At 38.2% G+C, this 72,089-nt stretch overlaps 2 protein-coding genes across 2 annotated transcripts in view; both read left to right on the top strand.

Annotated features, from left to right (window-relative positions):
• The window catches only part of itfg1.S (integrin alpha FG-GAP repeat containing 1 S homeolog), a 101,652-nt gene extending 91,234 nt beyond the window's left edge, over window positions 1–10,418 (top strand). Inside the window, exons 16-18 of the mRNA XM_018260672.2 lie at window positions 57–139; window positions 5,996–6,113; window positions 9,412–10,418. Of these exons, the coding sequence (XP_018116161.1) occupies window positions 57–139; window positions 5,996–6,113; window positions 9,412–9,471 (261 nt within the window). The 3' untranslated portion in view covers window positions 9,472–10,418. The remainder of the gene's footprint in view (window positions 1–56; window positions 140–5,995; window positions 6,114–9,411) is intronic.
• A 14,613-nt stretch (window positions 10,419–25,031) lies between these two features.
• neto2.S (neuropilin and tolloid like 2 S homeolog) lies at window positions 25,032–54,396 on the top strand. Its single transcript, XM_018260673.2, has 9 exons — window positions 25,032–25,878; window positions 40,567–40,623; window positions 45,760–45,900; window positions 47,982–48,230; window positions 48,902–48,946; window positions 49,039–49,166; window positions 50,348–50,576; window positions 51,687–51,800; window positions 53,279–54,396. The coding sequence occupies exons 1-9, from the start codon at window positions 25,845–25,847 to the stop codon at window positions 53,857–53,859; spliced, it is 1,578 nt and encodes a 525-aa protein (XP_018116162.1). The 5' UTR covers window positions 25,032–25,844; the 3' UTR covers window positions 53,860–54,396.
• Window positions 54,397–72,089: the final 17,693 nt, after the last annotated feature.

The raw sequence follows: 72,089 nt of genomic DNA on the forward strand, positions 1-72,089 counted from the left end.
AAACAAAAGATCTATTTACTTAGTCACCTGTGAAATATTGTTTCCTTGTTTTATAGCAAATACGGATGCAAGAATGGACTGCAATCATTCCAAATTCCCAGCTAATTGTCATTCCATATCCACATGATAATCCTCGGAGGTAATAATGTACAGTGTTTTGCAAAAGCAAAGGCTTTTTTTTCTTTTGTTTTTTTTTTTTACTCCCTTACTTTATATATATTTCCAACCACATATTAAGTAATATGTTATTATTATTAAATGCATCTGTCTTTTAAATAGATGATTATGTACATTTATAATGTACAACATGTTTAGCAATTTGTCCACAAATCTTCATTTTCTGTTTTGATAAAGGTATACTGTCAGGGTAAGATGTTTTTTTTTTCTTTTATTTATTTATTTTTAAATGCATCATTTGATAGTGCTGCTACAGCATAATTTTTCATTGAAATCCATTTTTCAAAAGAGCAAACAGATTTTTTAATATTTTAATTTTGAAAGCTGACATGGGGCTAGACATAGTCAGTTTCCCAGGTGCCCTCAGTCATGTGACTTGTGCTCTGATAAACTTCAGTCACTCTTTACTGCTGCACTCAAAGTTGAAGTGATTCACCCCCCCCCCGGTCCCCACAGCAGCCCATCAGCAGAACAATGGAAAGGTAACCAGATAACAGCTCCATGGTAGGTATAAGAACTGCAAAATAAAAATACATGTCCCACTGCAACACCTTTAGTTACATTGAGTAGGAGAAACATTAGCCTCTTCCATAGTGCAGCACTGGCTCTTTCTGAAAGCACATGACCAGTAAAAATAACCTGAGATGGCTGCCTACACACCAATATTACAACTAAAAAAATTCAATTGTCGGGTTAGTAATGACATTTTACATGGTAGAGTTTAAACACTATTTTAGAAATAAAAACTACACCATAAAAATCATGACAGAATCCCTTTAAACAGGATTTTGGATGGTTGGATATTGTGTAAAGGCACTAGCAGTCTTCATAAATACTCATGATGAATAGAGAGGAAATTACATTTACATGATAGGAAAAAAAGAAATTTAAATTTATTAAACAATGAAGTGCATTAACATTCTGAAAACAGAAAATGATATCCTGTATATTCAACAAGAAGAATGCAGATATTATTCACTGAAGGTTTTATGCGTTAGAGCATCTCTGATCTAACTGATATAGTAATGTATTATCAGCGTCGGACGAGGCCCTGATCGCGTGTTGGTGCATGCGCGCCGGCGTTCACACCACGCTTGTTTTGTGCATGCAAACCAGCGCACCGATGTTTGTGCATGTGTGCGGGGGGGCCTGCAGGTTAGTGACCTGGTGGGCCCCCAATGTCCAGTCTGACCCTGTGTATTATTAACAAGTAATACATGGAGATCTTTTAGCAACTAGATGGTTTGTTTTTGTTAAGCCTAGAGAAGTGATGGAATAAATACCCCTTTTGGGAAGCATTGCCTATTCAACTTATAAGCCATGCGTTTCCTATATTAAAAAATAACATGAGGACTTGTGCAAAAGACACTTATGGGAAGCTGCTTCTCTTTGCAAAGTAATTTTCATAGTTCTGAGCTCTTCTGAGTAAGGTCCAGCAAAACGGGAGCTCCTGCTTATACTAAGACATGCAGCGACTACGCATACTTTACATACAAATAAAGTGCCCATCTACTATTAAATTGTTAAAAAGATCAGATTTCCCTTCAGATGATTTGATTTTGCCCTAATTGCAACTTAAATGCAGATTTGTAACTCGTCTGGCATTTTAATTTTTACATGTTTTCCTGATGGAAATCCAGAATATGTATTGATTGTGATTTCTAATTAAGGTTGATTGTGGACAATTATTATTTTGTGGAATCACTTTGCAGATCTATTTATATTTAAATTTCCTTCATAGAGAAGAGCAATAATCAGTCTTTGGCTAAATGGATTTAAATAAAGCAAAATTGCTTTCTAAATGAGGTGTTTAGGCTGATTATCTATCTAGTGCATCTAATATTGCAGCTGCCAAAATAACCTTTCTTTTAATAACAGACAGATCAACAATGTAAATTCATCACCGGTTCTTCTGAAGACAGAACAGTTACATAAATTGAATTCCTGCTGTTCATTTCCACAGCAGCCAGTTAATTCCTGGAACTTGATATAACCTTTCCAAATGCATCTTTGTTAATATGTATATATTGATTTTGTTCCTGTGGTTTGTTTCAAACCCAAGTTGTTTTGACATAGTCTTAAATCAAAACCTTTACAATTAGCCTCTAATTCTTAATCACAATGCAAGGCAATTTAATTGTCAGCAGGGAAACCTATTTTAAAAGGCTTTTTTGGCTAGGTTAAATTTGCAGTTCACAAGATGGAGGTTAAAAGAGCACTAACGCCCCAGTACCGTCCTTCAGTATTTTAGAAAGTTGGCTGGTAAATGATTCAGGCAACTTTTTGCTTCTTACAAAAAACTGAAAACTGATAGTGATAGTATTGTGTAGCTTGTTGCTGGCTCTCTGCCCGTAAGTATCTCTGCAATACCATAAGTATTGCCTCTTGTCTGTCCTCTGCACTCCAACTGCATACTGTAGGCAAGCAGGCCAACCCTTGCTAAAGACTGAAACCTTTTCTTTCTGCAGTCAGATTTGGTTGGTGCAGGGTTGAAAAACTGGTTAATGGCACTGTAATATGTAGGTTCACAGCTATCTGTCATTGAGTGTAAAGACAAACACCTTGGGGGGGACTCCCCAAGGTCATCTTACCCCTTTGCTGTGGACCATCCATTTTGGAATGGGGCAATGTTAGAAATTTCTGTGCAAATGTGATGTACACTTTTGTCCGAGGTTCAGTTTTGTACAAAACTGTAGGGGGCCCAATGCTGCAGATAGTTTGCCGTGTACACATAGGGTTGCCACCCGGCCGGTATTTTACCAGCCTAGCCGGTAAAACACCTGCCAAGGCCGGGGTCGGTATTACAAATTTACCAGAAATGTAGTTTCTTCAGTCTTCTGGACATCATGCATTGTTGTTCTGCCCCCTTTTGCATCACAGTGTGTGGCTTGGCCACCTTTTGCATCACGGACCGCCCCCTTTTGTTGCTGGCCCCCCCACCATCCGGTAATCTTTTTCAGAAAAAGTGGCAACCCTACGTACACATGAGCACTTACTATGAATAATTAGGTGAACAAAACCAAAAGCAGGTCAGTTAACAAAGAGAAAGCAGAAAGCGCTACACATCTCTGGTGGAAATCCAGTCAGTGGTGATAACCTACTCTCGCTATCATGGCTAGGCCACACAAAACAACCCAAGGGAAGTGTCTCCTTAAGTCCTTTTTGGTGCTACAGTGTCCAGTTTATATATCCACCTGGAAGCTCTCTGCAAGATTGTAAGGTCCCTATTCGCTCCCCTTTCCAATGGTTGGAAGTATGTTGCCATACACTTGAAAGTAGGAAGAGAGTGGCTCATGTACAGGCTGTATGGCATTGCCTTCACATATGGCTTAAGAGTGGTGGTTCCCAATCTGTTCCTTTAGTGTGGTACTGTTTTTACCCACATATAGTCCACATGGGTATATGGTAATATATACCATATGAGTGGAAGTGCACTTCAGTCTGTGGTATATTTTGTACCATTTACCTGTTGGAAATCTGATCCCAAGGCTGTACATGGCATTTAAAATAAGCAGGTTTTGTCTGTAATGTCAACCAGTTTTTTTTACATTGATGGTTTATGGTCTGTTCAGTCCTTCAAGCTACTGTCCTACTATAGCTTATGATGGGTCTAGGACAATGCTCCCCAACCAGGGGAGGCTTGTGAGCAGCATCTCTCCTGTAGGCTACCATTTTTCAAATACTAGCAACAAGAAAAACATACAGATATAAAACAATTACAAAGTAGCAAATATTCTGTCTCAGATAGCAACAATAAACCTTGTTTTTTTTTTAGGCTGCCAGTCCACATAGGCCCTTATCTGGCACCCTGGAACATATATAATGCTTGTGTTGCTTCCCAACTCTTTTTACATCTGGATGTGGCTCATGGGTAAAAAAAAGTTTTGGGAGCCCCGGTCTAGGGAGATAACATTGTGGCAGAGACTCATTCATGTTTATTATTATCATTTCTAAATTTAGTGTATGATACAATATCTGAGTAAAATGCTAAGGGTATTGTAACTTGTTAAATGTATGGCAGGTTTAGTTGCAGAATGTCAGTGACAGTGATCAGACTATAACAGTAGGTGTTTAGGCAGACTTTCCCTAGAGGCCAATTGGTGTTCTGATGCTAGAATATTAGAATTGATAATAAATTAATATTTATTGGATATATTTGTCAATCCATAGATTTGTCAGTTCACTATATGGAAGTTAGATACTGATCTGGTACAAGCATGTATAGAAATACTGTTTATTAAAAGTATGACGGGGTTAAAAGTGCAAAAAACAGGCATAAAATTGGCATATTTTCAGCAACCCAGAGGCACAGCTCTTTGTGTATTTTTAATAGGTAGCATGTCCTTAGCAACCCTCAAGCTTACTCATTATTCAGACACGGAATCATGGCCATAAGGCCCCAACCTCAAATTTAAGACACTGTTTTGCTGTTGACACTAATTTCTTATTATAGGGGATCTGTCACCCACACATAAAAAGATGCGAAATAATATTCCTTTGCAAATTAAACATGAAACCCCAAATGTTTTTTTATTGAAACATCCATGCCTGTTATAAAGGTATTTAAAAATCTGAGCTATTAATCATATATTGCCTGCCCCTCCTCTATGCCTTACTTTCACTTTCCATTCTGCACTTGCAGATTAAAGTGTGATCCCTGTCTGTGTCTGTGTTTCAAATGAGGAGTGGGTGTGTCCTAATGGTGCCTGCCAGAAGCTCAGTAAAAGGACAATAGCCAATCACAGCAATGTAGTTACATAAGCAAAAACAGGCTTATCGGTTCAGCATAGCTGCCAAGTACTGTGCTACAGTGGAGTTTTCTGAGTGTCCTTGGGTCCCCTGCACAGCCTGGGAAAGGAGGCAGCAGGAAGTGGAACAAATGGGTTGTCCCAAACACATATTTTTTGGCTTATTTCTTTATTTAAAAGATTAGAATTCACTGACATGTTCTTATTTTTCACACTATAGGTCTCCTTTAAAATGACATCACTAGCATCAGGGCACTGCATAGTCTGAAACATTTCTGTAACCATAATTTATGATAGGGTTACCACCTGCTTGGTTTTGAACTGGACAGCCCGGTTTTTGGAAAGGGCTGCTCTGGTCAAAACTGACTGCCTGTTTTTCTAATTTTATGTACAATTTATTGTAGAAAAAATAGTTATGTACATTGAGAGTGGCACTGAAATTTATAAGGTTTATGCTACAACACAACATGGGCCCTTCATTAATCAAAGCCTTTAAAATTCTCAAACTCACCAACATTTTGCCCCTATATGAAACATTGTAGAGGAGGAGTGGCTTTACTGCATTTCATCTGCTAGCGTCTTTCAACAATGCTAACCAGTGTTAGTGAGGCACAGGTCACTTACAGAGAATTATATTTGTTACAAAAAATTTAAGCAGTATCCAAGCCATGGAGCTCTATATAAACGTGAGGCTGTTTATTTGGATTTTATACAGCAATATTATACCATTAGTTTCTGCTATTATATATTGAGGTTTTGTTAGATATTTAGATATTTTTAGACACAGTTAGTTATTGTTCTGGAGCATTGTATATACATCTCTGATTCAAAATGAATTTGCACTCCCTCAGGGCAGGACGAAGAGTGGTATAAGTTGCTAGGAGCATGTATGGGCACAAGTACCTCTGTAAATAGATGCCAAATTAAGCGTGCAATGGCTGTAATAATTGTATTTTCTTTCTTGTCTTTGTAAATGAGACTTACTGTTATACAAGTAAGCTGCATGCATACATTTTGTATGTATATTTGTATTTGTTTACATTTTTCTCCTTATTCTTTCCCCCCAACAGTTGGAGTGCCAAGCTGTACCTGACCCCTAGTAACATTGTGCTGTTGACAGCCATCGCCCTAATTGGTGTCTGTGTTTTCATCTTGGTGATAATTGGCATCCTACATTGGCAGGAGAAGGTAAGCGTAATGAGATGGAAATATCATCCCACATTTCTCCATCTCGTCTTCCATACACATCAGTGTTATGCAGAAACATCTCAGTGACTAAAGAAACTAGTATACTCTTGTAGTTTTTGTCTTCAGTTTGGTTTTAATTATCAAAATGTGCTTTTCAAAATAGGTTTTTGTTCAACAATAGCGAGAAGGAAATCAGATGGCACTATGTGCTACATTTTCTTGGTTTATTAGGATTTCCACACATCTGATTTCCTTCTTGCTATCAAGGAATTCCTGAGCAGCAGAGTTCCCAGATAGAGCACCACTGTTAAAATGATTATAGGTTTTTGTTCAGGACAACACACCAGGGGGTCTAGGATGGTTGAACGAGGACAACATTAACACGTGTGAAGGTTCTGGCCTTTCATTTAAGACACAGACTGACTTGTGCCGTGAATTCCACGTTTCCAAGGGGTCAAACCCTCCCTTGGTCAGGAAATGCGAAGTGACAGATTGCATTAATTCCTATCACTACACATGGGAATGGGGCAGGCAGGATTAGCAGTGTGTGGCATAGGAACTCAAATGAGATTTATGGGCTGATGTATCAGAAGTCCAGATACTGTATTTATTCTCAGTAAGAAATGTTGCTTTCTTATAGAATTTTTTTTCTAGTTATCAATTGTTATCTAATTTACTAATGAAGAAGCTCATTCTGGCTAAGATTAATTTTAAGGAGAAAGAATGTCATCAAAAATCAAAATTGAGCCACCCCCCAGCAAATGACTTCATTGATTGGCTTGTTTCCTCCCCGGCACCCTGGTTTGTACTCTAAGCATGCTGATTGTTCTTTAATCTCTCTACTCCAAGCAAGGCAGCTCATTTTCACCCAACTTGAATTCAGCTCCTTATGCTATAATTTTCCTAGCACTTTCCTATCTCAAAATTCAATCAAATGTGTACAAGTACTGATAAAAGATAAATCTGATAATACAAATTTGATGAAATGCACAGGTATATCTTTTTTTTCACAGTAGAATATAATGTATTTAATGGCATATGTACAATTTTCCATAAGTAGATTTACAGCCTGATCGCAGAAAAGGCAGGGATTATCAACCTGTGGGGCAGAGCCAAAAATGCCCCCCTGTGCTGTTAAGGGATGGACTTGTTCCCCTTTGAAAAAATGTATTATAGGTAAATAATTATGTACCAGTAATTGAATTATTAAGCTCAGGCTCTGACATTATTTGAGTTCCCTGGGAATAATGCTTGAAACTTACAACTACTATGTGTAGAACTGCTGTTTTTATAAATGGCCTGATCAATTTTCTTAGTGTATCGCCATAGCATGTCCTGATTTGAGGATTAAATGAAAAGGCAAAATGTATTCTCTGCTTTTGCCAATTATAAGTTCTGTGAAGAACAATATTTATGTTGATTGATACACACATGCATCATTTCAGCATAATTGTTATTATATGTATAATATATTTTTTTTAAAAAAAGAACCTAGGAGGGACACTCTTTTGCCTTTAGAACAGGACAAACTTTTATGGAATGTCGTCTTAAGAGTATTTTGTGTGATATTGAACAAGTTCTTTGAGCAATAGGAATGTGGAACTCTACTTCATGATGTGGAAATCTACTTTGCATGAGGCAAGGTGAGAAACTTACTTCAGGTAGTAGTGAAGCCTCGAAACTGCTCTAGAACTTTATGGAAGGCATTGACTTCATCCTAAAGTTGATGAAACACAAGCCACCGCATCCTGACTTTATTCAGCTATAACCTTACATTGCATGAAGAAATACCTACTTTTTGGAGAACACTTTAGAAATGTATTTGTGCTTTGTTCTCAACAACGGGTAAAGAATGACTCCACTACAGCAACATCAGATTATTCCAAGACACCAATTGATTTTATGTTCAAGCTTTACTTTTCAATAACAGGCAATGCACTGGCTATTTTAAAAGCATGTAGTAGTTAATAATTGCTATTTAAGTATTTGAAGGCTCATGTGAGAACCTTTTTTCATTAAGGCAAACCATGAAGCTTTGGTACAGGCCTGTCACTTCAAGTTCCACCACTTCCAGCTCAGCCAGTTTATACAATCCTCACTTTGTGAAAAGGTCTTGCTCCAATTATTGCCAGAAAGTAGGAAGCACTGAATTATCCAGCATATCATTGTATCATATAGCAGGTTTGCTCTTATCTGGAGAAGAAGATCTGCCCTAAACATTAAATAAAAGCCCTGGGCCATTATTTTCCTTCAACCAGACTTGGCAGTGTGCATTGTGCGCTCTGTTCTCATTGCAAACCCCAACTCCATACTCATCTATTAGACATCACACATCCATTTTTCTGATGTGTTTGTGGGTTTCTGTTTTGCATCATGAAGGTTAAATCTGTATAAAGTTTGACTTATTAGAGCCTATTCCTTACATGTGAAATTAGACATTGCTCTGTAGATTGGAGGTTGAGGTGTTACAAGAAGAGCAGTGGTTTTCAGACATATGCAAACTTTACCATTCAACAGTCTCCACTGCATTTGATGTTGTTTCTTTGCCTCCTAAGTGGCTTGCTCGATCATTAAAAATGGAAAGTTAAGGCTCATTAATACTTAATTATTAATACTTATAATTAATACTTAATTATTATCATTATCACCTTGGACTATTAGCAGTTAATGGATGTTTGACTTTAAAGAACACTTGGGGGCTGATTCACTAAGGGTCGAATATCGAGGGTTAATTAACCCTCCATATTCGACTAGGAATTGAAATCCTTCGACTTCGAATATCGAAGTCGAAGGATTTAGCGCAAATACTGTGATCGTACGATCGAAGGATTATTCCTTCGATCGAACGATTAAATCCTTCGATCGAACGATTAAATCCTTCGATCGAACGATTAAATCCTTCAAAGCGAACGATTCGAAGGATTTAAATCCAACGATCGAAGGATTATCCTTCGATCAAAAAAAGTTAGGAAAGCCTATGGGGACCTTCCTCATAGGCTAACATTGACTTCGGTAGCTTTTAGCTGCCGAAGTAGGGGGTCGAAGTTTTTTTTAAAGAGACAGTACTTCGACTATCGAATGGTCGAACGATTTTTAGTTCGAATCCTTCGATTCGAAGTCGTGGTCGAAGTAGCCCAAAAAATACTTTGAAATTCTAAGTTTTTTTACTTCGAATCCTTCACTCGAATTTAGTGAATCGGCCCCTTAGTGTGAAATCTTAAATGCCTTTATTATGTTGAATGTAACATAAAGACCCTTTAGCATATCTAATGACATCATGTGTGTTTGAATATTTCAGAAAGCAGATGACCGGGAGAAAAGACAAGAAGCCCATCGATTCCACTTTGATGCAATGTGATGTGACGCATTAACCCTTCTACTGTGCATTCAGTGCATTGCAGTCATCTCCAGCAGTGGAAGGGCAAAAAGCACTAAGGAATCTTCACAATGCACAGGGCACAATTCTAAGCATTGGAGAAAAGGTCAAGCCACAGTCATTGGGGGAAAAACAGCTCTGTTTGTATATTTTGTGTTATATAATAATTTATTGGTGAATATTAAGAATGAGAGCCTTGGAATCAATGCCAGCCTCTCTGTAACAGACATGGCCAAATTTGGGGTCTGGGGAGTTTGATTTCTATTTTCCTTGAAGGTTTGCAGCTATGGGTTAAATGTTGGTCAGTTGTGAGAGTTCCCAGTGCCTGAACTAAAGCATCATGGCTGTAACTGACAAGCCCTTCATTTCTCCATTTTAGAGTATTTAATTCTGTCGAAATGTTTTCTTTTATCATATTTGCACTAGGAAACTGCCTTTCTGAAGGGAGATAAAAGAATTACAATAGTACAAATCTGTGGAAATGTCCAATGTACAAATTAGTGCAGTCAAAAACATGTGTCCTATGTATACAAATGTTGACTAGTATTGCAGACAATGGGCATAATGCACAAAAACTCAATTATCTGTCAATAATGAAGATAACCAAACCATCACAAAACATTATTAGATCTGATAGTTTCACTGTCTGTCCTGATATGTAAATCAATGGTTTTTAAAGGGGATGCTCCTTAGATATGTGCGGATATCAATCTTTAGTGCCAACAGTGACCATTTGTATTATATTTTTTTCCCATGGTTATTTCTTATTTGAGGGGTACTGTATATAGAATCCAATAGTAACCACTCAAAGAGTTCTGCAGTGAAAATACACTATCCTAATTGGAGGATCTTAAAGGGATACTGTCATGGGAAAAAATGAATCAGTTAATATTGCTGCTCCAGCAGAATTCTGCACTGGAATCCATTTCTCAAAAGAGCAAACAGATTTTTTTATATTCAATTTTGAAATCTGACATGGGGCTAGACATTTTGTCAATTTCCCAGCTGCCCCATGTCATGTGACTTGTGCCTGCACTTCAGGAGAGAAATGCTTTCTGGCAGGCTGCTGTTTTTCCTTCTCAATGTAACTGAATGTGTCTCAGTGGGACATGGGTTTTTACCATTGAGTGTTGTTCTTAGAACTACCAGGCAGCTGTTATCTTGTGTTAGGGAGCTGTTATCTGGTTACCTTCCCATTGTTCTTTTGTTTGGCTGCTGGGGGGGGGGAAAAGGGAGGGGGGTGATATCACTCCAACTTGCAGTACAGCAGTAAAGAGTGATTGAAGTTTATCAGAGCACAAGTCACATGACTTGGGGCAGCTGGGAAATTGACAAAATGTCTAGCCCCATGTCAGATTTCAAAATTGAATATAAAAAAATCTGTTTGCTCTTTTGAGAAATGGATTTCAGTGCAGAATTCTGCTGGAGCAGCACTATTAACTGATTCATTTTGAAAAAAATTTTTTTTTCCCATGACAGTATCCCTTTAAGTAGATGATACATCTACAGCAACAGAGTGTACAGAGAGTTGGCACTGTTTTCTTAATCACACATTTCTTCTTTAAAACAACTTACTGTAAAAGGTTTTTTTGCCCCCCCCCTCTTTTTTGACATTTGTATGATCAATTAAAATGGTGTTTATTTAAATTACCAAGCACCCAAACAAAAATCTGTCTGGGTGCTTGTTAATTTAGTGTGGGAGTCTTCATTGATTCTGTGCCACTTTGATTCTGCTAGCACAAAAATGTTTGAGGCTGGGAAATGCATAAGTATTTGCAGTTATTATAAATATGCACCCTGGAATATAAGGCAAGCTTGTTTTAGAACACACTACTGAGGGCTCCATTTAGCTGATGTATGTTTGATGTTTGTAACAAAGCTATAAATAATGTACTGCTGAGAGTGAATAATACTTGATCATGTTACAGCTCTGTGTTTATGATTAGTGACAGAAAGTGCACTTTGTCTGACACAGCACCAGCTTTCCTAGTCCCACGCCCGGCACAGAACAAGCAAAAGCCCTATGCTGTTGCCTTTACATTATAACCGAGAGATTTGTTTTAAAGGCACTTTAATTTTTACCAATAATGAGTTTACATTATGCCTTTCCCTGTGCCTCAGCTGCTGTCTATTTTTCCTCTTTGCCTAGATAGTTAAACACTACACATTTGTATACATGCTGTGTCATGGGGATTAAAAAAATAAAAACTTTGCTTCATCTTGTATGATAGAGCAGTTATCTGTCTTCTGCATATGATTATTGCACCATGTTCTTTAATCCTGGGTTTCTTTTTGAATGTTGGAATGATGAAAAATTGTGTCACTCTATTTATGTTCAACTGTTGGTGTATTACTAAATGTACTTTAATAAAAATAAACGTGGGGCCGTTATTATTTTGTGTTCTGTTGGTTCTTTCAAAATCTCTTTTGGCTCGGGCAATGACTGCGAGTTTTCTCTTTCCCAGTCCCCATTCATTTAATGGGGATCATGGTGTTTTTGGCACACAAGCAACTTTTCACCTTTCCAGCCATGTGCAAAAATACTCGGATTCCCATGTACTATAAAAATAAATAATTTTGGAAGCTACAGGTAATTGATGAAGGAGTAGGTGCAAGGGCAGGAGAGTTCAGAGTTTCAAAATAATGGGCTGTAGAGCCCCGTTCAGAAAGCAAAAAGCAGGATTCCACCAATGCTCATGGCTTACACATTGTGATTTGAGCAAAATGTAAATTCCATGATAAAAAAGTGCAAAAAACACGACATTCCCATTTTTATAATTAATGAACCCTGATATTGGGTAATTTGCTGTCCTGTGATTTGCCACTAAGTGACTACAAAATAATATCATACCTCCCAACATTTGAAAATAGGAAAGAGGGACAAAAATGTGTGTGGCATGTAGTGCAGTGAAAATGTTTTGACCTTGCTTATTATGTGGCCACATCCCCTAAATACCATGTCTATGGCAGGTTATGGAACTTCTGAACACATTTCTGGGGGTTTTAGGGACATGTGTTATTAGAGATTTGCTCATGAAGGTGAGCAATTTTTTTACAATTTTTATTGTAACTATTTATAAAAGCAAGTCTCGGTTCTCCCAAGAGACCTGCTTTTATAAATAGTTACAATAAAGTGCAGCTGCTGAATATTCTGGGCTTTCTGAAAAAGCCTCTTTTTTTAAATTACGTTTTAGAAACTTTGTATCTTTTTATGGTGTCCGTGCAGGAGAGCAAAAAGAAACTCTGGAGAACAAGAGGCAGCCATTCAAAGCTGAAAAAGCAGAAAAGGCACAAGATACAGAGCAGATAACAGATACGCTTTGTCGTATACAATGGTTTTCTTCAGAACGTATCTGTTCTCTACTGTGTATCCTGTTTTTGAATGGCTACACAGAAGCTTGTTATATAAACTATAGTAGTGTTTCTATAGTAAACACATCAGTTTTACCAGCGCAGGGCAACACTACATTATATTGTCATTCCATTTAAACAATTTTCTGCTTCACCATATATCATCCTTATACCATGCTAAACATGTCCCAACAATCGGTCTTTGTTGTCTGTTCCTTGATCCCAAAAGCTCTTCAAAATTCACAAAGGCAGGAGTGTATCTCACGTTGTCTGCTGCCCATTTGCTTATCTTTAAAGTCGTTGAAGATTTCTTCAAGATCTTTTTCAACTGGAATGCTTAGTGGTTATCAGAGCCATCTGTGCAGCTCTTATGATATCATAAAATGTATTAGTAGCTGTCCAGAAAATCTATAGATGACACTTCTGCGTTGACAGTTAATTGCTTCATTGACCAACCAGAGCTTCTGCTTTCAGTATATTCTGTATTTATTAATTGCACTGGATCATTTATTTTGGCAGTCACCAGTATAAGTGCTGTTCTGAATAATTCACCATAAATATGTAAGAAGAATTTAAAAGTTAAATCCAGACCAGTATATTCAAAGGAGGATGTAGCTGGTCTTGTTTAAAGGCCTATTAACTTTAACAAAGGCTTTTCATGCCTAATAGTCCTCCTTACACCTGACTCATAGGCCCCAGCAGCCACTGGGTCTGCTGTGTTTTTGTTGTTATGCTCCTGGTTTTATCAATTACTTGTTGTGCAGTTGTGAGACTTTGTCCCCTGCATGAAATTGCAACAGAGAGCGTAACCCAGTTTTGTTTATGCTCTTACATCGTTTTCTCATAAAGTATGTTATTTTCTAAAATACAAGAGTTTTTGGATGTTTTTAATATAATGGGCCTCTTTAATGTGCTTCCGTGCAGAAAAAAATGCTTTAGCTTATTAGGAAAAGAGACAAAGCTTTTGTTAAAGAGATATTGACACCAGAAATTAAACCTTTTTTTACATGTATCATAATATTGTCTTTGCATGCTATCTCTAATTTTGTTATTAAAGTATTTACATATGTTTTTACATTACCCATCTGATCCCCCATGTTTCTCTGCCATATTTGAGCTTCAGTAGTCTGTTAGCTTTAGAAACAATAACTGGCAGTTTAAGAAGGGACAGCCAGGTAGGCAAACAGTCAGGTTTAGGAACTTCAACAATTACTTACAAAAGCAGAACTATCAGTGAAAACGATCAAGTTGAAAGGTGACTAAAGCCCTCTGCTCTGTGGCACTGAGCTGTAAATGCAGCTTTGTTTGTAATGACACATGTTGCGAAAAAGTCCCTTTGAGTAATGGAGAGTTGAAACGTCAAGGATTCTTCCAATATCTCCCTCATACCCCCTCTTATAGTACATTAAGGTTTAGTCAGCTTTTTTCCCCATATAATGCAATAACATTAAATGTAACCTGGCAGCAATACTGGCTGAAGCTTGATGCTTTTTAATAAGATATTCTGTCAGCAACTGGCAGGTAAATGAACAGGGTTATAAATGTCTGTAAATGTGAAAATATAAATCCTGCATGAGCTGCCTGCTGTACAGTGCACATATGCAATAATGCATAGATGAGACTGGGTTGGTCCTTCCTCATGGCCTACAAATATACAAACTGTCACTTCTTAATATCCAGGCTTTGCCTGACTCCTCTTAATGCAACTGCTGGCTACTAAAGGAAATATTTATATCCAAATTCTGTCTAGAATGTCAAAATAGGCTCATTTCCTACCACTAGGTAAATTTGCACCTGGGGAACCAATCCAATTTTTGCTTTTATTGATCTACATGCAGCTGCTTGAAGAAGACAAAACACTGATTGGTTACTATAGGATGAGGAGCCAGTACTACAGCATGAGAGAATCATAAACATCCATCACTGGTAACAGAGAATAAAAGCATAGCTCAAATAAAAACACATGGGTGCAGTGAGTGATAGATTTGCCATAATATCATTGTACAAACAGGAAATGGGCAGAATAAATAGTCCAGAGCCAACAAATATCACTAACTGCGCTGGGTCAGAAGTGTAGAAATGACAGGAGATCTAGACAGTGTAGAACATACCAAGCAGCTGATAAAATGTTGCAAATGTATTAGAAGCACCTTGCAACAAGTAATAGTATTCTATTTACATGGTTTCTTGTTTCACATGTGCTATAGTTGAGGCATGGTTGAGGCAGCTTAGTTGCACACATCTTATAACCAGACAGGCTGATGGAATTGTACAGCAGAGCGTTGGAATGCTCAGTTGCAGACTGGAACCTCTGTTTTTTTGAGACTGGAGATTTAAAACAACAAAACACCTGCCAAGGTAATAGCTGCTCGCATCTGGTCATGCAACTGCTTCAGTGCTTTCTGTCTGCCAAAAACTCATGTTGTTCATTCATGTGTAATGAGTAATGCAGAGGGATTGACTTGCTTTGGAAGCTGCCTGCCATATTTCAGAGAAGTTTCCCTATACTGATTTCATTATTGCACTGTTACTCAGATGATCACACCAAAAAAATATATTGCACATTATGAATTTTTGCTGACATGCACTACAGGTACATTATTGCTTTAGTTAAGTGTGACCCTAAAACATATAATACACATGTATAACAGATATATGTTTCTAAATATAATAAAAGTTCTACTGTAGGCATAATGCTGTAAAGCTGCCAGCCATATTCAGCAGTATATGCTTAATTATACCATATAAATATGTCATTACATGAATATACAGTATATATATATATATATATATATATATATATATATATATATATATATATATATATATATATATATATATATATATATATATATATACAAAAATCTTGTTTAAATAACCTCCACCCACAAGGTAAGGAGGTGCTCGTGACATCATGTGCATAAATTATTTTAACCCTTTGTATGGCTATACAGCAGTAAAATACTCTAAAATGACCGACTTGTGTTAAGATATATAATAATAAATATATTAAATATGTTATAAAAAGTGTTGCAACAACATAGTGCATAAAGTGCTTCTATTTAAATAACAGTGCTAATCATTTTAAAACCAATTTAGCTTCCTCATGGTGTAACAAATTACCCATAATCCTAGTCCAACTGATTTATTTACTTAAACACATTTTGCGCATAAAGTCAAAGTCTATTGACATATATCGCATTCCCAATTATTAATACGTTTCTCTAATGTCAAATGTGTATTGCACAGGACTATAGCACTACTGTCAGGTGAACCGCATATATCTTCAGTGAACAGTTGCAATACTGGGGGGTTCTTATCTGTTCGTTAAAAAACAGTTCAGTTGAAGTGAAGTGTTGAGACCTTTCGGGGCCACACATCCCAATTCATATGTCCAAAACGCTTCTTTGCGGAGTAGCATTTGGTCCATGTCCCCACCTCTCCGTGGGACTTTTACACAGTCAATTGGCATGCACTTAAACGCAGAAATAGGGTGCCTCGCATTTAACCAATGTTGTGCAATGGGTTGTTTTGATATATCTTGTTTAACTTTTCTTCTATCATAATTTGCATCCAATGCCGCCCGTATCGTGGAACGGTGCATACTTATCCGTTCCCTCAATTCCCGAGTGGTCTTACCACAGTATAATAGCCCACAAGGGCATTTGATCAAGTACACTACATACTGTGAGCGGCATGTAAGTCTGTGTTTAATACAGTATGTTTTCCCATTGTGTGGATGGTAAAATTTGTCACCCAATATCAAAGTGTTGCACATGACACAATTATTGCATTTAAATACTCCACTTTTTAACATACCCCCTCCAGTGGTTTGGACATATTTACTTGCCGGATCCGCTGGTGTGAGAAACTCCCTCACATTTCTATTCCGCTTGTATCCAAATTTCATTTTTTTCTGTACCAATTTGGACATTTCTGGATCCGTGCTCAGCAAAGGCCAATACTTCAAAAGAGACTTTTTTTATTAAAGGAGTACAAGGTCCATATGTATTGATGTAAAACAAATCATCCTGGTTTTTTGGTCTAACATCTCGATTTTCTCCCAACAATGTTGCCCTATCCAAATTTAGGGCCCATTCTTTGGCTTCATTAATGATGTGTGTAGGGTAACCCCTTTCACTAAATCTGGCCGACATTGCCTCAAGGCAATTCATTCGTTCCTTGGGTGCACTTGTGATCCTAACCACACGAAGCATTTGGGATCTGGGTAATGAATTTAAGAGATGTTTCGGGTGACTGCTCCTATAGTGGAGTAATGTATTTCTATCTGTTGCCTTCTGAAACAACTTAGTTTGCAGTGTGTTATTGACTTTATCTTTATAAACTGTGACATCCAGATAGTTAATAGCCTCTGAGTCATGATGCATTGTTAATTTGACTGGCAGGGGCAGTGCATTCAACTCTTCTGTAAATTTCGTCAGATCTTCCAGTCCACCAAACCAAATAAAGAATAGGTCATCAATGTAGCGCCTATAATACCCCCCAAATTGGCGAAAAAGGGGGTGATTCAGTATATGCTCATACTCATAGCTATACATATACGTATTGGTGTAAGTAGGCGCTACATTTGATCCCATTGCTGTTCCTGATACCTGTATATAAAATTGATCCTCAAATTTAAAATAGTTATTATACAGGATAAATTCAAGGAGGGATATTATAAATTCTATTGGGGGACCATTGTATTGATCGCAATTGGTCAGGGGTTCTCTCACTGCCTCCAATCCTTGGGTATGTGGGATACAAGTATATAAACTTTGTACGTCCATGGTCACAAAGTAAAAGTCCCAATTGCTAAAAAAAAACTTTGATTTTGATTTAACATTTCGGTTTTTCTTTTTTAAATCGAATTTAGAAGTTTTTTCATTTGAAATTCGACCCTTGATAAATCTGCCCCTGGATGTTGATTGGAGTTTCACCAGGAGTGCACCCAGGCACAAATTATGGTTGGTCTTCCCTGGCTATTGGTATTCGTGCATTACCCCAAAATATATCCATCCCAAACACACCAATATTCATTAAAAATACTTACCTCATCTGAAGAAGATTTGAAGGATTTCCTTATGATTTGGAGGGTCTCAACAGAATGTCAGAAAAGCTGAGTTACTGGCAATCTCTCTCATTTAAAAGCTAGTGACAGGGATAGGACTAAACCCTTTGACTGAGACCAATGCTTACATCAGGAGACACTTATGCCAAGAGATACTACCATGCAGGGAGGTGCCAGCTTTGAGGTAAATAGTTAAAACCACCATGCGTATAAGAGAGAGATTGATTTCCTGAGGATGAAACAATAATGTTGCTAAAAGATTCTGGTTGACTTATTCAGGACAACAGAACTCTGGTAAACACGGGTCAGAAAAAATGCACATTATTTAATCATGTTTCTCTGTTCTTTTGCATGCAGCACTTCGCAATAGTGATGGGTGAATATGTCCCATTTCGCTGAATAATTTGCGAAACAGTGAATATTCGCTAATAAAGCATTAGAGAGATTATTATATGATCCCCTTATATATTTATACATAGTTATCATATCACCCCTTAAGCGCCTCTTCTCCAGCGTGAACATCCCCAATTTGGCCAGTCTTTCCTCATAGCTAAGATTTTCAATACCTTTTACCAGCTTAGTTGCCCTTCTCTGTACCCTCTCTAATACTATAATGTCCTGTTTGAGTGATGGAGACCAAAACTGTACGGCATATTCTAGATGGGGCCTTACAAGTGCTCTATACAGTGGAAGAATGACCCCCCTCCTCCCTTGACTCTATGCCCCTTTTAATACAGGCATTGCTTACATCCAAGCTTATCAAGCATATTTTGATAAACTTGGATGTAGAGCTGGACAGCTCTAAAACAGGAGTCTATCTGGGAGACTCCTGTAACTGTTGGAATCTGTGAATTACTGCCATATTCAAAGGGGGGAGCAATTACTCAGCGCAACATTGCAGAAGCATTTGGTAAGCGTATTTGGGTGCAACTGCTTAATGCATAGCGTCTATAAACACACAGACCTTACATCCATCAGTGCTCAAGTGCATTTACATTTATTAATAAGTCCCTATGACAATAAAGCAATCTATACCCCAGCTTTGAAAATGGCGCTCTTGGTGATATAATTAAACCAGTTGAAAAGAGCCTCATTTAAATGTTATTTGTGTATGTAAATACACATTTCAGTTGAGACTAAGTCTTTACTTTGCTATATACAGAGTCACTTCCTGGAGCTGATTGGACAGTGGAAATGACACTTTAGATATTTAATTATGTGCCGTAATCTTACCAATCTTGTAAAAGACAGATTCCTTGACTTGCTTTCAAGCACATTTCTGGGGAACTGTTTTAATCCCTTGATTTATTTAATTGTTGGTAAGTACATATAACACTTAGCACCTTAGATTTGAAGACAAAATTGTATATCATAAATATGTATGAACACTTGATCATCAGTATGCTGAAATGCGGAAATAGTTGCTTAGTCCCAGAACATATTTAAATGGTTTAAATGTTTTGAGATCCGAGTCATTTTATTACCTTTTATTAATGTAGTACTGAATGTTTGAACAGTGTAGGAAAACGAAATAAAATGCAGGAATGCTGGTTTGTAACACAAAGTAGTCTGGGCAAAAAGGCAAGGAAATATCAGCCCTACCATCATCTTTTTATGTTCCAAAAAGTGGCAGGGGTCGAGTAGTTGGAGGATAGAAATAATACATTATAAATGAGCAATCCTTTCAGTAACAGAACATGCAGTTTTAATGGACCTGCAATCTATAGGCATGCTTTTTACAGGTTCACAGCATATGACATATCATTTCTAAAACTAAGACTCAGAACTAGGACTCTACAATCCATCTTAATAAAGGACATCCATCTACAACAGAAAACAGAAAGTAAAATAAGGTGAATACTCATTTCTGAGTGAGGAGCTCAAAGAAATGAAAATCTTCTCATGCACCTTACCACAAGCACAACAGTGACTAGGCAAAGAACCTTCCTAGTTTGAGTTCAGGCATGGTAGAAAACAGGCCAAATGTGAAATTCAGAAACAGGCCAGGTCAAGAAGATCAGAACAACAGCAGTAACCACAGACCGACTACTTTCTTTGGGAAATTTTGTTAAAGGAACAGTAACACCAAAAAATGAAAGTGTTTCAAAGGAATGACAATGTAATGTAGCATTGCCCTGCACTGGTAAAACTGGTGTTTGCTTCAGAAACACAACTATAGTTTAAATAAACAAGCTGCTGTGTAGCCACAGGGGCAGCCATTCAAGCACAGGACACACAATAGATAACAGATAAGCTCTGAAGAATCCCATTGTATACTACAGAGCCTATCTGTTATCTACAATGTATCCTGTGTCTTTTTTCAGCTTTGAATGGCTAGTTTGTTTATATAAACTATAGTTGTGTTTCTAAAGCAAACACACGAGTTGTACCAGTCCAGAGCAGCACACTACATTATTTGTTTATTACTTAAAACCCTTCTCATTTTTTGGTGGTACTGTCAATGTTTTTAATGTTTTTAAAGTGGTGCTGCATGGAAAACTGAATGGACATTTAAGGAGGCTGGTAAGTCCAAATTAAATGTCACTGGATTGATAACCTTTTTAATGGAACGTTTTTTGATAGTTTAAAGAAAAGAAGGTCCACTAGAGAGAGCCATATAGGGGCCAAGGCAATATTTTGCCCCCCCCCTAAGTGATTTGCATTTTTCTTCTCCATTAGGGCAAATACACATGGAGCATTTAGTAGTAGCTACTTGTCAATGCTACAAAAATAGTCAATGCTGATAATTTACTGATAATTGTCTTTATATGCGTTTTAGCAGAGATAATTCAAAGTATTGTCTCTGGCAGGGTATTTTCTGCCGTCTTGTAGCTGTGACAAGTAGCTCTGTGTGTCTTCACCCTTACGCTAAATAATGATGAGCTGATCCTGCAACTAACAAAATACTGGACTGTAGCATGAGATTTACAAAGTCAATAGGGTGTAGCCATATATTGGAATGCCCATAGTGTAAACTACCAGACACTCAGTAACAGGGTTATGTGCTTTTAACTAGAAAATCAAGGATTCAGTAATATCAAACTTGTTTTAACTCAGTATGACTTTGAGAAGTGGTAATATGGAAAGAAGTTTTAACCAAAATGGGGCCCAGTAATATCTAGTTATGGTATTGGATTCAGTTATAATGAGCAAATGTCTGATTCATGAAATGCCCACTGCTACCAGAGTCTATGGTGGCTTCAACCTAAATTGTCTTTGTGCACTACTTTAATAGAGGATGCAGAGAGACATAAGTATGTACCTGAGATACAGAGAAGTCAGCAGGCAAGATATCAGTAATTAAATTACCATCTAGGCATATAGGACAGTTCTTGAGCAGATGGTCAACTGGACCACAATATAGACACAGTTTAAGACGTGTGTCAAAGCCTCTTCTCGGTGGACAAAGTTCTCCAGACAACCATGATTTGCATGAATTAAATTCAGAGGGTGACGTAAAATTGATTACTGAAGGAGCCTTGGAAAGCAACCATGCATGTAAAGAACTGGATTCACTGATGCCTTTTTCTAAGACATCGATCATTCTGGACTGGAAGCTAAATCAGATCTTCCAAGGTGTTAGAAACACCAACTTTAGCAAATGTAGATAAGGTGTGCTTCAAAAGCGGATTGGGCTCTTTGCAGCCCCGGGTGCACGCCGTATCCCCTGCCAGGGCAAAGTATACATGTAGTAAATAAAGCAGCAGCACTCCGGTATTTTTGAAAAATTTGTAAACCTTTACTTAAATGCCATAGGCAACGTTTCGGGCTACGCAGGCCCTTTGTCAAGCCAAAGGCTTTTGGCATTTAAGTAAAGGTTTACAAATTTTTCAAAAATACCGGAGTGCTGCTCCTTTATTTACTACATACCAACTTTAGCAAGTTACTATTTGCAGAGGTCCAAAATGACTAAGAAATTGGCATCTAAGATCTATTATTCCACAATTTATCAGTAGTTTAGTGACAAAATTTGAAATGTCCACTGATCTATGTGTCTGTCAAAAAGAACCAAGAACAGCTCCTGCAGTATCGGTACAGTGAGGCTCATGAAACAAAGAGGCCAACGCTTAATTGAAGTTGTTAGAATTGGCTTCTAATGGACTACTCTATTCAAACAGACTATTAGCCCAAGCTTGAGGCTGCCCCTGAAATCATAACCCCCAACTGTGACTTGCTCAGTCGAATAAATGTAAAGTTTCAAAGTACTAAACATGAAAAAAAGGTTGACAGCTGTTGACAAAGAAGTTTACAAAAACCCTGGTGACCCTGATATGAGAACCTTATGTTCAGACAGTGAAGGTCACTCGACCAGCAGATCAGCAACAAGCCCTGAGTCTACATAAAGGCATGAGGATGCTAGAAGTTACAGGACTTGATAATGCAATTGTTTTCTTAGGATATGTAATCAGTTTTATACATGCACACATATACTGAAATTCTGCATGTTAGGACTGCCACAAGGCCTTCTTTACATCCAGACTTTTTGCAGCCACTGGGTCTGTTGCTGGTACCATGTTTGAGGCTACTTACTAAATGGTTTTAATGCAGAGCATGGAATTCAATGGTCAGGTCTAATGTGTAACAATAGGTGTTGTGATATACAGTTATCTCTATATAATTACAGAAATTAAAGTAACATTTTACTGCACTTATTTAAATAATAGCAAGCCAATCTATGATGGTTAAAGTCCCATTTATCACTGCTATATATTGTAAGCATATGGGAAGCTTAACATATTTATTGTAGGACTATGGTACTGAATGGGACTCAGTAAATAAAGTCTGACTACTATATTTTATGAACATTGGAATTAGGATAAGTGATCAGCTTGGTATGGCTGAACAGAATTCCATAAAGAACCCTGCATTTTCCTCTAGAATTCATGAACGTGGATGGCAGGAATCTAACTGTAGGATGGTGGTACTGAATTCTGTATGATGTATCCCTATAATGTACTGTATGAATATTGTAGGCACAGACAAAGCTTGGTGTGACTGAACAGAATTCTAAAAAGAACCATGCTTTTCCCATAAAATGGATAAACATGGGAAGTAGGAATGTAACTATTGTGCTTCAGTTTCTCGCTAACATGTACAAACATTGGAGGCAGGGACAATTTAATAGCTTGTTGTTACTGAACAGAATTCTAATTCTATTCTCTATTGCAATGAACATGGGAGGCAGGAATGTAAGTGAAGCAATGGTACTGAATGGGATTCTCTAAGGAGTTTATTTTAAGAACATTGGATGCAGGGACAAACCGGGTAGCTCAGTGTATCTGAACAGGATTCAATAAAGAACCTTGCATGTCTCTCTTTAATGCATGAACACATGGGATGCAGGTGCTGAATGTGATTCTGTAAGGATTTCCCATTATTATGTTATTATTGCAGGCAGAGATAACAGACTCGTTGTTGCTGAACATAATTGTATAAAGAACCCCACATTTCTCTCTGTAATGCATTTCTCCCTATAATGCGGACATTGGAGGCTGGTTTGTAACATCAGGGTCGTGGTGCTGAAAGGACAGCGCAGAAATCTCCAGTCTGAGTTCTATTACTGGAAGGTTACTGAGCAGTTGTGAGAAGGAGAGAGTATGCTTGCTGGCCAGGGTGATTTAGGCACCATATAGAAGTGATGAGGAGGGAATGTGGGTGCTGGCCAGGGTGATTTAGGCACCATATAGAAGTGATGAGGAGGGAATGTGGGTGCTGGGCAGGGTGATTTAGGCACCATATAGAGGTGATGAGGAGGGAATGTGGGTGCTGGGCAGGGTGATTTAGGCACCATATAGAGGTGATGAGGAGCGAATGTGGGTGCTGGGCAGGGAGATTTAGGCACCATATAGAGGTGATGAGGAGGGAATGTGGGTGCTGGGCAGGGTGATTTAGGCACCATATAGAGGTGATGTGGAGGGAATGTGGGTGCTGGGCAGGGTGATTTAGGCACCATATAGAGGTGATGAGGAGCGAATGTGGGTGCTGGGCAGGGAGATTTAGGCACCATATAGAGGTGATGAGGAGCGAATGTGGGTGCTGGGCAGGGAGATTTAGGCACCATATAGAGGTGATGTGGAGGGAATGTGGGTGCTGGGCAGGGTGATTTAGGCACCATATAGAGGTGATGTGGAGGGAATGTGGGTGCTGGGCAGGGAGATTTAGGCACAGTGTCGGATTGGCTACCGGGATACCAGGTGTCAGTGGGCCCTCATACTGCTAAACATTTGGCCTATTTCATGGTCATTACCTATTTCTATAAGAGGCTAAATAGATGGAATAATATATTATAGTATGTAAAGAATAGAGTCTATGAGGATAGAGGTTGAGTGAGGAGAAGAATAATAGTTGTACTGAGAGTGGGCCCCTGGTCTAAGGTTTTTGGGTGGGCCCCTGGTGTCCCAGTCTGACAGTGGTGCTGGTCAGGGTGAGTTACACACTATATAGAGGAGCGGAGGAGGGAGAGTGTCTGCTGGACAGGGTGAATAGGGGCCATATAGAGGTGATGAGGATCAGAGAGAGTTGCTGATCATATAGAGCTTAGAAGGAGAGGGTATGGCTGCTGGACAGGGTGATTTGGGCACCATATAGAGGAGAGGAGTAGGGATTGTGACTAATGAGCAGGGAGGATTAGAGAGTATACAGAAGTGAGGAGGAGGTGGGAGTGTGACTGGTGCTATAATCAGAGAGATCAGCAGTCTCCTCTCTATATAACGTGCCGCTGGAGCTGTAATGAATTCAGAGAAGTTTTCACCAGAAAACAATTCCAGCGCTAATAGATTTCTGATGGGAAGATGCTGAGTAGACGGCCAGTAGTTTCTATGCTGCCAGTATATTGTGCTGCTTGTAATGGCATTGTTTGTGTGATTTCCTCACACACTGTCTCCATCAGGTCCGGACTGAGAATTAAAATAGGCCCTGGCATTTCAGGTACAAAGAGGCCCAAACAGCCCCCACCAGCCCACTAAATACTGACTTTCTATGGGACCTTATAGCAGCCCCTCTGGCATTTGCCATAACTCACAGATTGCCAGTCCGGGCCTGGTCTCCATGCAAATGACGGTGGCTACTAGTAGTATTTCAAGTGACTGAGAAGCGCGGGTATGTAGGGATGTCCGTACTCCCAAAGGGCTAATTCTTAGTTACACTGCCATTTCCCTTCATTCTAATCAGCTATATAATGTGTGGGCAGCTTGATGTGCAGCTTCTCCTCGCTGCGTCTATTTGTATAAGGGCGCGCATAGGGAGGCATCACTAGTCACACAGTATTAATCGCTCACTATCGCCCTGTGGATGAGCGGCGGCGGCGGCGGCTCAGGATTGCTGTTGGTTCCCCCATAGTTGGCAGAGAAAGGGGAGGGGACATGCGTACAAGCTGCTCATTCAGTCTCGGAATCTCACAACCCAAATGAGCCTCACTTCATTTCAGCTGGAAGCCCATGGCACAGAGTCGCTGCCTCCAGCTCCTGACATCTTGCGAACGGCTTCTCACCTGTGAGCAATGAGTCAGTTATAGGGATGGATTTCTGCTAGCAGCTCCCGGGGCACAACTGAGATTCATGGAAAGTGGGGAGTTTTGGCTGAGAGGGAAAGTGCTGGTTACTCCTGATGGATGTGCTTAGTGCTCAGCAGACGAGTGAAGAGGAGCCATTACTGCAGATGTTGGGCTGTTTCTTCTGAAATCTCCCCCCCCATGGTACCACATTAACCTCAGAGGGACAACTTTGTAGATGTGACCAAGAGCCGGGGACAACAACTTGCAGCTGGGAATGAAGTCTACTGAAAGCCAAAAAGAGAATCTTCTGCAATACACTTGGTGCTGGATGTCTCATTGATCAGCCTCATGTTCCCACCTCAACAAAAGATCCCAGTCTGAAGTCAGGATTTTTTTTATTTGGGTAGTTCCTTTGGAAAAATAAGCCAAATCTGCAGCAAAATGGGGTTGGAAAAAGTCTACTTTATACTGGAAGGTAAGATTTCCGTGTTTTAACCTCAGCAGCCCATTTGGATTTGTCTTTGTGCCTTTTTTTAACATGGTTTTTTTATAGGCAGAGACCCAACTTTAGGGGGGGGATTCTGTGTATATTGAATATAAAATCCTGTTTTGATAACATGCCTGTGGCTAGGGATAGGTACCTCATTGTTACAATAGAAACATATATGCCAATAACCCTATTATAAAACTGGAGATGATTTCTGCTGGTTATAACAGCTTTAACCCTTGAATAAGCAAGCAGCACATGTTTATGTGTGTATGTGCAATGACATGTGTGAGGTTATGAGGGATAACCATTGAGATCCGGCAGCTCAGAGGTTCCCCCCATTTGTCTCACAGACAAAAGTCTAGTTCAACATAACAATGTAGTCTTAGATGGCCCTCTGCTGGACAGATTTGGGCCACTTTGTGCAATGATATATCACCTAAGCCGAAGCAAGAGCAAAGTACATTGATCCTATGATACTTGTAGAAGGTACAGTTTAGTATCAGCTCAGTGCTTGCTATCCTCACCCTATGGCTACACATTAACTCTCTTTTAAAGTTTACAAGATTTTACAGATTAAACTGTAGTAATGGCCCCATTCTGCTGAGACTTCCCCCTGTTGCCTCTTACACCATCATCCATCCATATTACATAAGTATGAGGGTGAACTAATGCTCATCGTAATCCCCCATAGCTGGATAGGGCATTATAACACAAAATGATCCTTCTTAGGATTTAACCCCTTGGGAATTGGCAGCCTGATACCAGGCAGATGATTAGGAAGTGACTTTGGAAACAACCGTAATTGGCATGGCGGTGCTGTTGTAGGTTCCAATCTGAAGGGCTTGTGTTATTGGTCTCATTGGTATTCCAGATGCTTTGCTGGTTTTTGGCTTTGGTCTCAGGGTATTTTTACACAGACACATCTTATTTCATGTTAACATAAATCAGACTCTAGACCCTTATCCATGCTTTAGAATTTAGATCATCACCCGGTCTTATATCTAGAAGGCAATATATACACTTGACTCGAAAAAAAGTTAGATATGCCAACCAACAATTTAAAAATGGTTTAAAGGTGACATGTAGCTTTACTTTGAAAAGTTGCAATAAGACACAAGCATGATGATAGAAATACCGGACTATCCTGAAATACATTTTTTTTCCACTATTGCTACATTGTTTTTTCCACTCTCCAAATATGTGTTTTAATTCCTCTTAAGCTTTTTGTTTTAAACATTTTTAAATTTCCACAAATTCGATTCCCAGAGATACGATCTTCCCCATTCGCTTTGCGGCTAAGAACATCCAGAAGCAATTAAATGATTTTGGAGAGTATTGATATGAGATGATTTCACTTAGCTTCATTGTTCTTGGGAATCTCCATGGAGACTTCAAATTCATCTGCATTTCTTTTTCTGCCGATGTATTGAAATGACACAGCGGGTCTAAGAATGCCGTGTTAGGGATCCCTGTCACACATAACCCTCAAGACAAACAGAGTTGTGTCAATGGAGGGACTATATAAAGCATTCTTGTAGTGGACTGGGCATAGATCCAAGTTACGTTTTTTTAACAAAAAATAGCAATTATAGAGTAAGACATTTAAGTAATCTAAACATCTTCAATGTCTAAGTCACACACCCTCATTTCTACTTTTAGGGATTTGGGGGAAATGTAGTTCCTTTATTTTAATAATTAGATAATCAGCCAGTTTAATTAGCTGCTATAGAATTATGCTGCAAAACGATGCACATTTGGGGTGGAAAAATAGGAATAATTTTTATCATTATTTACCTTATTTGTAAATCCGACATCTTCATTATGAGCAATGGAGGTTGGATTGTCAGACAAATCCCCCTATTAGCAAAGCCTAAAGCCTATTCAGGATCTATTGGCGAGAAATGTTCTCATTAACTATAGACTGTACCCCATAACCTAACATAGGATTTAGCTCTCCTGGAGCAAATTATTAGCAGTAGGCAAGATCCTCCTGCTCTGGAGTTTGGTACTAATGTATTATTCAACAATTAAACAAACAATAGTTAAAGTGATGTGCAAAGTAGGCTCTGATACAGTTTGGGCTCTATTGATTGGATTGTTCATGTCTTAGTTACATAAATCATAGTTAAAAATGCACTGATCAGTTCAGGTGGCTTTGGTTTTATTGTCCTTCTTGGCGGTAGTGGCTGTGTAGGTGTAACATACTCGTCTGTTAGGAACCTTAGAAGCCGTGGGTACATTCACATGCACAGGGCAGCCCTGTGAATTCCGGTGTTCATTGACGCCCTTTTGGGGCCCTGAGCTTTCTGCTGCAGAACCCACAAGGATTAGTGTGTAAAAATAAGTAACAAGTCCAAAACAAGGCACCGGCTAGGATTAGGCAAAATGTAGCCGAAGATCAGGTGAAAGGGTCAAGGCAGGAATCAAAGTCAATAATCAGGCAGGAGTCAAAAAACAGAAATTCGGCAGGATCTGTAAAACAAAAGCCAGCTTGGGCACTATCAAAATGACGTCAGTGTCATTTATCCCTAGCGCGAGGAACCCCAGAAGTGCGCACCTGAAGACGTAGAGAGACGAGCCAGGAGGTAAGAGGCCGTGCTTAATCTTCTGGCGCGTCTTACAGTAGGGGTTTTCAATAGGAAGAAGAAACTAAAATATCAATCAATTAAAAATGAAAATGTTTCAACTAAGGAGTAAAATTGTGATTATTTAGCAAACTGTTGTAATAACTGCTCATTTGTAGTATACAAACTAAACTTAGATCAGTAGGGTATTTTTCCATTTGAAGCTGAACTGTAAAAAACATTCTTTCTTTAAACATCTCCATGATGGAAAAGGGACAATACCAAACCCTACCTTAATGGAGAGCAGGAACTGAGCACAGGCTAATCCGTCTGCCATTTTAATAGCCAGCAGACACATTTCACACAGTGATGAAGATGATAAACTTTGGCATGTATGATGATTAACAAACCAATCATTTATTATGTTACTCTATCCATTATTGTCTGGAAGATGTGCCACTGGCCTCCTTGGATTAGCTGTGGAAACTGAAAATATGTTTTAATTATCTGAAGGTCCAGAAAATGCAAACATTATACAGGGGTATGAAGGGGCTCAAGTGTCAATAGTAGATACAGCTTCTCATGTCCTTTCAGTGTCTGCTGAACAGTGACACAGGGTATGGCAGAAAGAAGTTTACCTCAAATAGTTTGCTGGCTGGTTGGGCTGCTATTTAGTCTTTTTATGGTAATATAAGTATGAAGAGGAGGAGCGCACTGAAGTCCTTAATGAAAAAATCTGCTGGGCTCATTGGCTTTACTTATTGTCCCTCTCTTTATCTGCGTTATTGTGACCCCTGTTCCTTTCAGAATCCACTTTAAAACAAGTGCTCTAATGTTCACAGTTAAGGCACATGGGTATTTGTGATATATTCAGAGATAGATATATACATTGAATATCCGATATGATGGATAAAAAAATGATTTGCTCTTTTTCTTCGGTCGGTTTCTTCTGCAATCTCTTCTGAGCGGACCTTTAAATACTTTAAAGTACTAAGAGGTTGTCTGCTAAACTTCAGATTTCCATTAGTTTCCATAATATTGATTTGTTAAGCAAACCATGCTTTTTAGCTCTATATTTATTTCCTACTGGCTCTAGCTCTATAATTTTTCCATTAGTGCAGCTGTACAGCTAAACCACAATGCACTGAGAGCACAACAATGTGCATGCTGTGTAACTGAAACACTTGCACCCACATATTGTGTTGTTATTTCCACCTCCAGAATCCTATATATTCCAATAATCATTCCTTTTGTATTGCTCTGCTTTGCTTGAACATTATTTCTGGAGCTAAACAGGGAAACGCAAGCTCCTCTATGCACAAACTGTAGAGTCGATTACCAGTACAGAACTCCCTCTCTTCGCTCTTTGTTGTGACTGTTTTCTAAACAAGAATCAGGTAGGCAGAGAATAATCTGTGCACTGGGAATCAAATTATCTACCTTCCAAGGACCAAACAAGTAGTAGCTTCAATATTTTCTGTTTGTCATATTCAGCTCTAGAAAAAATAACAAAAAGCATACATTTTTCTTGATTAAAGCATAGGCAAAAAAGTATGCAAGCCCTGTCCACGTCATTCATGGGGTATATTGCTCCTTTAATTGTTGATCATTAGCATTGTCCCATGTTGAGTCTGGGAAATACTTCTCAGCATGTAAGTAAAGGGAGACCCTAGATTTAATTTGTAAGAAAAAAAGGAAAAGAAAAGAAATAGCTAGGGCTGATAAAGTGGATTTTTCGGGAAAGACCTAATGTATTTCCTTCATCTGCAACCATCAAAGTCTGACGTTTGTAGTGGTAATTTTGGTGAAATGGAGTGGAATGGGTGCTAAGGGCCATTGCCTTGAACTATGGTAGAATTTGCAAGGCATTCACTTTTACTCTGGACTGTAATTGATCTCAACCATTTAATCCCTTTAAACTGCATAACTGATGTCCTTCCTTGCAAATCATGGGTTAATAAGAGGCAGTGTCGACCCTAAAATGAACTTTAAGGCAAACACATGTAGCAAATGAAGCTTGGATTTATTGTTTTCATTTGCATTTTTTGTGATAAAACGACTGAAAGGTAGGACTTAATTAACCACAGAGAACTGTAAAGGCATCATTAATTTTAATTTACCTTCACAGGAATTGTTTTTCAATGATTATTAAACACTCTTACCAAATGGGTTTGTACGAGAACATGATAAATGATAATAAAAGGAAAGCTGAATATTACTCGGTGTTACGTCAGTAACAAAATGACTTGGCACAAAGTTTAGCGTGCTTTTGAATTAGAAACTCTTCTGAGTCAGACTGTAAATCCCTCTTAATAGAATGCTTGTGGGGACTGACTAATTAGTCTCTATGTAAGGATATGATATGAAAATATGAGTTTAGCAGATGCAGAACAATATATTTTTAATAGGCAGATTTATTGAAAGGCATTACACGAGCTCTTTATTTGTTTTATGGACGATTTAACTTGTACATGGTATGGTTTCATCCATGCTGAAATCATGCAGTGTGATAAAGCATGGACTCACTTTATTAATGAAATCACTGGTAGAGACCCATCTACCAACTGCACCTGCTAGGTGTTCATTTCCCTTAGCATTAATTATAGCCAGGGCTGTAGTTATAAATAGGCACCCAAGGGCATGTGCCTAGGGTGGCAGCTTTAGAGGGTGCCTATATTTTTTTAATAAAATTAATAACAAAAATTCCCCAGCCCCTGCTGGAGACTTGTGGGCAAATCCGGCAGCTAAACTGGCATTGAGGAGGTAGGAGTGCAGTTTTGACAGGCACAACGTCACTTCGATATGCTGAGGTCCAGTGCCTAGAGGACATTATAGACAAATAGCAGGATATCCTTTTTGCCATAAAATGGATCACCGCACCAGATTCCATCCCTTCATTTCAGAGGAAAAGAACTTTCATATGAAGCAGTGTAGGTGGTTCTTCACAGTAAGGACAGTGAGGTTGCGGAATACACTGCCGAGTGATGTTGTGATGCCTTTGAGTGTGGCTTGGACAATTTTCTAGAAGATAATAATTCTTGAGGTAGGGTCTTCAAATAGTAAATGGTAACTCACCACATCAAAGAAGAGGCCCAGGTGCACTGCCTTGAGCCCTCAGCATGGGAAGAGGACAAACTGATAAAATCTTTGGAGAAGGCACTCAATAAAGGAAATCTTCCACCAGGCAGTTGAATCAAAGTGAAATAGTCTATTGTGTCCACTGCCTTTCGTGTTTCGTGTTATCTCATGATTTAGAGTTAGAAATTGATAGAGTTTTGTCTTTATAAAACCAAATAAAATAACTATGGGCTGAGACATTTGTCCAGTTGTCCAGAATCAGATTAACCTTTGTATATGACAATGCACTGTGTCAGTGTGGCCACTGTATAATACAACAGTGAACATATAAAACATACAGATTACATGCAAATAAGTTTGGGTACAGGAGATGAAGCGGGCTCTGTACACCCTGTACACTAGGAGTGCCCATACTTTACTAATGCGAGCTCTACTTTTAGTGATGTTGTCCCATTACAATCTACATCCATAAAAACATTATTAGTGTTCTGTTCCATGGAAAATATTACTTAAATATTGATTTATAAGCAAATGTATATAGCTATATTTAAAGGGATCCTGTCATCGGAAAACATGTTTTTTCCAAAACGCATCAGTTAATAGTGCTACTCCAGCAGAATTCTGCACTGAAATCCATTTCTCAAAAGAGCAAACAGATTTTTTTATATTCAATTTTGAAATCTGACATGGGGCTAGACATTTTGTCAATTTCCCAGCTGCCCCCAGTCATGTGACTTGTGCCTGCAATTTAGGAGAGAAATGCTTTCTGGCAGGCTGCTGTTTTTCCTTCTCAATGTAACTGAATGTGTCTCAGTGAGTCATGGGTTTTTACTATTGAGTGTTGTTCTTAGATCTACCAGGCAGCTGTTATCTTGTGTTAGGGAGCTGTTATCTGGTTACCTTCCCATTGTTCTTTTGTTTGGCTGCTGGGGGGGAAAAGGGAGGGGGTGATATCACTCCAATTTGCAGTACAGCAGTAAAGAGTGATTGAAGTTTATCAGAGCACAAGTCACATGACTTGGGGCAGCTGGGAAATTGACAATATGTCTAGCCCCATGTCAGATTTCAAAATTGAATATAAAAAAATCTGTTTGCTCTTTTGAGAAATGGATTTCAGTACAGAATTCTGCTGGAGCAGCACTATTAACTGATTCATTTTGAAAAAAATGTTTTTTCCCATGACACTATCCCTTTAACAAACAACTATTTCTTATGTAACCATAACATAATAAATATCTGAATGAAAAGAATAAAACAGGAGGGTGATTTAGACAAGCTGTTTGTTGACAGTGTCTTGAGATTTACTGATCACCAGCTAAAGGTCTATTGGTAGATCCCGATCTGCCTTTTGGGCACCCCTGCTGTACACTATTACCTGCTGTACACTATTGCTTACAAACACTTTTACTTTATCTTTGGAGAAAGCTTTTCTCAATCAGCTCCGGTTTGTAACATTTTTAACGTTTTTAACAGCTGTGCTTTTAAGACCTCCATAGTGCATTTTATTCAACGATTCTGGAAGAGGTGTGTCTATTCACATGACAGTTCTATAGCACATAGCATTTACCTCTATTATTAGAGTTTTAGCCTGTTTTGTACATGGGATTTGTAAGCTACTGAGTGTCCCAGCCCTGCGGCAATCAGAATGGAAATTCTACACATTGGAGCTAACACTACTCTATAACCTCCAGGCATGCCTGAATTACTATTCATAGTATCTGAATATCTGAATATGTGCCCAAGATATTTCAGCAAAACCTCATATGCATTTAATCTTACTTGAATCTGGTATAATGTATTTAAAAACAAAAACATAGCCTATTTCTACAACTTTTCTTTTCTTTATGTTCATTTATTTAAACATTAATGTTTGATTTCTTGTGTATTGTGTGCACAGGGTACTTCTCTTTATATATTGCCATAGTAACAGCACGATTTAGAGATCACAAATAACATACACTTTGTATAGCTACAATGAAATGGCAAAATATTACCAGACATTGGTCCTAAAAACAAGTTAATAGCTGCATGTGTCTGAGAATGGGTTCTCTGGCTCCCAACTCACATTAACTGCAAATAAACAATACAGACAGATTTCCAAAATTTGTGGGGTGCAGTCCATTATCAGGCCCCTTTAGTATTTAAAAATTTACATAAAAACATTAGTGTAATGGTTATGATTTCAGTAATGACCAAGACAACAGATAAGCATTCCCTCCAAAATTGCACTCTAATTGGCCTTCGGGCGTCACTCCCTTTCATGTTTAGGCAAATGTGATTGAAGCACCCCCACAATATAGTAAACTCTGCAATAACAGGTATTGCTAAAACATCATAAGACAAACTGTGCATTGATAACTAATTGTAATTCTACATGGAATATTGACTATAGTGTGCAAGATCTGAATCACTAAGCAAACACTGTGTAATTATTTCAATGGCCACAGACAAAAGTCTGTCTAATGTCCTTTATATATATATATGTATATATATATATATATATATATATATATATATATATATATATATATATATATATATATATATATATATATACATATACATATATATTGATAATGGGTGATAGCAGAGAACCTCTTGTCTTTGTCAGGATGAGAGAGCTCTTCAGTTCAAATATCAATAAAATCATCATTATTAAATGTTACCACCATGATATCCTACATCTGTAACATGTATAAGCTCCTTTTTACCCATTGCAGTAAAGGGAAAAAAAGATATATATATAAACGAATCTTCAAACTGGCACACCCTTAAAAATTTTTTGGTAAATGATGGCTTCTTTTCCTGTTTTTTTTCGAGTGATAGCCTGCAAAAGTCCTTTAAAATGTTTTTGGGTACCCGGGCTCCCCCATACATTTTCTAACATATGGAAAATAAACTATACAGTGGGCTCATGTGTAGGGCATTATAACAACTTGTGTAATGTAATGTATTTGCTGCAACATATATATCCATTGCAACAAATACATCCATTCAACTTTATAATTTCCCGCCGTATGCAAATTAGCCTTTAACGAAGTTGCACTAGGCATAACTGAGCGCTAGCGCATCTTCGATTTGATTGCCAAAGTAACACTAGCGAAAATTCACCAGCGTTGCCGCCCTGGACGCAACTTCGCATTTTAGTAAATTAGCGTCGTCTGAGCGAATTTATGCCTGGCGAAATGGCACCATACTCATATTAAGGCAGTGGCTCCCAAACTCCTGGGCTGCCCCTCCAGATGGGATCAAATCCCAGCCCATAGGCCTATAACACCAAAATTATAAGCTCTAAAGCAGTGATCCCCAACCAGTAGCTCGCGAGCAACATGTTGCTCTCCATCCCCTTGGCTGTTGCTCTCAGTGTCCTCAAAGCAGGTGCTTATTTTTGAATTCCAGGCTTGGAAGCAAGTTTTATTTGCATAAAAACTAAGTATAGTGCCAAGTAAAGCCTCTTGTAGACTGCTAGTCCACATAGGGGCTACCAAATAACCAATTATAGGCCTTATTGGCACCCAATGGACTTTTTCATGCTTGTGTTGCTCCCCAACTCTTTTTCCATTTGAATGTGGCTCCCGGTTAAAATAGGTTGGGGACCCCTGCTCTAAAGGAAGGCTTTTTTTGCATTGGGTTCCTGGAGAGAAATTTTAAAAAATTCAAGTATTAACAAGTCAACCCCCAAATAAAAAAATTGTCTAATGAAAGAAAACATAATTCTAAGCAACTATCCAATATACATCTATTACAAGTTTTATAAGTTATTTAAGATATTTATACATGTATTGCTATTTGTTTGTCTGTCCTTTTCTATTCTCTGCACTGGTGGCTCAGACTGTTGATACAATGTAGGACAAGCAAGATGATGAACAGACCTGTCTTTGCTGCGGAACTAAGACTTTTGCAACATTGTTTAAAAGTAACAACCAGGAGTTCAGCAAATGCTGCTTTAAATTGCATTTGTTTTTCCAAATAACTTTAAAAGCACTGACAATTGTTAATAAATGTATATTGGAAATTTGCTTAAAACTATGTTTTCTTTTATTAAGCAATTTTTAATTTTGAGGTTCACTTTCCCTTTAAAAAAAGAAAGGAGAAAACTGACCATGATCCTGGATATAAGTGATTTTTAAGGAAAATTTGAATCCATGGCTTTATTACAGCAGTCCTAAACACTGTGCCAGATTTATCTAGTCTTATTTAAACATGCGATTCTGTTAAAGTCAATAATTGTCAACTGCTGGTGACTTTTGCCTGGCACCTTACCACTGTTTGAAATACTCTTCCAAAATTGTTCATGAAATGAAGGTTGACATTTACTTTGCTCATGCCGCTTAATAAAATAAATGATGACTAAATCCTAATAGCTTTCAGCTAAAATCAATTCATTCACATATTTGAGAATCCTGGCAGCTTGTAGCCTTCCTAGATTGAAAATCTTCAAGAAATATATTTTTAGGCTTACCTTGCACACATGTTTGAAACCTTAAAACCTGTCTCAGTTGTCTAGTAAAACTGTAACTTGGGATTTGTACATATTATCGGGACACAATGTTAGTGGAAAATAAAAGGAGCTGCACAGAGTCACGGTTCCCAGCTAAAATGTCTTGGGGCCGAGCGTTTAGAAACTTATTATAAGTGAATGTTGGTTGTATTTGAAAGAGTGCTTTTGTAGCTTACCTGAAATCCCCATGCTATGTAGAAAGGCTGTATCAGTGGGATATACTTACCCTTAGTAAATAGAGTATGCCGTTTCATGATAATTCTTAAGTGTGATGCAGCTGATTCATTTAAAGGTTTTACCATTTGCAGTACCAATTATCTCATGTTTGGGAACAGTCTCTTTCCATAGACGGCATTAGAACTAGAATTGTGTTCATGTTATCACATATGGAGATGAGCAGGAGGGGCAATGCAGTAAAGTTTACATGTTTGGGATTAAAATATGTTTAAGTAAGAGTGCAAGGATTCTGATTTGAGAATTACTGTCTGTATCTGAAATGAATAGAGGAGCCTTTGCCGCCTGCAGAGCAGGAAAAGCAGGAGAACCTTTGCAATAGTAATTATTTTCCCAACCATTTAAAAAGCGATCAGGTACTAATGTACTTTATAATAAATTTATTGTGGGAAGGCTATTGACCATTCTAACTGTTATTAGAATTGTAATGGTGGCACCAGGTTCATATGTCATGTACAGTGAGAAGGGTGTGCCATTCTCTTCAGCTTGCAGTAGTCTCATGTGATGCCCAAAAATAATGTGACCCTTATTACTAAAAGTTTACCATCACCCGACCCTTACCAGACCAGTAGTTATCACACCTGACCCCAACTTTGGGCACTGCCCTATTTATATACCTGCGCCCGCCTCTCTGTGACTGACATCACAGAAGGGGGCATGGCCCGCTGGTGCAAGTAAATAAAAAGATGTGCACGGAGGTGGAAGTGGGGTAGTCGTGGGATGGATACAAGCTAAAGTTCAGTTGCATTCACCTGCAGTCCCGACATCATGGAAGTTGACTCAAACACGCCCGACCCATGGGCTTCAGGCAAACCTGAACATCACTAATCTATGCATCCTTAGTGCCCCTAAATATTCTGGAAAGATGACCTCATTGACAACCACATGCTAAAATGGCGCACCAATCAGCCCCCAGATAATTTATTAACAGATTAGGGGTATATTTATTAACAAACATCACTGGTGATGTTGGCAACCAGCAATTACCTACAAGTTAGAAAATAAACGCAACAATCTGATTGGTTGCTATGGGCAACATTACCTATAAAGTTTGTCTCCAGTGTTAATAAATACACTCCCTAGTGTTCAAAGTTGTCCTATCACTGTGCAGTCTTTCTTTCTACATGGTGTTACTAAAGCTGCACCCCTGAACTATGTATATTTAATAAATAGCATAGCGTTGCCATGTATAGGGAGTGTGTTGTCCACAAGAAGCTACTGCCTGTAGATAACAGGAATGAGCACAATATAGATCTAGTACTCTGTCTAAAAATGAGCACCTAGGTTTGCAAAATCTTTTGTATTGTATATTTTTTATTTATAAAGTGCTTCTTGTGCAGACAGCTTTCAAAAGTTGCCAGCCATGACACACCTTAATGAACAGGTTGTCCATAGTCATATTTATCGAAGATTTTCAATGGTTTTCCAGAGACTTTGAACTGTCAACAGCAAGATCTTCCATTCTATACCTTCATCTTGGGACAGTTTTAATTAAAGTTGTGGAAGTGTAAATACTGTTTTTAGTGTCTTTTGCACCTACTGTATGCCATCTGTAATGCATGTTGTTATTCCGAGCAATTGCTACAGGTGGCCTGTCCATGCTAATTACTGGTGTGTTGGGAATAACAACTCTTCTCCAAAATGAAGCCCTCTGTCTCTTTTCCTGTTGCCTTCTTACTAAAATGAGGAATGCAGCCGTGATTCTTTGTAAGATTTATTTTTACCTTTAGCTTGCTGTTCATGGTTCAATGATTTTGCTTCGGGTATGCAGAAAAATGATGATAACTTGGATAGAACTGTGCAAAATAAATCACTTTCAGTAAAACTGATTGCATTAAAGTCTCCTTGCCCAGACTGCCGCTATATAGTAATGATAAGCACAAAGCAGTAGCTATGTCTGGGACAAAGACGCTCAGTCAACAGCTTTGTGATGGATAACTGTCACTTCTTCGGCTTACTGTCAGAGGATTTCTTCCTTGTTTACTTTGCTTCTGCGTAATACCAGAAAATCCTCTGGAAGTTTGATTCTAATGCTAAACATGACATGCCTTCTATCCCTGCGCGTATATCCGAGTGTTCTACTGTACAGTAAATAAGCTGCAGAAAAATGGGCCATGCAGCATGCAATAGACCTTGGTTAAGGTGAGACAGGATTTGGGATGCTTCCTTTACTACTTTAATATCATTTTATCTTATAATAGCATTGAAACCAGTGATTTTTATAACATTTAATTTATATGGCACAAATGGATTAAAACCTAAGGTCACTCACATTTACCCGTATATTTTGGAGTAAGGGAGAAAACCAGAGAACCCTGAGGAAAAAGACTCTGTATTCATTTGCATACAGTCAAAGGAATGCCTGGTGATGTTATTCTGCTAAAAAATAGTTATTGTGCAAAGAAGAGTCATCAGTTGTTGCTCTCCTCAGAAACTTTCCTGTTGTTTGACTAAATTAGTCATAAATATAATGAAAAAACTGCTAATATCTTGACAACAAGAAGCAAGGCCTCAACAAGGGCTCTGTGGAAGGGCTTAACAAACATTGGAAACAAGAACCTCTCCAAGTTTCAAATCAAATGTGTTTGTAATTACAGTCACCGATTTTGCCGAGTAACCAATACCAACAAATAAGATGAAACAAGTGAAGATCAAATGCTACCTGCTGATTGCATTTTATTACATTGACCCATAGGGGTACCATATTGTTTTGCTGTACAGGTATTGGATATATCTGGAATGCTTGGTTTCTGTGGATGTCATTTGGAGAATCATTCCGAACATTTTTTAAACATTAATAAACCCCAGTAAAATAGTTTTGCGACCACCAAAACAAATTTATGTGAGCTTAGTTACCATCACGTCAATGTATACCTTTCCAATTACTGAAAAAAGGGTGAATTCACATGAAATTTGTGGAGCTTTGAGGGGGTTTTGGGACAAAGTGGAGCACATCTGGGGTGGAATAGGGGTATGCTCTAATTTGATTGCTTTTAGGACCTTCAAATGGCATGAAAAGTTACTGTTTTATTACAACCGAAAAAAGTAAATCACAATAAAAATAGTTTGTTAAAATAGGACATGGCATTCCTACATTGCTGGGTTTTTCTGGTTAATGGGTTTTCAGATAATAGATCTCCTACATATATTTTTCAGTACAGTGAAACCTCAATTTTACTTCCCCTGATTTTAAGTTTTCCCACATTTTACACCTTTTCGTGGTCCCACCACCATGAATTTCCGATTTTACAATTTCATGGATTTTCTGCCCCCCAATAAACGAAAAATAGGGGGTTCTACTGTATAGTATGTGATAAATATTATCTGGTTAATAAATATTCACATTTTAATCGGAGAGAAAGCATGTGTCAGCAATCATAATATTGCAACCTGCCCCAGACCACTTTCCACTGAAGTTGGTGCAGGTCTGCAACTGTTCTCAAGAGATATTGGCACAAATAGGGGGATTAAGTCAATTGTATGGAATCTGTGGTGGGTAGGGAACATATTGATTGATGCTACAAGTAGCAGGTGTGGTTGGGCTGCAGGGGGTATTCATGATGTATGAACTGAAATATGTCATAACCTGTCATTGATATAGCATGGGACAGGGTGTAAAATCTGGGTTTAAAGCTCCATGCATTGCAACTTTATGTGCAGGTTTTGTGCTCTAGAATGGAGCTTAAAGTCCCATGTCTTTCATGAATTCAACACTGTATTTGCAAGTGGTGGACTGGGAAGGTACATGAACACCTCCTAGCTTGCTTTTTATTTAGATACTCAAGCTAAGGTCTGAAGTGCTAGAGTGACCTATACTATATTTTGCTTGCTTTACCTCTGACTGACATGCATTCTGCACCTTGCGCAAGATATTTCATCTGGTGCAACACTAAGAAATTCGATCGCTTGAGATGCAACTTTGTGCTCCTCAGTTCTCTTACGGTCGTACCTGGGGCATGGTAAATGATCCCTATTGTGTGTTTTGTATTTTTACCCACATTTTTCTCCAAAATGATCTTGTAATATTGCCTTGGTGGAGCAACTTATATCAGCATCTAGAGTTTCCTGGCCTTTTGTTATTTTAAGTTTTCAGATGTACTTTTAATTTTATTTTTAATTGTAATATTTGATTCAGTGTCTACTAGAAATATTTGTTCAGTCCATCTTTCCTAGACCTACCATGATACAGCTGACCCTTTAAGTCCTGAGCACAATAACAAGAATAAATTGCAGGTATAATGTTGATAAGTATACTTACACATAGATTGACATGCACCATCTTTTTTTCTCTTGCAGTGTTGCTGATAACTATTCTAGTGGTGGAAGGCATTGCAGTGGCTCAGAGAACACAAGGTACTGACTTAATGAGGATCTTTTGCTGTAACACCATGCTTTATAATTGATTTGCCTTTATAAAATGGTTCTTGATTACTACAATGGCCAGTCTGAAATAATATTCAACAACCAAAAGAATTGTGATATGTCAAGCACATAATAATAACTGTGAAGGTTCTTTAAGAAAAAGAGCGAGGATCTGGTAGATGCCGAATCCCGAGTAAAAGGCAATAATGCTCACCCACCCAAGGAGTAGACATAATAGGAACAGCACGGCGAAATTAAGGATGGCCTGCATTGTCTCACTGAAATTTATATGAGATCTAAGTACAGCAGGAAGTCCTGTAATTATCCTCTGCCGTGATTGTGGGTTTCTTTTGGTTCATGCTTTGCATGCTGGGGTAAAAACTTTGCACTTTTACAAAAATGCATATGCAGGACTCTGTACCCTGCTCATGAATAAGCATTCAGGGGGTTATTTATTAAAGTCCGATTTTTTCTAGTCAGAGTTTTAAAAGGGGAAAAACGCAGTTTTTTCAAAGAAAAAAAAAACATTTTTAGAGATTTATTAAACCCCGGTGCTGCAAAAATCTGAATAATAAAGTACTCCATCTGAAACCTGCTGAGATCATGTAGAAATCAATTGCAGACATCCCTTTTACAATTGGAAGATATAAGAATATGCGCTGGGTTGTGTACAATAATCTGATTATGATGGTTTTTGTCTGATAATCCAGGCGTCAAATCTGGAAAAAACGTACCAATTTGGATTTTTTTAATGATTTTATCAAATCTTTTCCCGCACCAGATTTTTTTGGAGAAAATGTATTGATAAATACGATAAAAAATGTACACGTCAAAGAGTGGTCAATGTGGTTTTAAGAAAATAATGAGAAATTTTCGGATTTTAGTAAATAACCTCCTTAATGTCTGACCCATTAATTTCACACTGGTAGCTTGATAAAAGACTGGTGTTGGTTTGAAACGTTGCTTGTACCCGGCTCAGAACCCATAATTGAATGAAGGCTTTTAAGAAGATTTTACCTTTGGTGGTGCTGTCTATAGAATACTGAATAGACAAGGATTGCCTAATCTGACAGAATTGCTGTATATCAAGATCCCAAGGCCTGCTGTCCTCATTCATATGCGAGATGCATTCATTTGTTGAAGCAGTTTTGGACTTATTCCAGATCCAGGTTCAAGATTCTTTGGAATTGAAAGTCCCACTATCAGGAGTGCTTGTGGCCATTTTCACACCTGAGGCAGGGTCCTCCTGATCAGCAACTCAGTATTCATTTGCCCTTATATAGTGGGTATTCAACCTGTGCTCTCCTTGAACCAGGAATCCTACCACCTACCTGAAGTTTTCTTCTAGGGATGCCCAACCTGCATCCCTCACATTTTGAATTTAATTTTCCTTAAATGTTAATGACCCCATTGTTGATACACTAAACACAGAATTCACGTATGAGTTCATAAAAATATTTTGTATAAAGCACTTCTGAAATATAGAAGTGATGGTAGTAAAGATATAGGTAAATAAACTGGCACCCAGTATGATACTTTCAGCATAGAAAAAATAACTTGCCATTTGCCAGAGAAATGTAGAGCTGTACTCTTGTACCAGAAAGATACATTGAGTGGTAAGTGGTGTGTTATTGAACAATTGAACTGAAAAAGAACATATTCTGGAGATATGAGAAACTGTTATAGTTGTAGGTGCTTTTATTATTATGAAAAAATTAGGATCCGCTTCCCTCTGCCTTATAAAAAATCACCTGTGGAAGAAACTGAGAGAAATCTGAAGAGGCTTTTGTTTGTAAATGTCTGTGCAGATACAGAGGAGAGACAAAGCATACCGACAAAGCATTAGTCCATGTACTTGCATCAGCAGCCATTAAAGGCTTGTTATTGTGAAGATTAACTAAACATTATAACAAACAAGCATCTAACAGTGCCTGCATAGCTTACTAATAACTCTGGTTACACAAACACACAATGCACAGTGCTTATGCAGTTCTATTCCTGTACAGGGAATTAATATATAATATGTGTAACTGTGTAAATTCCATTGGAACTGTGTTATAAACGGGGCACCAGTGATTGTATAACACATGTACGAATGGAAGCTCGGCAGTCTCTTACAGTTCAGGTTACAGCTTTATAAATATGCAATTCGTTTTATGCAACGTTGCACTTTTTTTTGGCATTAATATTACATTTGCATATTCATAAAGGTGCCCCAGTGTGTCCCTGGACACTGTCATCAACATTAATAACCACTTGGCTTTTGATATGTTCTGTGATTACTTTTTCATCAAACAAATCTTTGTCTCATGGAAAAGCTCAGTTGTAGCTGGGGTGAATAGTTGTATGCTTTGTTTGGTATTTTGTTCCTTCTTAGCAAGAGTAGCAGTAAAACCCCTCACTCTCCAGATTACTTTCTTTCTTTAATGAAAAAGAAACCTATCTCCGATATACTAATTAAAAAATGTGTACCGTTTTTATAAGAAACCTGACTGTATGCAGTGAAATTCTCCCTTCATTTACAGCTGTGGATAAGAATTGTCAGAATTGTCAGATGGTCCCTAACTGCTGAGCAGGGAAACATTCATACTTATGAACAGCAGGGGGAGCCCCCGCCTTACTTCCCAGCCATGCAGAACTCAAGCAGCTTTGTTTACGATGATCCCAAAGCAGCCCAGACCACACTGAGCATGTGCACAGTCTTAGTCTTGCAAAGATGTTTAACAAAGTTACAAGATGGTGACCCCCTGTAGCCAACTTTGAAAGCATAAATTATTTGTTTGATTAGACTTGTGGTGCAGTAAGTTTATGTTTAGTAAACAAAATACAGCATTTCTAAACTTATTCTATTTTAGACTTTACATGCCCTTAAATAGAGATTAACCCTTTGCCATCCAGGGTCCTGAATTTGCTTTGTGTATGAAAAACACTGAGAACTGGGATTTAGTGCAAGTAAAGGAAAATAAGAAATGTACTAATGGTGCTCGCCAAACCTTGCGGTGTTGATACGCGTCTCCTCTCCGGTGGCTACACTCGCGAGAGCTCTCAGAGTTCACAATTGTTAACTCCCCCAATAGCGATCAACTGAAGAAACTTCTGGAGACCTCTTGTCCTCTTCCAAATTGACTTTATTTAAGCATGCATAGTGACATAGTGGCAATGATAAATAAGCGCATTTGCACTATCATTGCCAATATGTCACTATGTATGCTTAAATAAAGCCATTTGGTAGATGACAAGTAATCTCCATAAGTTTCTTCTGTTAAGCACTATTTGGGGAGTTAATTGAACTGGGATTTTGTGCCTCCACCTAGTGGGCACTGAAGATGCACACATCAAGAGGAATTGGCTTGAAAAAAACACCTATGCAGATCTGAAATGTTGTATTTTATCTGGGTCAAGAGCCTATGTATCAATAAAGGCATTTAATACATTCATGGATGGTGCTGTCTGTGATACAAAGGATTCAAATATCAGTTGGTGGTGGAAACTGTGAGACTTGCACCAAATGAAAGGATTTTTGGAGGTATGAGTGCTGACTAAACTCTTGCTGACACATTAGGGGGAATACCACTATGAAAATAAACACACAGTTTGCAGTAAATCAATTTAACTTTATATAAAGAATAAAAGAACAATGAGGTTAAGAAGTGCAATTCAATAATATCCCTGAACTGGGGAACCATGGATCTGACTAATAACTAGCACAGTCTATTACAGTGCTTTGGGTAGACAACACAGTTCAGTTCACATGAAATGTCCCTTTGCCTCAGAGTTCTTATTCTCCAGATAATGCTACCTATCCCAATGTATCTCTTCTTTAGGATATAGGCTGTAGCTCCCATGTGGCAGGCTCTTGTGAAACACCTGTCCTCACACCAGGGACACACAAGGATTGCAACAGGCATCTACCAGTTGATTTAGACACAGCACAACCTCTTCCTTTCATCTTAAGCTCAAGGCTGTCCAAGCTGAGCAGAAACACAATTTCATTCTTTACTGCAGCTCCTTTACTCTCACACTGCACTTTCAATCTCCCCTGATCTGACTCTGGATGTTGCAGCAGGGGCTCCTATATAAACTCCTTCTGTAACCCTGTGCATTGGTCTCCAAAGCAAGGCACTCCCCTGGGTCCTCCTCCTCCTCTCACAGAGATGCACTGGGGCTCCCAGCCTGTAATTGGGCTGAATGATGTCACAGACAGAAAAACAGGGACATGACTTGTCGGATCCCCTACAACAGTATATGTATTTTTCTTATTTTTGGGCATTAGCAGCAGTTCTAGTCCTTGGCTGTGAATGCTGAGAGAGAAGAGCCCCAGGCTGAGTATATCTACTATTCAGCCATTACTCATAGTGCTTCTGGACAATTACTTTTGGGCCTCTAAATCTGATCAAACAGTTCGTTGTTATAGCATTTAGTTCTGTACGACTTTTGATTTCAGCTGAGCAGACGTTATCCTCATGTGTCCACTTGTAATAAAAATCTGTTAAAGGGGACCTGTCACCCAAAAAAATATTCAAAATCCTATTTTGTCATATTAGTTGAGTAAAAGGAACTTTAATTACACTATATAAATTATTTGAATCTTGTTTTCTGTCAGTCTGGGAATTCATAATTATAACAATCAGGCAGGAGCCATTTTGTGGACACTGTTATTAAGGCAAGCCTTGCATCATCTCAGAATCCTGTTTGTGCACCAGAATAGGGGACCCGATGTCCATCCCCATGCACTGGCTACCAAATTAAATGGTGAAGAGGGAGGAATGTGTGGAGAACAGTGACATCTAGGAAGTGCTGAATGGAAAGTGAAAGTAATTGTATGCCCTGCCTCTATGCCTAAAGCAGCTATTAATGCTTTAATAAAAAAACGAAATTGGATTTCATGTTTAATTTGAAAAATACTTTTATTATAAAGCTTTTTGTGTCTGGTTGACAGGTGCACTTTAAGTTAAGTAAATCTGTTATCCTCTAGTTCTTAATCCTAATTGTCCACAACATGACATATGTTGCTGGATTTCTCTGTGCCAAAGTAAACATTATTGGGGCATTTGTATTGTATTGGAGGTATTATTTTGCAGTACGACAGACAGTACAAACATATCTATTTTCTCATTTTTGTTTTAGAAGGACACGACATAGGAACTAAACACATTCCAGTGCCCCAGTGTGGTACATGGGTGCGGACCATTAATGGAGGTCATTTTGCTTCACCAAATTTTCCAAACACCTACCCTCCTAACAAGGAATGTGTCTATATTTTAGAAGGTATGTATAGATGATAAATATAATGGGATGATGTCAGAAATAATAACTGAAGTAACTTTAAAAACCTAAAATCCTGTATTTGATGCAGAACTGCATAATGCTATGAGAAGGGATCACCAATTTGTCATGCTTGGGCTTGGCCAATGACCTTGTCCTTGCTGCTATGATTTGTGTCTGGTAAAATGTCAGTGATATTTCTGTGGCGCCAGCTGACTGACTTAGTTAAGCAGTCTGACCTTCTGATTGGCTAGATGTTAGGTCTTAGCTTGCCCCCAGGTAAGGACATCTAAATTATGTTTTGCAGTCTTGAGGATGTGAGAGCCTTGTAAATTAACCGAAACATTCTGATAATGATATGGCAAGAAAAAAGATTAGTAGTAAATGGAAAGCCAGAGGTGATATCTTCTTTTAGACTGCAAATTCTCCAGAACGGGCCGCATGGGAAACACCTGTTAAAATTTCATTCTAAACGATAAAATGTGTATGTATACTTATAATGGTTGCATAGCACTTGCTGATAGATAGAAGAAAGATTAACATAGAAATAATGGTGTGCCTTGCAATCACAAACACATTATTGTGTAAACACAAATAGCGTACAGACACAAATACAAAATTAGTTTGTTTTCATTAAAACGGCAAAATTGCGATGCAAAATGGATATACTGGCTACCTGACAAAAAGAGATATCTTTAGTATTTCTTTAATGAAGTAAAACTGTCATCTAGAAATAAAACTGCCTGGCTTAAAAGAGCTGTAACCATACATTTGAGTAAGGCTGAGTATTTTCAGTTGAAAGCAACCGTGGAGATATACAGTATATATCTCTGAAAGCACAGCCTCAGGTAGTAAAAGCTCATTTTAATGTGCAAACTGAGCCAACAGAGCTCATTGTTAATCTCCAAACCCATTACCTCCCTTAGGGACCCCCTCTGATATTTTTGCTTAAACGTGGGTCCAACAATTTGACAAAGAATAAGTGCTCCCTTCTTAACGCAGAAATGAAGCAAATGGGTCAAGAATCTGTGCTGCTGGTCCCAGGAAACAACACATTTTTCAATTAGCCTTGATATCTGTATGCAACTGAACATTTGGTTACCTTGAAATCATTTCGTTTTGTGCCAAAACATGTGAATGGGTAGCAAAGAAATGTGTGTAATACAGTTCTCAATTATAATTCCTATGTCATTGTTTAAAAACACATTTACATTTCATTCCATTCTATTTATGCAATGTTGTTTCAGAATGTTCATCAGGGGTTCATTAAGGCTAGCTAAGGCTGTGATAAGTACTGAAGAACTGGTTTCCCTCCAAAATGTAGATTGTTGTTGTTATCTTCTGATAGTAACATCACAATAACTTTATGAGGGGAGGTCCTCTGAACCCTGGGTATTTTGAGACCAGTAGTATTAGAATAAAAATGGTCCAACCCAACCCAGTCAAGCTGGGTGGTGGTGTGTGACTTGATTTAATTAAGTTATAATATAATATCAGTTTGGCACACAAATTGGAGTAAAAGATGTTGGCTATGTTGGGTGGCTATTGACATCTATATGTATTGAAGAGATAGGTGGCTGGATGAAGTACAGCAACTGCACTTAATTTGTACATATACATAGTCATACAATCTCTTGATATTCTCTGCGTGGCCTCTGACATCTCTGATGTGATCCACCCACTTGCTTTCCAGGAAACAAGAAAGGGAAGGATGAATGGGATGTTATCACACTTAGACTACAATAAAAATTTGTACAATTGCAACTGTGTTTTCCTTTATAAATGAAGTCAAGCAATTTTTCCACTTCAGTAAAAAAACAAGTTCATTAGAGCTGGTAAAAGTTTTACAGAACTGGTGAGCAGAAAGGGAAACAGGTGGAATTAGAATTGTCAACTACAGAGCAGTTGCATAATAATTATAATTATAGAGGTCATTTATGCTGTCCCCATGCAGAAGTGCAAGCGCACAAGAGCTGCTATTTAATCCAGTATACATTTTAGGCTGTCATCTCTTACCTGGTTTTATTTTTCTAAAACATTATATGAGTTTAATAATATTTGGTTATTTTCTTACTGTGCTCCAGCTGCTCCACGCCAAAGAATTGAGCTGACCTTTGATGAACCTTATCACATAGAACCTTCCTTTGAATGTCGGTTTGATCACTTGGAAGTACGAGATGGTCCATTTGGCTTCTCTCCACTTATTGATAGATATTGTGGTCTTAAAAGTCCAACAGCAATCCGATCAACGGGGAGATTCATGTGGATCAAATTTTCTTCTGATGAAGAATTAGAAGGACTAGGATTTCGAGCAAAATACTCCTTTATACCAGGTAGACAACCTGTAGGCAATATGATGACATTTGAATTTTAAATTATTAGTTGTATATGTAATACTGGCTTTATTTCATATATAATATCATATAAGTTTTTAGATCATTAAATCTTATTCCTTCTTCTTGTAGCTGCAGTCTGGGCCAGGGGGAAGGTCAGGGGGCAGTGCATAATGTTTCAGGAGGGGAACAGGTTGGAGTCAGCAGGGGTCCCTGATGACCCAGTCCAACCCTGTCTACTGCAACCCAGAGCCCAGAGTTTTTCTCCTATTTAAGTTCTCCTTAACTTAATTCTGTAGACATTTTAATTTTAAAGTAAAACTATGCATCTGTTGAATTTGGGATTTTAACAGCCATCTTCTTGCTAGGGCTTAATTACCTTGGCAACCAGGCAGCAGATAGGTCCTGAGAAGACATAAATTGTAGAGAGCATAAAAATATAGGAATATAAAGAGGCAAACTTAGCAGGCTAATAATTTGAAAAAGAAAGCTATTGAAGACCTGCTGGGCCAGTGATCAGAGACACATCTAATAAAATAAAGTTGCTGTGAAGCCCTGCTAGCTAGATTTTCTTTTAAAGGTGTTCCTGATAATCTTGCCCTGAAAACCTCTTATCTGTGTCCTGGTATCTAAAACTCATACAAATATATTTATTTTTTATTTTGTCACAGATCCTGACTTCAGTTACCTTGGTGGTATTCTAAGTCCCATACCCGGTAAAGTATTTTTGCATGTATTTAGATTGCTGGATGTTGCATTTGGCTCTTTGTTCCACTGACCATATCTTTCTGTGCCCTTCTCATCATAGACTGCCAGTTTGAGCTCTCAGGAGCAGATGGAATCATTCGCTCCAGTCAGGTGGAACAAGAAGAGAAATTGAAAACTGGACAAGCCCTTGACTGTATATGGACAATTAAAGCAACACCAAAAGCTAAAGTATGTCCAATTTTGTTAAGAAGGCTCTCCGTAGTTCATAATTATATACATATTCCACTGACTAAAACATTAGGCTGTAGGACAGATAAGACTACAAAATGGACCATTACATTCCACAGTACAACAGTTGACATGTTCCTCAGGATGGCTTGGATTACTGTGTCTTTGAACAAATGAATGAACGATTTAAGGGTGAGAATCACAATAAGTTTACAATGGAAAATAATGAATTAGATGGTGCAAGACCAGATCAATACAGTGGGGCAGATTTACTTAAGGGAAAAGTGGCCGTAGCTAGCAAAAATTTGCCAGAAATCCGCAGGGACATTGTCAATTTACTAATAGGTGTAGGTGACAATTCGCTAGCAAAATAAACTGTCGCTAGCGCAGTTTTGTGCCCTATAGCCAGGTGAATTTTCGCTCAGGCGAACGTTCATTACTCACTAAAGTATGAATTTACTTTAGACCTGGCGAACCTCAATCTTATGTCAGTGACATCATATCCTGTATGCAGTAAAGTCATAAAAGTTGTAGAAAAAACGCTTGCGTTTTTTAATTCTTCAAAGTGGGATTGCCTTCAAAAGTCCTAACTAAAGTCCTCAGATTTTTTTGTTAAATTTTTTAACCAATTTGAGGGGCATGCCACATTTGTTTTATGGTGGGCTCATGTCTAGGGCATTAGAGGATCTCTTTTGTCTTTGTTTGGAAATCTGTGGCCACTTCAAGCATTTGCAGCAACATCTCTAATAAAGACGTCTATTTGACCTATATGTATCCGCCCTATTCAAATTGACGCAAGGTAAGAGTATTAATGAAGTTTTGATAGGCAGAAATAAATGCTAGCGAAATATTGCCAAGAAATGCTCGCGCTGACGAATTTACGCTAGTGAAACTTTGCCAGCATTTGGCTGCTGAGACACAACTTCGCCTTTTAGTGAATTAGCCCAGTCATAACGAATTAATGCCTGGTGAAGTGGTGTAAGTGTGGTGAAGCATTCGCTGGCGAAAATTCACCCTTTAGCGGATTTGCCCCAGTGTATTTATACTGTAATAGCAGCTTACTGTGTGTAGAAATTCAGTTTAGTTAAGTGGAAGGTAGCTTTAAACATTGGGTCATTTCTCCTTAAACGGTTTCATATGTGCCTGTTATATAACCTGGCATTTCTATGTTCTACCCACAGATTTACTTGAGATTCCTAGATTACCAGATGGAGCATTCGAACGAGTGCAAGCGCAACTTTGTCGCCGTCTATGATGGTAGCAGTTCCATTGAGCACCTGAAGGCAAAATTCTGCAGCACTGTTGCTAATGATGTGATGCTACAGACAGGCATCGGGGTGGTGCGGATGTGGGCGGATGAAGGAAGTCGGTTAAGCCGATTCCGGATGCTTTTCACATCATTTGTGGAACGTAAGTAAAGTGGGTTCTTAGGGCTAAGTAGAAAAATTTTAATACTTAAATCAACAATACCTGAGCTAGATCTTGGCTGTCTTATTTTCTGTATAATAGTACAGGTATGGGATCCATTATCCGACAACACGTTATCCAGAGGGTTCCGAATTACGGAAAGGCCGTCTCCCTTTTTCTCTGTCATAACAAAACAGTACCTTGTACTTGAGCTTAACTAAGATATAATTCATCCTTACTAAAAGCAGAACCATTCTATTGGGTTTATTTAATTGTTTCATGATTTTCTTTTAGAGTTAATGTATGAAGATCCAAATTACAGAAAGATCCATTATCATGGGATTTTCCCATTTACATTCCTCACAACAACTGAAACATAGATTGTATTAAACGGGTCTCATGCAGAGTTTTGCTCAGTTCCGTATTAGGTTTACTATTATTATTCTGACCCCACATGGCGAGATGTGTTGGGTCAGATACAGTACACACACATATATCTCTCAATTATGTTTTGTTATTTTTAAATCTATATGTTAGACACTGAAAGGCAGAGTGAGCCAGTATATATCTGTTATGTACACAAGACTAGTCCAAATGGCAAAAACTGAAAAAAAGTCTGAATTCGAAAATCTGGCATCTCAGACCTACCGAAGTTTTATATAAGTCAATTGGAGTGTTCCCTTTTCCTATTTGGAAACAACTATTTCTGACTTGAAAAATCAAGCAATTCAGGAAAAACCTAAAAAAAAGTTTTGCGATTTGGAATTTTGCTAGATTTTTTCATGTTTGTCCCTGATCCGATTAAATTGTGATAATTTTTATAATAAATAAGGTCCAATTGTGGATTCTAGCTTGGTCTGACTTTTTTTAATTTAAATAATCAAAAATTTGGATTTTGATATATAAGGCCCCCCATGTCAGGAAGAAATTTACAAGTGAATTTCTAAATAATTTCCTATTGATATTATGTAGCAACGGGTGCATTTGTATTGTAACCTAAAATATGATCAGAAATATGCATCAGTGCTAATACAATGGAGTCAGTGTGAAACTGAATATGAAACTGATGGCACCAATATATGATCTATTTTTTTTCCCGTTATGTCTCTGCAGCTCCCTGTGTCGGCAGTACTTTTTTTTGCCATAGCAACATGTGCATCAATAATTCTTTAGTGTGTAACGGTATTCAGAACTGTGCCTACCCCTGGGATGAAAATCATTGCAAAGGTGGGTGTACGACTGCAGACTGCTTTGTATCCCAGAACTGCCTCCTGAATCATCCACACACAGGAACATGAAAAAATGATATGAATGGGGTGGGGGTAGTGGGTTGATAATGGTTGTCTGTGTTACAGCACTAAATGCTGATTTCTCCTCTTAACCCAGAGTTTTTTTTTAATTTTATGGAAGAGACTGTGCTTTATAGCTCAGCATGTCTCATGTATTTTATTCATATAATTCTATTTCTTTGTGTGAGCACATGATTCCATACTGCTTTACACTTCTGTAGAAGGACTGCATTATACTTAAGCATTGCTTAATCAGACATTTTTATCATAGGGATTTTAATCATGCATCAGCTCTGTGACCCAATAATGTAATTAATATTAATCCCAGGGATGTTGCCCTTTAGCCGTTCTTGAACTACAGTTCCCAAAATTCCAGTGCCTGCTCAAAAGGGAAGCTGTAGGTCAAAAAAATATTTTTGGCAGGGTCAGAGTTTGGGCATTCCTGATTTAGATGGGTATTTCTCTAGTAGGTAATCTCAGTTGTGCTACATTGCATACACAGCTGAATATCTTATGTGGTATCCTTCTACCTCTTGTGTGTTTTCAATGGAACAGAAGGTTCTTTTAATTTGTCTTTCAGGTCACGTAGTAATTGGCGATAATTCATAATGCAATTCATCCATATTATTACTTAGGGGCCTATTTATCAGATTCCATATTTTAGAGGTTTTTGAAACTACGACAAAACTACGAATGAGATGTATTGAAAATCTAAATTTAAAAAAGTACAAACGGAAAATTACAATGAACGATACGCTAAAAATTTTAGTTTTTCCAGACAATTCCTAGCAAAAAAAAATTTGAAACTTCTCAAAGTCAGAGCAGTCCAATAGGATCAGTGCAGCTCCCATTCACTTCTATGGGACCTCAACCGTTACCTAGCGAAGATTTGTAGTAGAAGTTTTTACCCTTAATAAATCTCCCATTTTTAGAGCTTTTAAAAACCACAAATTTTAAGAGGTCCATGGATTGTTTTTAAATGGGCCTCCAAGATTGACAGCATAGTCTATGCCCTCATATAACTTTTCCAGAACATTTATGGGAGAATGTAATAAAAGTCACATAGAAAAGCAATTTGCACAAAAAAGAATAAAAATTCACAATTTGCAATGTAATATTCTCCCTTAAACTGTTATTGAGAATTTTAATTGCACACTTATGAAGTGCTTGAAGGTGTTGTAATGAAACGTAACAAAGTTTTCCGTAAGAACTTTAATTACATTCACTGCGCACAGGCGCAAACAATAAAATTCGCAAACCTTCTTCCACTGTCGGAAGAGATCCCTAAACAGTTTGGAAAATTTGTTTGCGCAAAGCCATAACTTTTTGCATTGTGAATATTTTTCAACCAACTTTTATTACATTCCGCCATTAGCCTCTTTCACCTCTGCCTAATGGTCACATTTTCTTTTCCAGAAAAGAAAGAAGCTGGGCTGTTTGAGCAGATCACAAAGACCCATGGGACAGTTATTGGTATCACATCCGGAATTGTTTTAGTCCTCTTAATCATTTCTATTCTTGTTCAAGTGAAACAGCCTCGCAAAAAAATCATGGCAAGGAAGACTACATTCAACAAAACTGGATTTCAGGAGGTATTTGATCCTCCCCACTATGAGTTGTTTTCACTAAGGGACAAAGAAATTTCTGCAGACCTGGCTGATTTATCTGAGGAACTAGAAAACTATCAAAAAACCAGACGCTCGTCCACAACCTCTCGGTGTATCCACGAACATCACTGTGGGTCACAAACAGCATCATTAAAACAAAGCAGGACCAACCTAAGCTCAATGGACCTTCCATTCCGCAATGATTTTGCACAGCCTCAGCCAATGAAAACATTCAATAGTACCTTCAAGAAAAGTACCTATTCTTTTAAACAGTCCCACGATTGTCCTGAGCAAGGCATAGAAGACAGGGTAATGGAAGAAATTCCTTGTGAAATATATGTGCGTGGTCGAGAAGATTGTGCTCAGGGTTCTATGTCCATTGACTTCTAAACGCCTCCCATTATGTGGTTCCTTATAGAAAAAAATCTATATTTTTGAGAATATATCCAACAGTCATTACATTTTCTAAAGCCAAGAAATGGAGACTTGAACAATAATTGTAAAATAAAACTCTATATTTTTGAGCAGGAACATTACGTCATGCATGACATATTGTATAAATCCAACTGAATTATATACAGCACTTATGGTGGTTAAATATATTTCACTGATATTGTCAAAATGGTCTTTTTGGTTGTTTTTGCATATTTTTGTTAATTATGGTTATTAAGGTGCTATTTTCATGGTTTTTTGTCAATATATCAACACATTTTTTAAAATTTATTTCCCTCGCACTCAATTATAATAAGCCATTATCAGGGAAAATTCCAACACCATTAGTTACTTTTTAAATGAAAAAGATTTTTTTTTTTTTTTTTGAAGCGAACAAGGAAATATCACATATAGTGGCACAATCATGAAAAAGGTTTGAATATGTGCCTGTAAAACCTGTGTAACATTAAGTAAAGTAGAGTGAAATAGAGTAAAGTTGTGAGTAATGTGTTTTTGTTTCTTTCATTTCAAATCCTGCTTTTTCTACTTGCAAAAAAGAAAACATTATTTGAGAAAGGCTTTTAATTTCTTTCCTAAGCAGAAGAACATCAGAGCAGCTTCTTTCTTTCTCCTGACAACTTCCTTGACTACTTGGTGGTCAGACTGGTGGGAAACTGACCATCAGGTGCCGCTGTTGAAACAAAATTCATTCATATTAACAGCACATGTATCCCTTAATACCTTAGAATAAAAAGAAAATAAATAACTGCATGATTTCCAGAAGGTTAGATAAAGACACTTCTATTGCCTAATCCTAGTACAGGTGTGGAAACTGTTATCCAGAATGCTCAGGACCTGGGGCTTTCCGGATAACAGATCTTTCCGTAATTTGGATCTTCATACCTTAAGTCTACTAGAAAATCATGTAAACATTAAATAAACCAAATAGGTTGGTTGTGCTTCCAATAAGGATTAATTTTATCTTAGTTTGGATAAGGTACACAGTACTGTATTATTACTACAGAGAAAAAAGAAATACATTTAAAAAAAATTAGATTATTTGGATAAAATGGAGTCTACGGGAGATTGCCTTGCCATAATTTGGAACTGTCTGGTTAACTGGTTTCCGGATAATGGATCCCATACCTGTATTTTCAAACATAATTGTGAATGCCTTGCCCCGACATGGCTATAGTTATTTTGTGGTGGCACCGATTTATGGAAGAAAGGTTTAGGTCTGAAATTTCTGAAAAATCTTTCCATGTTTATATTGAGTGCAAACAATTATTAAGGGGACAGAAGGACAACCCCTCTTTAAAGAGAAGCATTTTTCAGCAGTAAGGGTAGAAATATACAATACAATACACAATACAACAGTACAATAGGGTGTCCTGAGAGCAGCCCCTCTCTGCAGCCACTTCCCATTCAAATGGCAGATACTGGTGCAGTCAGGTGAAGATCACTTAGGAATGCTCATTTAGTTCAGTGGAAAGCAAATGCAGACGAGGAAAGAAAACTCTCCCTGCTTCAGTTATCCTTGAGAGCACTACAGCAGCTAAAGTTCCTTGTGTCACATAGATTCCATTGTGCAGCACAACAAGAGCTCTTTGGAATGGAAAAATAGACATACATAGTTTACTTCACTAATTCAGAATTTATATAAATGCCTCAAATATTTGTGCCTGCACAAGGAAATATAAACAGCAGAATATCAAAATGCCCACCAAAGGCAGGCAATATTGGCCTAATCGTTCATCATTCAGTTCTTGGGCCAAACAATCGGATTACATCCAAGGTCAGACTGGCTATCCAGAGCCCCATTCTTTTGGCAGACGCGGCAGGAAGGAGCCTGCAAATCGCAGATCTTGGTGCGGATCTTGGCCAGCAGGGCCCACCGGGAATTTTCCAGGTGTTTCGCCGGCCCAGTCTGACCCTGATTACAACGATGGGAATACAAGCAGACAAGACGAGGACTAACTAGCTGATACGGTCCTTGATCGGGCAGGAAAATCAAGTTCTGGCTGGTTTTTGGCCAAATATTGGTTGGGGGGGCCTGTTGGAAGACCTCAGAAAATGACATATAAGCTGCTGAACTGGTCTAAATGACCCAACCTGCAGTTTATATCTGCCTGTGTATGGCCACCTTAAAGGAGAACTAAACCCTCCCGCGATGTTAAGACCCAACTGGTCCCCTTCCGTGCCTCCCCTCTGCATTATTATTACCCAGAATTCTGTCCCCTCTTGAAATAGTAACCACAATTGCAGAGTGAACGAAGCGGAGCTCACAGACGCCATCTTATTCTCTTTGGAGGGGGCCAGTGGGGACTTCACGTCAAGGGGGGGGTTTAGTTCTCCTTTAAGTCCTTTCCCCTGTTTCAGATTTGCATCTCGAAGTAACAATTTGAATGGCTGTAATTTAGTGCTAAGCACTGATTTTGAGCAGCTCTGAGTACTACCAGCCCATCAAGTAGACTGGTGTTTACTGCTTAACGCACTCACATATATTCTGGGACATTGACACAGGTACCAGCTTTTCTAAATGTGTTAATTTGTTCAAATGTTTCCTGACTGTCAATGAATGTTCTTGACAGGCAGGAGCGTTTTGATTAACAGTGAATTAGATCCAACTGCGGCAAATTCTTCTCTATCCCCCAGCTCAGTGTAAAATAAATCAACCCCTATTCAATTAAGGTTAAATTATAAAAAAATGCAAGCCTTGACAGCGGCATTTCTACATTTTCTTTCGTGTTTTCAGAATCTATGTAGCAGAACTGGGAACAAATCTTTATTATCTGTCAGTCAGTGTCTTCTTCGCAGCAATGAGTTTTACAATGTGCACGTTTGGGTCACAAAGTATTTTCTGATTTCTTACATTCCATTTATGAGAACATCACTAACAATCCCATTCCAAAAAAGAGCTAACGTTTATTCACTGTGCTCATTTAGTCTGAAAGCCAATTAAAGTTCCAGTTTATCTAGATCCATCTGGCCCACTTGACAAAGTTTCTTAATGGGTTCCTTTAATTACTGACTAAGGGCTCTTACAGACGAGCGTTTTTAGCTGCGCTCCCCTGTGTTCCGGTTTCATGCGTTCAGCCGCAGGGGAGTGCAGGAGTAGATGCACTGAATTCTTTTCAATGTGGCTGTACTCACACAGACGCATGTATCACCGAACGCAGGTTGGGACGCAGCATGCTGCATTTTTCCTGCGTTCGGAGCTTACATGCGTCTGTGTGAGTACAGCCACATTGAAAAGAATTCAGTGCATCTACTCCTGCACTCCCCTGCAGCTGAACGCATGAAACCAGAACGCAGGGGATTGCAATTAAAAAGCTTGTCTGTAAGGGCTCTTACTCACGAGCGTTTTTACCTGCGCTCCCCTGCGTTCCGTTTTTCGGCGTTCAGCCGCAGGGGAGCGCAGGAATAGACGCATTTCATTATTTCAAATGGGGCTGTACTCACACAGGCACGTGTAGGCGCCGAACGCAGGAAAAATGCAGCATGTTGCGTCTCAACCTGCGTTCGGCGCCTACATGCGCCTGTGTGAGTACAGCCCCATTTGAAATAATGAAATGCGTCTATTCCTGCGCTCCCCTGCGGCTGAACGCCGAAAAACGGAACGCAGGGGAGCGCAGGTAAAAACGCTCGTGAGTAAGAGCCCTTAGAGCCCTTACTCATCTGTGTGTTTGTAAAAAAAAAAGCGTTGATTGTTATTTCTTGTTTTATTTCATCTCATTTATTACTGATCATTTTTGTAACATGTATTTACAGGTAACGGAATAATAATCCTGTGAAAGGAATTTATATATTTTACATTTTTACCTTATGCAACATATCTAGTCATATTTATCCCATCAAAATAGGGTTGACACCTGAAAATGCATAGCTGTATTGTCACTTAATAGGAAAGACAGATAAGCTTTAAAGGAGAACTAAACCCCCCATGGGGATAAGTCCCCACTGGCCCCCCTCCCTGCCTTCCCCTTGCACAGTGTTACCCCTGAATTCTGTCCCCTCTAGAAATAGCGCCCACACATGCAGAGTGAGTGCAGCAGAGCTCACGGGCACCATCTTCTTCTTTTCGGTAATCTTTCTGTACCTCTCTGCAATTTCTCTCTCTTTAGGCGCATGTGCAATTGTTGCGAACCGGAAGATTGCTCCAACAGTGCGTGCGCCAATACGGTGCTCACTTCGCAAAGATTACCAAAGAGATGAAGATGGCGCCTGTGAGCTCTGCTGCGCTCACTCTGCATGTGTGGTCATGATTTCAAGAGAGAGGAGGGGGCCAGTGGGGACTTAACATGGAGAATAAAATGGAATCAGTTCATGTGCTTAGGTGTGCCCAAGCCTGCATCTCAAACTCATGTCAAATGTACATAATAATAATAATTAAAAAAACACACATACTCCCATACAAGGTTCCTTAAGGACATTTACAGAACAAAACATTCCAGTCCTACAAGACATTACATGTGTGAAAAAAATAACAGTACGGTTCATTCTCTGCTTTTCTCATTTTAGTCAAGGAGATTTGGAGTGTTGATTGTGTGAATGATTGGAAAGTGTCTGAGCTACAAGAGAGGCACTGAATGTGTTTATAATTGAGACATTATACACTCCAAGTGCAGGAGAATGCAGCAGCATCGATTTACTGAACAGTTTTCCGTTTTCTTAAAAATCTGGAAGCAAACAGGTTAATACATTGGTTCTATCTAGTTAGTATTTCAGGCCCTCCAGCAATACTAGATATGTACTCCCTAGATAGTAATCGTTTTACTTGCCTAAGAGTTCACTGGACCATAAAATGGGAAAATAAAATGAACCGGCTAACAGCTAAAGGCAATATGGGCACAATTTATGTGCTAAAATATCCCAAAACAGTTCATATGAAACCTTGTAGACCTAGTAGCTTCCAGAAATCTACTTTATTAGAACAGCTAATCTAATTGTTATTAAAAGAATAAAAATATATCTGTGGGGGGCAAATAAAGAATAAAACTGCTGAGGCAATTTATATGAAAAAGTAAATGAAGAAACGGACGGGAGCCCGTGGTAATTACATTTTTCTTAATTGCCATTAATTGCAAAGTAGTTTCCTGCTGTGGAGTTAATTAAGTTATGGGAGATAAATGAAATATAGAAGACTGTTGAGCTTACTTGAGTGACCTCCTGAACAACACATAAAGGAGCAGATGATCCATATGTCTCTCTCTCTCTCTCTCTGTAAAGTTACATGGAAATATCAGTTCCCCTATGAACTCATTTTTTTAAAGGGGAATTATCGCGAAAATGTAAATTTAATTTAAGCTTCCTCATGTTGAAGTAAGAAACTTTCTAAAAACAATCAATTAAAAATTCTGCATTGTTTCTGAAATAATCAAATTTATATTCACTATCCCTCTCTCAGCATCTGTTTCTCTTCATTCTGTCTTCAGCAGCAGTTGGGTATCAGATGACTGATCCATTATATCTTATAGGGGGCTCCCTTTCCTAGCAGATGAATTAGAGCTCACTCAAATAACTGATTCCAGTACCAACAAAATCTAACAAAATAACTGCATTTTGCACAAATTATGCATGTAGAGAGACAGGATTTATGGTGATTTTAATAGAGCTCTAAAATACATCTTCTAGGCAAAAGGAGACCCCTATAAGTTATATTGGATCATTTGTCTGACACCCAACTCCTGAATGAAGACAAAATGAGGAGAAACAGATGCTGAGAGCAGAATAATGAACATAAACTTGATTATTTCAGTAATGGTACCAAATGTTTAATTGATTGTAATTCTCATTACAGTATGATCATTTTCGCGATAGTTCCCCCTTAAACTTCCAAGGCTCAGCATGAGCATGCTCAGTTTGCTCCTCTCCCCCTTCCTCCTCCTCTCCCTGATGTAATCTGAGCCCAGAGCTATAAGCAAACGGAGAGACTCAGGCAGGAAGTGATGTCACACCAAGCTAATATAGCAGCTGCTTTCCTAAACAAACAGAGAGAGCGTCTAGAGCAGTTTATACTGGTATGGTATAGCATTCTACAGAATATAGCATTCTATCCTGCACTATTGTGCTAATCTATTGGCAATAAACTGCCTCAGTAGCTTTCCTTCTTCTTTAAGGACTCAAATTTAACAAATCAGGACAAGACATTCCATCAGTTACAGATACTTTGATATTTTAAGATCATCCTAAACTCTAACATTCTATAATTCCTCTCTGTATTAATATAAAAGTGTAGCTTTTGCAAAGGTTTTTTGACACATCACCACAAATAATGTATAATCAAAAATATTTAGGTCTTGGGAATTCTACATATACATTTTACAAAGTGCTGTATGGTTCATACTCTAGATGTAAATTTTAACAACTGGATTTCAGAATAATGCATACTAGAAAGGGGGCATTGCAACAATTACCCCCTTTGCTAACTCATAAAGCTCTGTAGAGCATTCAAACCTGCAAATTATGTTATCGTATTTGCTGAGTAAGCTTGATAAATCTAACTCACATAGGACTTTCACATAAATGGAAGTTTTATCATTTGAATGCATTTGATTTAATGTTCTTTTCTGATTATATTGGGCCAATATTTTTACATAATAATTCTCAGAGATAGTTTATAATTCACAACTGTCCCTGCCCTAGCTTAGTTTAGTAGGTATGAGTAGCGGTGTGAGCAGGCCGGGGGGGCGCTAGCGGTTGTGGTTGGAAGATATGAGTGGCCTAGGGGCGCTTCAGGTTGAAATCTGACCCTACTGCCTGTATGCGTTTGATGCTTATGGAGTGGAAAACCAAGTACTGGGAGGAAACCAACACAGACATAGGGAGAAGTTCTTGCAGAAAGTGTCCAGGTCAAAATCAAAATCAGGGCCTAAGTGCTGCAAGGAAGCAATGCTAACCACTGTACCACCAGTTCTTGCTGTAGAAGATTATAAGAATATTTGTTCTCAGGGCCATTTTTATATATATGCCCCCAGAAGGGCCTGTGCCTAGGGCAGCACAGTTTTGGGGGCGGCCTATTTTTTCAGTTTTGTTTTGTTTTGTTTTTTAAGAAAAAAAACTCCCCACACTCCTCCATGGATTTCCAAAGGAAATCCAGTGATGGAGCTGAGGGGGTGAAGTAGGGGGTCCGAGGAAGACTCAAAGTGATGTCACACAAACGGTGCTCTGACGTCACTTCAGCTAACCGCGTTGTGTGACGTCAGCGTGCACAATGTAGGCCCGTGGTATAGACTCAAACAAACTATCATTTTGCATCTTTCTAATGCTCTTGTATATATATTTTTAATTCCACGTATAATTATAACTAGAAATGACTGGGCCTATAACAGGAAACTTTACATTTTCCAGGTTTAAACCATAGTGCCATTCACTGGTGGTAGGTTTTCCTTTTGAATAACGTTGCAGATACTCCTTACTTTCTACATGGACAGGGGGGCTTCGCCAATGAGGCGAGTTGAGGCTCTCGCCTCAGGCGGCAGCACCCCACTAGGTACCAGGGGCAGCAAAAATGTGGCTCCTGATACTTTAATTCAGCTCTCTGCGTTAGTTTACTGGCCCTCTCTGCCGCCCTTGTGGACCCCCTCAGGCGCAAAAAGGTAAGCGCATGGGGGAGGGGTGGAGAGGCCAGGATTGCCCCTGTACATGGAATATATCTACTGTATATTATATGCACACCTGATGTGTATATTTAGATAACCTTAATAAAGGAAAAATGAAAACTAAGTAAGCATTAACAGAAACGTCTATATAAATACACCAGTAAACCCTCAAAGTAATACTGCTCTGAGTCCTCTATCAAATGAAACACTGTTTCCTCATTCTATTGTGTACACATGGGCTTCTGTATCAGACTTCCTGTTTTCAACAAAAACCTTCAGGGCTAGGGCTTGAGCATGCTCAGTTTGCTCCTCTCTCCCCCTCCCTTCTCGCTAGTCCTCCCTGCTGTAATCTGAGCCGAAAGCTATGAGCAAGCAGGGAGAGACTCAGGCAGAAAGTGATGTCACACCAAGCTAATATGGCAGCTGCTATCCTAAACAGAGAGAGCTTCTAGAGCTGTTTACTCAGGTATGGAAAAGCATTCTACAAAATAAATTTAGCATTCTAGCTTGCACTATTGTGGCAATAAATGACCTTTATTTTTTATATGGAAAAATGGTAGAATGACTTCCATTTTTATTGATCCCTGGGCAAAGGCATGAAAGTCAGTCTGTACAATCTCATTGAATGTTTCCATTATGGAAACAAACAAACAAATTAATTCCCATGCTTCCAGATTTAGGTATTTATATGCACTCCTGGTGGTTCAGCACAATAATAAGCAAATTTTGCTCTCAGCTCAGACAGCCTCCCTTTTTTTAAATATGTCAATAGTTTTGAAACTGAGCATACGTATGTATGTGTACCACCTGTACCCTGGCTTGTCACAATGCCATAAAATCCCTTTGACACAACTTCTTTCTGTAGCCCCCTTTGGATTATAGCACTGAATTGAATTTCTCCTACTTCATCAATGGAACCATTTCTTTCAAGCATTAATTTTACAAAAACTATATAGAAGACAACCTTAAAAATATCAAGATCTGCTTTAATTTAGAGCCCTATTGATACAGAGGGAAACTATAGTCATCTAGAGGAATACTTATTAAACTGTAAGCTTTTTTTTTAGAGAACATACCATATGATATTAGCTATATATGTATTTCCGAAAGGGCTTTTTCCAAGCCTTTTTTTTTTTCCTTCCAGTTAATGAATGGGCTTACTCACAGATGAAAAAGCTATTTGCAAGGCTGTTATGATAAATAATGTATAGTCATTATTTTAGAAGTGGAAACATTCTCATAATGAATATGTAGCATCATACTGTCACGAATTCCATCGTCTGGGAAATGTATTCACCACTGTTTATTTATCTATTTATCTGGGCGTAAATGTTTTCTTCAGGATAAAGTATTTCACTTTTAATTTTTTTAATCTGTTTTCAGATGTGACAAGATCTAATCAAGTTGCAGATTTGGATCCAGAGATCCTTTCCCTGTATCAGAGCAGGTGTAGAATTCATCAAATCAGAAGGCTGCAGAGCTGAATCTATAACACTGCACCAGATTTATCAAAGGGAAAAGAAAAACCATGCTGATTTCAAATGGAATACTGCTTTTTAATGTATTTGTTGTAGTTTTTTATTGTAGCATTGCAGCCAGAACCTGTGTCCCGCATGCAATTATCCTGCTGTGTCTGAATGAGATGCACTAAGTAGAATATCAGCAACAGACATTTCTTTCCTTAAAAAAATCTTTTGCTTTTCCACAACAGTCCTTAGATCTTTCCATCAAAAGGCAGCCTGCCAGTTTCCCACTGTAATGAAGGAAGCTTTCTCATACAGTGGGAATCATAGAGGCTAGAGGGGCTCGGCAGACTTCCAGATTATAGGGAGGAACTCCACAGGCGATTTCGATGCGATCCAATGTGCTGCTCAAAAACGCAGATGTCATGTCGGATGCGCTGGAAATAAGGTAAGAGATGGAAATGTCGCATGAAGTCGCAGCGTTCACCCGATTCGACACGACTGTCGGATCCAGATGCAGCGTGTAGCATCTGCATCCGACAGTTGTGTCACGATGGATCAATGCTGCAACACCATCCGACAATGCTATTACTTACCTTATTTCCATTGTATCTATTAGATAGATAGATATCGATAGATAGATACGTACTCAAAATTCTTTGACTTAGTTCAGGGTGCTGCACTCAGTTGTGTTTAAAATAATGTGCGCATTCTTAATGTTGAGTCTCCTTTTATTCCATTGTGTAAAAATAAAATGTAAAAATATGGGCTGTAATAAATAAAATATATACATACTACCACCACCAGGAAGCAGAGTTTTGAAAAAAATACCTCAAGAAGGTTTTAGTTGGCCTACGGGCAGTTGTTTATTTACAATATACTCAGATATTTAATCAGTTTGTGGCATCAAACCACGAACATGGGATGGCTGTGTCGCATATCAAAGCTAAAATCCAGCCAATACTGACCTTTAATGAGGTGACAATGTAGGCACTGAATAGAATCGCATCCTGTGAGTTATCAGGCCCCACAACATAAAGATTGGGATGTGAGGCAGGCTATATTGGTATAGTATAATGTTAGGCTATAATCATTTACTTAAGGTCAGGGACTTGCATATTCTTCACAAATTGCTTCTTCCCCATACACCACCAAACTCCTCTGACACTCCAGATAGGGGCAGGGGCAGGCTAGAGTTATACCCAGGCATTTAATCTCTCACTCAGTTGGTACGGACCATAATATCTTGTCTACTCAAGCCTCCCTTACACACCACCTTCTCCTCTTCTTTTTTAGGTCAAAGTCTACATTCCACAAACAAGACAAGGAACCCTAACCTTTTGAACCCGTGAGCAACATTCAGAAGTAAAAGGAGTTGGGGAGCAACACTAGCAAAAAATGTCTTGGGGTGCCAAATAAGGGCTGTGATTGGCCATTTGGTAGCCCCTATGTGGATTGTCAACCTACATTGAGGCTCTGTTTGGCAGTACACCTGTTTTTTATACAAACCAGGAATTGAAAAATAAGCCCCTGCTTTGAGGCCAGTGGGAGCAACATCCAAAGGGTTGGAGTGCACATGTTGCTAATGAGCTACTGTTTGGGGATCACTGCTCTAAGAGGATCCAAAACCCCAAGAAAGTAATTTTTAACTTAAGTTCTCACTCTCTAACTGACACAGAAATGGACCTCTTAACTAGGGGTCTATCTTTTGTTCCTTCTTTTCGCACCCAATCATTACACACCATGATTGACATCTATAGGTTTCAACTTACACTGAACCTTAAGGAACACTTTCGAGTACCTAGTGGACAGGTCCAAAAATTCAGAAGCGGTAAAAATGTTAGCCAACTACATCCAGTGCAATTGTTTATCCTTTATTAAAGGGGACCTGTCATCCGAAAAAATTATTCAAAATCCTATTTTTTCACATTAGTCACGCAAAATAAACTTTAATTACACAATGTAAATTATTTTAAGCTAGTTTCCTTCAGTCTGGGAATTCATGATTAAAGCAGACAGGAGCCAGTTTGTGGACACCGTTATTAAGGCAAGCCTTGGGTCATCTCAGAATCTTGTTTGTGCACCAGAATGGGGGACCCGATGTCCATCCCCATGTCCTGGCTACACAATTAAATGGTAAAGAGAGAGGGGGAATGTGTGGAGAGCAGTGACATCTAGGAAGTGCTGAATGGAAAGTGAAAGTAATTGATGCCCCGCCTCTATGCCTAAGGCATGGAGGAGTAGACACTATTTGATTGACATCTGAGATTTTTAAATGAGCTTACAACAGCTATGAATGCTTTAATAAAAAATAGAAATTTGATTTCATGTTTAATTTGGAATTAAAATACAGATTTGTGTGTCTGGGTGACAGGTCCACTTTAACTAATATGGAAGAGGTCAGCAATATACAGTTCGCATGATGGCAGTAGTGTACAGTCCAGTGCTACACACAAAGTAAACCAGAATAGGAAAATAATAAAAATATTGCTTAATGATAATTAAAGCTTAACTGTAACTGTCCATTCTAGGGGAACATTTTAGACATTGCCTGGTCTTCTAAATGAGTTTATAACAGGTATGGATGTTTAAAAAAAAAAAAAACAATTGGTATAATGTTTAGTTTGCAAAGGATTTTTATTATACAGTGTCAGGTCCCCATTAAACAACCCCACTTTAATTGCAGAGGATTCATTTTGAAGTGCAAATAAGAACAAATGCACAGAGTTCTGAAAATAAAATTCTGAAAATAAATTTACAGCTGACATACATTAGTCCTTTTCTTCAATCTTCTCTTCTTCAAAAGAAAGCCCATCGTGTAGCAAGAAATAGTTTTGTTGTGTGATGAAAGCTTTTGCCTACTGAACACCATTGGTTCTCCCACAGTCGGGTCAATTTAAATTGGTTACCCAACTATGAGAAGGAGAAAAAGAATCCATTTTGGGACAGTCAAGCATGCTGCTATTGCCACAAGCTTACTACGCCCAGTTCCTTTAATTTAATATCAGGTAGGCTTTCTGAGAGTGGAAACTCTGATCTCTACTTATTCTTCAGACTGTGGTGCTGTGCTCCTTTCATGTGTGGCAGTGCCTAACTTAATGCCTTCCTGAGATAGTTTGGTATTCTCATACAACCTCATCCTTCCGAGTATTTCCCTATAGGTTATATCTGGATTCCTTCACACTTGCTGGCGGCTGCCCTACACAGTACTAAACATGTTGTTATCCAGTGGAGTTGGTGCTAATGATTATAGAGCAGTAGCTATCAAAGACACACTAAAGACTATAGACTGTAGTATAGATGAATGGAATAAGTTTCCAAAAGCCACAGATGGACACATTTATTAGTGCTTGAGTTCTGAAATTCAGATATTTTTGAAAATACACCATTGTAATTAAAAGTAGGGCATTTTACATTTGAAAAAGTTTGCTGAACTAAACAATATATATATATATATATATATATATATATATATATATATATATATATATATATATATATATATATATATATATATATAATTCCTTTAAATAAGGTTGTATTATTTATGCTCTTATTTGCACGTCTGCTCATTTCAGCGGTGGCTTGTTGTTCAAGGTTATACAAGGCACAGCTGCCATGTATTTCTTATTTTCTGAATACTCCTACAAATGCCGCAACCTTAGAAAATGATTCTTCCATATTGCTACAGGTTATAGAATGATCTGCATAGGAAATATTTCATTTGCTGAACTTCTCTTTAAAAACAATGTGGCTTCCCTTGTCGATTTGACACCTGCACACACATACACTATCTTTTTAAATATATCATATTTGTGAGACAGTAAGAGACATGTAACTTTATTGGCATTGATTTGGAGCCAGGATACTATTATCATAAAAAGTGGTGGTAGGAAAAATATCCTTGCTTCCTTTTATCTGTCATTGAAATATAGGCCATTCCTATTTTATTTTAATTTGCTTTGAATTTATTTTATGGACTTGTTCTTGGGTTGCATTTCATGGAAGACAGTTTTTCTTACTTTACTTTTAACAGAGATTACAGTATTCTAGCCCAGAAACCCCAGTAAGAGACTAATGCAGCAAACTAATATATGATGGAAAATAAACCTCAGCAGATTGAAAAATTAAAAATCCAAAGGTTGACAAATTTAGCGGCAAGGTGCTGAGGGATATGTGAAGGGAAGCACAACTCCAAACATAAGTTAAACTTTTGCTCCGTCCTGGTTTGGGCACCTGGTCAACTGGCTTTACCTATTGCTAAGTTCAGAGTCAGCCACTCTCAATGCAACTTCAACATTACATGACCTCACCCCATTCAGCATCCCAAAAAAGATCAATATGAAAGAATAGTGCAGTGCACTGCTTCCATATATTTTAATATCAATAATATATGTTAACATTTATTCACTCACTTGTCACTTACTTGAGCATCTAATGTCACCTGAAACACTAGGAAACATTGCTAGAACATAGCAGAGCTTTAAAATTACAATTGCTTGATGTAAAAAAATGTATTAGTATCCAAACCAACGCTTCATGGGTCATATTCAGTCTCAGCAGCAGACAAACAACAACATAACCTTAATGGTTACAGACAAATGTGTTTTAGTGGTGGATGAGGAGAGGAAGGAAAGTTTAGAATGGAAAAAGAAAACAATCTGAAAATGTAAGAAAAACAAAGGGAAGAAGACAGATACAAAGGATGGATAGGAAAGGCAGACTTGAAATTTGAAATGTAAACAATATTAATATGCTGCTGCTTTGTATGTTAAGTTGAGGCTCTACAAGGTGGCACCAGTTTCAGGTCTGCCTTTCTCATATATGATACACAAGTGCAGATTCTAGCAATATTAAAGGATTTCAATTTGGTTGAGACTTGAGGTTAGTCATTTAGGTTACAAGGTTAGCAGAGCAAGGTTATAATCAGCAAGCCAAAATAGAGCAGAAGAACAATGAATATTTCACATTAACAAACAAGAGCTCCCCTTCAGATGGGAACATCAGAATTCTTGTTAGGGCTACAGAAATGTTACCTGTGTTTGGCAGTTGCTCTTTTATGGAGGGAATCACAAAGTAACCCTCACATAATTAATTAGACTGCAAAAAGTGCATTATTTTACAGAAACTTTATGGGTCAATCAATTAGGTTTTGTTTAAAATAGTAGCGTCTCTGCCGGTATGTCTTTTTAGGTTTAAAAATACAATTTCTAACTGTGAGTTGATTTTTATAATGTGACTCAGAGCCTTGTGACATTTCAATCTCAGGTACTATATACTGGAAATGACTCAATATGGAGAGAATATTTGGCATGGGATTTCAGCTATAAGATTCAGAATTGAGCACTTAAAAAACAGAATACTAAAAAAAAACAAATCTGCCAAAACTTTTGGGAATGGAGTAGCTCAAATTACATTAAAATGAATGCTTTGTATTATACCTTGCCACTGGAATTCAACATTACTATGATTGTTATTGATCAGTGTGATGATAACAGGGTCCAATATACATATGTTTGATTATGAATTACTATTTTTAATGGCTCATAAGTTTAAATTGGTAGAATTTATTTACTTGAAATTCTCTGAAAATTGGAAAGTATCTGAAAATAGACTGGTAATCTGAAAATACCTTGCAGTCAGTTGGAAACTTGTAATTTATCCCAGGCACAACACCGAGTCTGGGAATGCTACAGTAAGTCTGGTACTTCTGCAGCAATGCTAACCAGTTTAGTAAAGTTCATTCACCATCTTTAGAGTGAATTCCTCTATAAGCCAGAGTAGTGAAATGCATCTATTGAAATAAAAACCATTCCTCTAATAGCCAATGGTGTGCAAGCTATAGTATAGTACACTATAGTACAGGCCTGGACTGGAATTCAGAATAAGCCCTGGTATGTCAAGTATACAGAGGTCCAAACACTCCCCCACCTGCCCACTAATAGCAGCCCCTCTGGCATTTGCCAGGATTTACAGATTGCCAGTCCGCGCATTCTATAGTATATAGTACTATCTACTGCAATAGATACAGAGAAAATATATAAGTTTGCTATTGTGCATTTATACCTCTCAGTAAAATGTACAGTTTTAAAGGTTCGCCTGCTGCCGACTGACGGCTTGCAACTAAGTCTACATGAGCTCCTTTACATGATACCATTATAACTATATATTGCTTGAATAAATGAGAAACCTTTAATTAACCAAGACTGAATATTTATTTTCTGCCATTCAGGAACCTGAGTAGCATAGTTTTTCTGGATATCTCAGCAATATCTCTACACAGATTTGCAAATGCACAGACATCAATTTTAAAAGGGCAATTTCCCTGCCATTAATAAACAAATTAAATTAGCAACCCCAAATGTACAGCAATCAGAGGAGAAAACATGCCTTTAGGTGATTCTATGGCCACTTTTCTCTATTGTTAATAGACTTGATAATAGTGACCATAATGTTATATCATTTAATGTCTGGTGCAAAAAACAAATATATACTGGGGCAACCATGAATTTTGGAAAAGCTAATTTTAGTGCCTTGAGGGCTGCCTTACAGAGTATTGATTGGGGCATTACGTTTTCAGCTAAAAACACAGAACAGAAATGGTTGTCAATTAAAATGATATTAAATCATCACTGTTCTCAATTTATTCCCTTAAGGAGTAAATGTAGAAGCTCTAAGAATCATCCTGTGTGGCTTAATACAGAAGTAAAGAAGTTAATAGGAAAGAAGAGAAAGGCATCTAAAAATTGCAAATCAGTTGGGACAGAAGCTGCATTTAATGAATATAAACACTGTAATAAATGTTGTAAATCAGCAATCCAGAAGGCAAAGAAAGGAAATGAAGAGTTAATTCCGGTGGAGGTGAAAACGAACCCTAAAAAGTTTTTTAAATATATTAATAGTAAAAAGATGCAGGTTGAGAGTGTTGCTCCATTAAATCATGGTACCAGTATGGTTGTAACAGATACAGAAAAGGCAAATGTGTTAAATCAGTTCTTTTCTTCAGTGTATACAATAGAGGAGTCTGAGATCCCAGGCTCACTTTATAGCTGCACTAATGGCTCAGGTCAATCTAGTCAGTGGCTGACTCAGGATATGATTCATAAAGCTTTAATAAAAATTAATGTAAACAAGGCTCCAGGGCCTGATGGCATACACCCCCGGGTTCTAAGAGAGCTTAGTTCTGTTTTAGACCAGCCCCTATTTCTGATTTTCTCAGATTCACTTTCATCTGGTATGGTGCCTATCGATTGGAGAAAAGATGATGTTATTCCAATATTTAAAAAGGGATTACGATCTCAGCCTGGCAATTATAGGCCAGTAAATTTGACATCTGTGGTGGGCAAATTATTTGAAAATTTTGTTCTAGTGAATGGCATTATGAGCAGCAATCAGCATGGCTTTATGAAGGATAGGTCATGTCAGACGAATTTGATTGCTTTTTATGATGAGATAAGTACGATGCTGGACAGTGGGGGAGCAGTAGATGTGATCTATTTGGATTTTGCCAAAGCATTTGATACTGTGCCTCACAAACGACTGCTTTCTAAACTAAGGTCTGTTGGGCTTAATGAAGTCGTTTGCACATGGATAGGAAACTGGCTACAGGATCGGGTACATAGGGTGGTTGTTAATGGTACATTCTCTACTTGGAGTAAGGTTCTTAGTGGGGTCCCTCAGGGCACGGTATTGGGTCCACTTTTATTTAACTTGTTCATTAATGACTTAGGGGAGGGTATTGTAAGTAATGTATCAGTGTTTGCAGATGACACAAAATTATCCAGCCCAATTAATTCCATCCAGAATGTGGCATCCTTGCAACAGGATCTTGACAAACTGGCAATCTGGGCAGCTAAGTGTCAGATGAGATTCAATGTTGATAAATGTAAAGTCATGCACCTGGGATGTAAAAATATCCAAGCCACTTATACCCTTAATGGGACTGCACTAGGCAAATCCATTATGGAAAAGGACCTTTGAGTCCTTGTAGATGATAAACTTGGCTGTAGCAAGCAATTCCAGTCAGCAGCATCAAGGGCAAATAAGGTCTTGAGCTGTATTAAAAGGGGCATAGAGTCACGGGAGGAGGGGGTCATTCTTCCACTGTATAGAGCACTTGAAGGGCCCCATCTAGAATGCCGTACAGTTTTGGTCTCCATCACTCAATATAATAATCTCTCTAATGCTTTATTTACCAGTAGGTCTTTCCAGCTGACACGAGGTCACCCATTCCGATTAGAAGAAAAGAGGTTCCGCCTAAATATTCAGAATAGGGTTTTTACAGCGAGAGCTGTGAAGATGTGGAATTCTCTCCCTGAATCAGTTGTACAGGCTTATACATTAGATACATTAACTAGCAGTTAGGCATAAAAAAAAAACCAAAAACCTAAAAGGTTGAACTTGATGGACGTGTCTTTTTTCAACCTTACTTACTATGTTACTATGTATGCAAGGAGCAGTTTTCCTCACTCACAGTGCTTTTCATATACATTTATTTACAGATTGTAAAGAAATTGAATAAATTAAAATCCATGCAGTAAATTGGCTCAACACAAGGCAAGAAAGTATGAGAGTTTTCAAGAGGAATGACTGTAAAAAGAAAGTATGAGAGTTTTCAAGAGGAATGACTGTAAAAATTAAATTTTTGGGTATTTATGAAAAAATCTTTTGAGGAGGCCTTAAAGAAACCCAAACTAAGCATATTAAAATGTAGTTTTCATGATAGTTTCTGTTTTAAATTAAAACTGAGACGTGCAAAACATTGTGTATTAGCATATAAAATTATCGATACTTACTGTAAAATTCATGTTGCTGCCATTTAAAGATTCCATGCTTCCATTGGCAGTTGATGCAATTTTTTCCTCTTCAAAAGAAAAGCTGCAGTAATATCACACATTCTGGCTGCAAATAATTTGCAAGATTTGTATCAGGCCATAAAAATGAGGCTGTCACTGCTTCTTCTTATACTAAATTTACTATATACAAAGATTTATGTTGCTATAAGAGATAAAAAAAATATGGTAAAATCCCTAGTGCATAGTCATACAGTATCACTGTTATGCTTTACAAATAAAATTACAGAAGATGAATACTTTTTTTATGAATACTGATGTATATCATAAAG

This window comes from Xenopus laevis, chromosome 4S (genome assembly GCF_017654675.1).
Source record: "Xenopus laevis strain J_2021 chromosome 4S, Xenopus_laevis_v10.1, whole genome shotgun sequence".
Classification (NCBI taxonomy): domain Eukaryota; kingdom Metazoa; phylum Chordata; class Amphibia; order Anura; family Pipidae; genus Xenopus; species Xenopus laevis.

Bases quoted from the DNA above. Each gene is read 5' to 3' on its own strand.
- neto2.S (XM_018260673.2), top strand. From the start codon at position 25,845: ATGGGGTTGGAAAAAGTCTACTTTATACTGGAAG. The intron at 25,879-40,566 runs GTAAGATTTCCG...TTTCTCTTGCAG, and splicing joins AGTCTACTTTATACTGGAAG to TGTTGCTGATAACTATTCTA. The intron at 49,167-50,347 runs GTATGTCCAATT...TTCTACCCACAG, and splicing joins AAGCAACACCAAAAGCTAAA to ATTTACTTGAGATTCCTAGA.